At 31.6% G+C, this 52439-nt stretch overlaps 3 protein-coding genes and 3 long non-coding RNA genes across 9 annotated transcripts; all 6 read right to left on the bottom strand.

Annotated features, from left to right (window-relative positions):
* Positions 1-15767: 15767 nt before the first annotated feature.
* Positions 15768-17704, bottom strand: LOC107934342 (uncharacterized). The gene is made up of 3 exons (XR_005912401.1): positions 17643-17704; positions 16424-17168; positions 15768-16031 (listed from the first exon to the last, which is right to left on the bottom strand). It is a non-coding gene; the product is annotated as an uncharacterized lncRNA (long non-coding RNA).
* A 3311-nt stretch (positions 17705-21015) lies between these two features.
* Positions 21016-24191, bottom strand: LOC107934320 (membrane-anchored ubiquitin-fold protein 1). 3 transcript variants are annotated; one of them, XM_016866724.2, is made up of 5 exons: positions 23913-24191; positions 23241-23541; positions 21551-21715; positions 21322-21412; positions 21016-21223 (listed from the first exon to the last, which is right to left on the bottom strand). In XM_016866724.2, exons 2-4 carry the CDS (start codon positions 23371-23373, stop codon positions 21357-21359), a joined length of 354 nt encoding a protein of 117 aa, XP_016722213.1. In that variant the 5' UTR covers positions 23374-23541; positions 23913-24191; the 3' UTR covers positions 21016-21223; positions 21322-21356. The 3 variants fall into 3 exon arrangements, with proteins under 3 accessions (XP_016722213.1, XP_040947790.1, XP_040947791.1); XM_041091856.1 differs by having other exon boundaries at positions 23654-24139; XM_041091857.1 differs by lacking the exon at positions 23913-24191 and having other exon boundaries at positions 23241-23632.
* Positions 24192-25010: 819 nt separating this feature from the next.
* Positions 25011-31350, bottom strand: LOC107934336 (probable galacturonosyltransferase 13). 2 transcript variants are annotated; one of them, XM_041091853.1, is made up of 6 exons: positions 30400-31350; positions 29095-29150; positions 28828-28986; positions 26698-27288; positions 26328-26630; positions 25011-26048 (listed from the first exon to the last, which is right to left on the bottom strand). In XM_041091853.1, exons 1-6 carry the CDS (start codon positions 30608-30610, stop codon positions 25764-25766), a joined length of 1605 nt encoding a protein of 534 aa, XP_040947787.1. In that variant the 5' UTR covers positions 30611-31350; the 3' UTR covers positions 25011-25763. The 2 variants fall into 2 exon arrangements, with proteins under 2 accessions (XP_040947787.1, XP_040947788.1); XM_041091854.1 differs by having other exon boundaries at positions 28828-28983; positions 30400-31307.
* A 3764-nt stretch (positions 31351-35114) lies between these two features.
* Positions 35115-35766, bottom strand: LOC121216289 (uncharacterized). Its single transcript, XR_005912400.1, has 2 exons — positions 35586-35766; positions 35115-35509 (listed from the first exon to the last, which is right to left on the bottom strand). It is a non-coding gene; the product is annotated as an uncharacterized lncRNA (long non-coding RNA).
* A 10172-nt stretch (positions 35767-45938) lies between these two features.
* On the bottom strand, positions 45939-47681 carry LOC107934341 (uncharacterized). The gene is made up of 3 exons (XR_001693872.2): positions 47233-47681; positions 46933-47024; positions 45939-46219 (listed from the first exon to the last, which is right to left on the bottom strand). It is a non-coding gene; the product is annotated as an uncharacterized lncRNA (long non-coding RNA).
* Positions 47682-48729: 1048 nt separating this feature from the next.
* LOC107934330 (uncharacterized) lies at positions 48730-51103 on the bottom strand. The gene is made up of 2 exons (XM_016866734.2): positions 50671-51103; positions 48730-50566 (listed from the first exon to the last, which is right to left on the bottom strand). Exon 2 carries the CDS (start codon positions 50520-50522, stop codon positions 49065-49067), a length of 1458 nt encoding a protein of 485 aa, XP_016722223.1. The 5' UTR covers positions 50523-50566; positions 50671-51103; the 3' UTR covers positions 48730-49064.
* Between the last annotated feature and the right edge of the window lie 1336 nt (positions 51104-52439).

Raw genomic sequence — 52439 nt, 5'->3', positions numbered from 1 at the left:
GGGTGAATAAGGTGGGGATGGGAAGGCCATAGGGTATGTTAAATACTGTTTTGAATGTTCTTAGTAAGTATTAGTGGGGTGTCTGGATGTTGTTGTTTCGGCCACAAAACTGACTAAAAGAAAGGAGAAAAGGCTTGAAAGGTTGCTCACCAACAATGGTAATAAACGTACCTTGATAGTGTAAGGTTAGGTAGAGAGCTAAAAAATCTGAAATAATTGGTCTACATCCTGAGAGCCATTCAATACTCAAACTAACATCTAAAGGGATGTTATGACATAGCGTTATGTGTCATTGAATGTTTGAGATTCGTCATCAGCTTGCAAAAGAAAAGAAAAAAGGACCCGAGAGATGAAGCAGTTAAGCAAATGTTCATCAGTAAGGTGGCTTGGTGCTTGGCATAGGTTGGCAGTTGGAGGGCTTGCGTGAAAGAATCCAATACATGAAGCTGGTTATTTTTATGCATCCATTTATACCTTGTCCTGTAATATAAAAGACAACCATGAATAGTGTTTGATTTGGTGGAATAGAATAATATTATGTTGAAAAAGCCAATTCAAAAGGTTAGATCTATGGAATAAGCTAATAAGGAATTTGTGTGATTTATTTGGGGGCGGGGGGGGGGGGGGCAGTGGTTGGGTTAGTTTGAATGGAGAATTGATGGTCATGAACGTCAAAGACGAGTTCTATGTACTTGGTCTCAAAATTGGTTTCTAAGGTAGATTTGAGGTCTTGTATCCGAGAAGCAAAAGTTCCTACAACACTTCGAATATTTTGTTGAGGTGAGGGCATGGTGGTTATGGCGGAACGGCAATGAAAGCACCAATGAGACTAATGAAGAAAGACAATATTTCTTATATTTTTATGCAACCATGTCACTTATTTATAATGCTAGTAGTTCACGCCCACAATTCTCTCAATTATTTTATAATCAGTCCTTGATATGTTTCCATGGTCTCTAATCAATGCAATATAATTCCATGATTTCTTGCCAACTTTTCATCCAATAACAAAATCTCTAGTCAACTTGGGGGCTGGGGGTAAGGCAAGTGGTACAAAGCAAACCAAAGTCAATAAACAACCTACATAGAAATAAAGCAATCAAGTGAAAGTATCACGGGCCATAGATCGAAACTTGTGATAAATGCACACAAAATGTCCCAAGGAGGTCAACTAATTAAATGAGACTTATTTAACCCACTTGAATTGGCCCGATTCGTGGAACGTATAGGGAAACCCATCTACTTGAAGCATTGGTGGCCCAGTGAAACACTCCAATAAAACTAGAGTTACCAGGGCAAATATTGTAAATCCTAAGGGATAAGATTGCATAGAGTTTAAATCCCTTAGGACTCTCATCTTGTAGATAGGTTTTAATCTTAACCATTGATGTAATTTAAATTGTACTTATTGGATCTAAGGGAGCTCAACTGTAAATAGAGGTCTTCCCCCCTTATTTGTATTATTTCATTCGTAGTTATTGAATATATTTGAGAGTATTAATTCAAACACCTTGTTTGTATGCTTTCTTGTGGCTTGTCTATTCGATTCAAGTTCCTTTGTCTTTTAAGGTTGTTTTTACTTTGTTTCGGTGCCTTAGAGAATTTTCTTTGAAGAATTCTCACTTTCGATAGATAGGCTGACTTAGACGGATTTGAAGTGAAGAACTTGCCTAAGGCCGTACGGTTTGCGAGACTTAAGTTCTAATCCCATGACAGTTGGTATCGAAGTCAATGTTTAGTAAGGCGTCAGTTGAGATGACAAAAAGAGTAGACAAGTAGATTGAGGCTAGGGAGACCCGTGGAAGGGGCAAGAAAGCTAGCAAATTGAAGGATATGCTGTAGGCTTTGGAAAGTCGAGTGGTCAATCTCGAGGAATCCATGAGTTTGTGAAGGAAACGCTCAAGGTAGTTGAGAGACGCATCTATGAGTTGGACTTGATGAAAGAGCAGCTCAAGGAATATGTGGTGGAGAATCTCGGTTTTAATGTAGAAGCGATGCAAGGGGTGCTCAAGTCCATTGTGGATTAGTTGACAGAGAAAGATGATGCTTTCAAGGTTGTGGTGTTGGCCTTAAAGGAATAGATTGAGGAGCTCAAGGTGAAACTCGTTATCTGCAAAGCTACTTTGGGTAATGAGGTGTTAGTTGAGACACCCAAGCCTAAGATGGATGTCCCTAAGCTGAAAGAGGTTACGAGGACGAAGTCCGCAAGAGATGTGGACAACTTCTTGTGAGTAATAGAGCAATACTTCCGTGTCAGAGGCATCATGGGTAATGCCACTAAGGTAAATATTGTTATTATGTATTTTATTGATTTTGCTCTTTTTTGGTGGCGTCATAGGTCTACAAATGAGAAACAATGTAGAGCCGCAATTGGGACTTGGGAGGTGTTCCAAAGAGAATTTAAGGGGCAATTTTACCTAGAGTATGGTGAGGGTGAGGCTCGTGGTGAGGGTGAGGCTTGGGCTAAGTTGTGTTGGTTTACGGAACAAGGCACAATTAGGGAGTATGTGTAAGATTTTAGTGAAGTGATGCTCCAGATTTTCGATTTGGGTGAGAATGAGGCATTTTCTCCTTTACGAATAGGCTGAAGCCTTGGGCAAAGTAAGAGTTGCAACGTTGAGTGGTCAAAGAACTTACCAAAACCATGATTATAGTGGAGTCCTTATTGAGCTTGTTTTGAGAAAAGATAAGTTTGAGTCTTCCAAGCCTAAGAAGAAAGGCAATGGTGGGAGAGATGAAGAAAGATAGGTCAATAACGATAATGGTGGTAATGAGAAACCACATTATGGGAAGTTGAAGCCCAACAACAAATCAGAGGAACTAGTAAAGTGCTTCTTATGTTGTGGTTCGCATAAGATGCGAGATGTAACACCTTCTTACCTGACCAGATCACCGGGTCCAAGCAACAGGATATCACATTCATTTCCTGAGCAACTACCGTCAAATACACTGTAATTCAATCATTAATACATTCAATAATGTCACAAATACATACACGCTATGATACACAATTAAACCCGAGCCTTAATCGAGTTTACGAAAGCTTATTTGTTGAGTCGAGCATGAAATAGGACCAAATTATAAAATATTCAAAATTCTAGAACAAGTATCAATACCCTAGCTAGGTACTGATGCCAAATTGAGCTTCGATGTTTGGAAAAATTGAATAAAAATCAATAGTATTGATACCTCACATAAAGTCTCGATATTTTGTTCTGGCATCGATACCATTTTAAGGTTTGATGTTTCAAAAAAATTAAAGAAAAATCAGTGAAGTATCGGTACTTCTCCCTTGGTATCAATACCTCATAAATTAAGGTTCAAAATCTGCACTTAGTACCTATTTCATGCCAAACCATCATCAAACTATACCAAAACATTTTACCATTCCAAAACAACCAATTCAATATGTCACGAATTAATATCAAATATACCATTTCAATCCACCTACTCAATTATTCATTCAACCTGTCCAAATTCATACTATTTGACAACTACTAATCATCTACCTATTTTAAGCTCCATTCAACATGCCAAAACATATTACCATCATTTACTAGAGGTATACCATACCACAAATGCTAACTTTGCCTATGCATACATATATAAACTACCTAACTAGTTCATTTCATCCTCTCACATAAAACATGTTGCAATCACAAATATCCATTTGCAAAAGCATCTTGTAATTCTTCCATATTATATAGTAACTTACTTACCAAAACTTTACATTCATAAGATCGTGATGTAACGTTGGTACGCCCCATAGCGTGGCGAAAAAAAATTATTACGACGATCATCAATCATGGATCCATGTACAAGGAACGAATCGGGTTGAAAATATACATTTTTTATCTCTTTGTGTGATGCCAAAATCAAGTCGCAACAATAACGTCTTAGCCTCTATGTAATCCACCCAGTCAAGAACGAACAACAAAACTCTCTTGAACTTTTTTCAGAGAGAATTTTCAAAATGGCTGCTAGACTTTATTTTATGTTTCTGGTAACTAACACACTATTAAGGATTCTATTCCTTTTTTTATTAATCACCCATAATAAAAACAGAATAATTCCTTTTTTATTTTTAGAGAAAACTATGGAAGATACTAAAATGTTATATTCTTTCTAAAAGAATATTAACTTCCATAAATATTTTATTTTTGACCAAAATTGTTATAACTATTTATCCCTATTTGTGTGCAAAAAGTTTGTGCATATAATGTGTTCAATATTTAACTGTCAAATAATTAATTTAATTCATGTGACAACTAAATACAATACCAATTGTGTTTGGATTTTGTTCACTTTAACCATAGGATGTGACATTTTAGGCTCTTGTAACGTTAGTAGTAATACTAGAACATTTCTAATGTTATAAGCAATGAGTGGCATCTAGCAATGCATCATTGCTACCTAAGTTACAAGAAGTCGTGATTTGACATAACCTTTCTATGATGAATTTTTCATGTATTATATCATTTTGTCCTTTATATCTAGATTGGACTCAAGTCATGAAATAGTCACACTTGTATAATCCAATATCATATTTCTTGATATTCTAAGTAAACTAAAATAAACAAATAAGTGTGATATCTCATATCAACTTATTTGAACATGGCCATGCATTTCTAGTATCACTCCATCAAGTGGCCTTAGATATTGCTCCCATTATGTAGGAGGGACAAATCCTATCTTGATCAATCATATTCCACTACATAGATTGTGACATACCAAACATCAGTCTTTATAGTACAACCTGTTATAGTAGACGTTTGACTGTATCAAAATATTCGACTCGTGACATTGGGACAATGATGATCTCAAGTTCGAGAACCGTATACATAGTTATCACTATGAGTAATGTTGTGACTATTACATAATAATCCAAGAAACATACTCACAACGAGTCAGTCCAATATGTTGTTCTCTAACACATACTCATGTATTCATTTTGACATCTCTATGTCAATGACAACACTTTGTCATCAACCAACTACACATTAGTATCAATGTTATCAACCAACTACACATTAGTATCAATGCATTATTATTGTCCAAGCCCACAAAAATACTTGAATAAGGACCTTTTAAGAATAATCATATTATTCTCAGGACTTTATAATTAATCAGTTTATTTAGATACACAGAAAAAGAAACTAAAATAATAATGACAATGCCTTATATTAACAACCAAGAAAAAACGAGTATGTGATTACAATCATATCATGATTAATATTTGGGCATACTCTAATAGATTGAATCCAACACCAAGCATTTAATTCATCCTCAACCATATCAAATACCAAAACATGTCTCAAATTCATATTCCAAAAGTATAACTTTGTATACCTTATATGCATACCATCCATTACCAAAACATACTATTATCATAACCTAACTAACTATTGTACCTCGTTCTACATTCATCTACACATATTTATATGTATATATACATATCCAATTAACTATCCAATCTCAATCATTCAATCCATTTAGTATATTCACCTAGCTTACTAAATTCAACCACTTTTATGAAATTTCATACCATATCAAAGTACATTTAAACCTATTCACAAGTAACTTTCATTTGATCAAATGCATATATCAACATTTTAACATAACAAAGCATATAAACATAATTAGTACCAAAAGGATTCAGCCTAGGTACATGCCATTTTTAACACAAAATAAAAATTGATACAAACTTTAATGAGTCCAGGATTACTGATTGGATGTTGAGTCGATATTGGATGATCACGAACATAACCTAACCTGCGCATTGAAAACAAAATCGTACGCTAAATGATAAGCTCAAAGGTATTTCTATAATTCAAATATATAATACCAACATTAACGAATCTCTCCTAAATAAACATGTATAACTATATACACATATCTACCATATAACTTGGAGTTACCAAGCTTTATATCTTCAATATGAACATGTTAAGTGTACAAAACTAACAACAATTCATCCCACTTCAATACAATTTATATGGATATTTCATTATGCATATAATGACAACATTTTAAACATATTAATATCAAAACATTCCCTTTATCATTCCTATTTCTGATTTACCACTTTTAATGTCACCTAATTCATTTGTTTTTGGAGTCTTCTGACTCGTTTGAGTCTATTTTGGCCTTCAGGGATTGGTTTCATTTAATTCGCATACTCTATCATATGATTATGATGCGGTCGTTGAAAGCACCAAAAATATCCTATCCCTAATAAATAATGAAAAAGAATAGTAAAAGGGAAGTAGGGTCAAATCCTTAGGGACTGGATTTGCACAATGTCTTGTTCTGTGAAATCTCAGGCAGAATCTTGCCCAAGAAAACCTGCATTCCTGGAAAAAAATAAGAAAATAACAGAATTAAAGGTTTGGACCTGGAAACAAAAAATAAAATAAAAACAGAATTAATAATATTGAATCAAAAATTCGAGAAATTAAAAATAGAGTTGAGAGAAAGGAAATTCTTATGGGAGGTTCTAGCCTCCAATTGTCACGTTCCGCATTGGGTTCAATCCTCGGCTTTTAGATGATCCTTCCCAAAACATACAAAGCGGTCGCCTTTGCATACGTTGAAAAGCTTACTTTTTAAGGGACATGGACGGAAGCGTTAGCCTGGCAGTGCGGAGAAATGATGAGTACTCGGCGAGGAGGCTAAGTACAGACTCTAAGCCTCAAGAACCCTTTTTGGGGAATATTAACAACCTTCGGCTAGATGGGTTTAGTGGCTCATGGCTGTGGTGGAAAAGAAAATAAATAAAATAAAAATGGAGATTTTATTGAAAGGAAATATGAAAAGAACAAAAGCCTAGACTTTTTGGGAGAGAGTGTTTATAGAAAAAGATGGATGTCTTTTGAGTCACTTCACCCCCTATTTATAGTGCTAGGGGAGATAGTCTAATCCTACTTAAACTCCCGAAAGATAAATACATTTAATTAAAGATAAATAAAGATAAATAAAATAAAATCCTAAAATTAAATAATCCTTAATAATTATCTTAATATTAATTATCCTAATATAATTAAAATAGAGTCTGATAGAATAAAATCTCTTCTTTTTGCATTTCAACCATTGTTTCCTCCATGCTTGCACTTTTGGCACCAACTTTTCCTTATGTCGCACATTGGCCCATTTTCCTTATGTCACACATTGGCCTATTTTATCTCTAAATTCACGCTTTTGGCCCTTAATTTTACTTTTGCCTCAAATTTAGTCCCTATGAGATAAAAGACCATAAATAGCTCAAATTAGCAAGATCATACTCAGAATAAATACATAATTAATACATAAAAATATGTTATTCTAGAGTGTTATCAGATTACAACAATTCAATTGCATTTAATCACAAAACACATTAATATAATTCTGTTGACTTGACTCAAAATTTCAAGACGGATACTCGTATTAACCAATCTTCATCTCAACTGGTATCATAATGTATCATCAACTAACCCGAAATATAGACCTGTACATTTAATAGAGTAACCAATTTGCAATATCATCACATAGTTCAATTCACATCCTATAATTCTCAATTCAACATCAATTCATCATGTAACATAACATATTTTAGCTCAATTTCATACCAATTTATTTAATCAGTTAAATCCTACAATTTTTTTTTATTTTATTCAATTTAGTCTCTATCCCGATATTTAATTCCAACCATAGTATTTTACTCAATAACTATTAATAGCTTACCTCAATATTGTATAATGCAGTATATCACTAATATGCAATAACTAAATTGGTTTTGGGTCGAAACACCCCTAACCCATATCCGTCGCTGGAACAAGGTTACAGAGCATTACCGGAGTTTACAGATCATTCAGATGAAAATTTCAAACGTTTCATTACGTATCAATATTCATAATAAAACTAATCAAAATCATATATATTGTCCCTTAAATGAGTCCTCAAGACCCGAAATACATATTAGAAATAAGTCGGGACTAAATCGAAAACTCAGAAAATTTTTCAGAAATATTTAAAATTTTCAACACTACAAGGGTCACATGGCCGTATGGACAAGCCGTGTGACTCACACGATCAGGAGACATGCCCGTGTCTCAGGTCGTGTGGACATTCGAAATAGGGACACACGGCCGTGTCCCAGCCCGTGCCCATGCTCGTCTAACTCTTTGACTTGAGTCACACGGCCAAGTCACACGCCCGTGTGCCAAGCCGTGTGAACATACTGACTTGCACTCTTTAAAAGATATAGGAGATACACGACCATGTCACCTGGTCATGTGTCACACACGGCTGAGACACACGCTTGTGTCTCTGCCCGTGTGGACAGAAATAGGCCAATTTACAAACTATATATCTCACCCAATTTGGTGTCAACCTACAATCAACATTATGCATATCAACAAGTCATAATTAGGCATCCAGAACAAGTAAAAATAAATGGCTAATCTTAACAAATTACATATAGGCCAACATTAAACAAAATTCTTATACATGCCATTATAACCAAAATTAAAACATCTGAAAGTACCGATAGAACTAATGGATAGTGTGATATAACTCTAATAAGCTTCCAACCCAATCGAGCTTCCAATAATTTGAAAGTAAAGGAAAACAACTACGTAAGCAATGAATGCTTAGTAAGCTCGTATGAACTTTAATCATATCAATTCATTAAATATGAAGTTTATACATATCATCCTTAACATAGTAGGATTTTTGTAATACCCCTACCCGTATTCGTCGCCGAAATAGGGTATGAGGCATTACCAGATTTTACAGAATAAATTTTTCGTTATTACGAGTTAAATACTATTCATTTATCAAAACATGTCATGACGTCCCTTGGATGGGCCTCCGAAGCCCAAAACATACATCAGGACCAAACCAGAATTAAATCGAAACCATAAGAAATTTATTTTGCAAAATCCCAAAGTTTTTTTTTTGAACTCAATATAACCCCTTTATAAATATCTAATCTTCCCTGCAATTTTAACCGAGACCAATCCAACACAACCAATCCATTTCAACATATTTTCAAGATAGATTTAACATATTCATAAGATAACCTCATCACATACCAAAACCAAAATTTGTTAGCCATACAAATGGCTAATCATACATTCATTTCACATTAACATTTACTTTACTAGCTTATACATGCCATTGATTTCCAAAATAAAGTTTCTTTATATACCGAGATCTTGAGGTTGATAGTGTGATGCGTCTCCGACCAAATCCGACCTCTTAACACTACAACACAGGGGAAAAGGAAACAAGGTAAGCACTTTGTGCTTAGTAAGCTCATGTAACAAGAATTATACTTACCTAATATTTTCAATACAATGCAATCAACATTCATACATCCATTCAATGCATTATTCCCTTAACATGCACAAACTCAACATTCAAGTTAGTTCAATAATTCCATGTATCAATAATATTATACCATGATTGATGAGCTCATCAATTCCATGATTTCCATTCCCTTATTATTTTTCCATATTTATCCCGTTGAACTACTTGGAACCTCGATGGATTTTCAGGGGTACACCTAAGTGTACAAATCCGGGTCCGTCAATTCATATTCATGTACGCACATTTCCATTTCAGAGAGCACACTCCCGCAAACCTCATCCTTACAGCGGGATTACCAGTCCAGGCTAAATCCCGTGTAATTTAAACTCATAGAGTATTGTAGGGATTACCAGTTTAGGCTAAATCCCCTGCAATGACAATTACTCTAATGAGCTTCGATCTGAATTACTCTAATGAGCTTCGATCCGGGCTAAATCTATTTTCCACATATTCTTCGGGAGGGCTATATCAGGATAGGATCACCCGTCCGGGCTAGATCATTTATACCGTCAATTCTTTTTCAGAGATCCATTGGATTTTCCTTTCATTCATTCGGGATTTATTTTCTCTTTTCATCAAGCATATCAATATTTCATCAATTATCATATAATAAACATCCAAATCATATTCACATCAAGAAAAAAAATATTTCAAGCATTTAAGAATATAATTCAAGTTACACGAACTTACCTCGATACTTGTTCGTATGCAAAAATCTACTAATCTCGAACTTTTTCTTTTTCTCGATCTAGCTTCGTATTTGAATTTTCTAGATTTAAATAAATAATTTTAATCATTAATTTAATACATTTCATGTTCATATGTAACATTCTCTCTAATCCCATTATTATTTATAGTTCATTCAGAGTTGTCTCCTTGTGTCATAGTCACTAAATTATTCATATCTTGAGTTACGAAACTCCAAATTAAGATCTGCTAATTTTTCCTGAAACCAAACTCACATATCTTCTTACCATAAAATTTTCAGAATTTTTGGTTTAGCCAATAAGTACAGTTTATTCTTTAAAGTCATTCCTATTTTGCTGTCTGATAGTTTTGACTATTCTTCACTAAAAATTAATTATCTCCTCGTACAGGATTCAGATGATGTTCTTGTTTGTTTTTTTTTTAAAATAAACTCATTAAGGATTTTAAAAATATAAATTTAAGCCCCTAATTATTTTTATCCAATTTTTGATGATTTTATAAAGTCAGAACAGGGGAACCCGAAATCATTCTGACCTTATCTCACAAAACCTATTATATCTCATGATATACAATTTCATTTCTTACACTGTTTCTTCTATAAGAAACTATACTAAATAAGATTTAATTTCATACTTTATTCATCCTCTAATTCGATCTCTACAATTTTTTATGATTTTTCAAAGTTAGACTACTGCTGCCGTCCAAAACTGTTTTAGTACCAAGTGTTGATTTCCATTTTACCCCAAATTTCACAGTTCATACAATTTAGTCATTGCTCAATTAATCCCTCAATTAAGCTAACTTTTCTCAATTAATACTTTACCTAGACATTATAAGTTATTTCAAAATTATTGAAATTCATAATTTCCACATAAAACCCTAACTTCAAACTCTTTTACAATTAGGTCTCAAACATTCACTTTCTATTCAATTCTTTCAATAAAATTAGCATATAAACAATTTAAAACTCTAATTCAATGCTAAATCATCATATACTTCTAGAACATGTTCATAGAAACTTTCAATTTCATTCATAAAATCAAAAACTAATGAATTTAGTAATAGGACCTAGTTGTAAAAGTCTTAGAAACGCTAAAATTACAAGAAAAAGACAAGGATTAACTCACTTGGTGAAAAAATTATGAAATACCAGCTTGACTAAACCCTTAGGACATTTTTGGATGATGATAATGAAGAAAATATGAAGAGAATTCTAGATTTTTAGTTGGTCCCATTTTTCTTTTAGTAAATTTTGTTATTTTCCCATTTTGCCCTTATTTCACCAATTCTCCTGATTTTTCTCAGCTTATGCCGCCCAAAATATCTCCTTTTGGGCTTATTTGCAATTTAAGTCCCTCATCATTTAACAATTGAGCTAGTTAATCCTTTTAGTAACTTTTACACCCTTTTCAATTTAGTCCTTTTCACTTAATTAACTACCCAAACGTAGAAATTTTCTAACGAAATTTTAATACCATATTACTAACACTTCATAAATGTTTATAAAAATATTTCCGACTAGATTTTATGAGATCGAGGTCTCTATACCTTGTTTTTACCCAATTTCTTCAATAATTTCTTTTTCTAACTAACCACTAAATCGATAAAATCTTTCTATCGATATTTTCATACGATTTTCCTATCATATCAATATTCATGCAAAAATATTAAAATAAATTTCTCTTTGAATCGGATTTGTGGTTACGAAACCACTGTTCCGATAACCTTAAATTTAGGCCATTACAATTTTAAATAACTTTAAACCTTACCACTATTTCATGATCTTAAGCATATTTTCATTTGAACATTTACCATTTCAATACAACTTATAATTAAACATATTATCATTCAACCAACAGCTTGGCATTTGCCTAAGCATCAAACAACAACACTTGTTAGCATACTTGAACATATTTCATATAAATTCAACATCGATAATCTTATTATCTAAACATGTCACACTTAAGTTTATTACTCGTCTCAACTTACATAATTTCCATGTATCAACATATCAAAGATATTCGTATGTGTTCATGGCATGATACATATCATTCTCTTATTATTTCTTCATATACATATATCACTCATTTCAATATATCATTATATATCAATATATCATGTACCATCATTTCCATGTATTTAATGTATATACATGTATTAGTTTGTATCAAACTCATATCGTTTCGTAACAGAACATTGCCTAGAATATCATTGGATAACTTTCAAATTCATTAAATAAATCACTTTAATAAGATTTTTCCAAATCGAAGAACGACTTACAGATAAGATTACATTGTTAACAGAAGCTCATAAGATCTGGTCCTCCCGAACACGCCAACAGAAGCTCGTGAGAGCTGAACAGAAGCTCGTGAGAGCTAAACAGAAGCTCGTGAGAGCTGATCCACCCAAATCATTCCAAACAGAAAGTAAAATTTAAGAGTTTGCAAAAAATGCAGAACCTCGGTTTACTTGGGTAATATGCCGATGTCTCCCTCCAATACCACAATACACCAATTTACAAATGTACTTAAATCCCGCGTTCAATCCAAACTGAGTATTAAATTCGATAATATATTTCCAATAATAATTTAATTCCAACAATAGAACATATATATATAATACCAATCACCAATTAACATTCACTTTAATCAAAATTAAACAAAATACAGTTCATATGAACCTACCTGGTTAAATTGCAGAAATACCAAGATTCAGGGGCGTTTTAATAATTTTCTATTTTCCTCAATTTTCCACTCAACCTTGATCTAAATTAATAATTTCATTACATATATTAATTTAGACAATAAAAAATTCATTGCATGCAATTTGGTCATTTTTGACATTTTTCAAAATTGCCCCTAAAGTTTTACTTTTATTCAATTTAGTCTCTAAGCCCAAAACATTCAAATTAACCATTTTTAATACAAAAAAAAGTTATGAATGCTCATGATATTCAAAAAATCCCATTTATGCAATAATTTCATATTAAATCCTTGTACTTTTATTAATTTAACAAATTAGTCCCTAATCGAAAATTCATCAAAATTACGTAACAAAATACTTTTAAATATCAACCAACATCTAAAATTCATCATTTAATAACTAAAATAATATATATTCATCAATGGTAACATTCAAAATTTTTAATAAAATCAAAAACTAAGGTAAGGTTTAGTTGGACCTAATTGTAACAATCTTAAAAATATAAAATTTACTAGAAACGGGCAAGAATGGAACTCACATTAAACAAAAATTGAAGAACCAGCTTAAGCACTCTTCTATTTCTGTTTTGAACCAAAAATTTAAGAAGAAAATGTCTAGAAACTTTCCAATTTCAAATTTGTTTTATTTTAATTTCACCAAAATTACAATTTTGCCATTGAATGGCTTTATTTTATTATTTTTTTCTATTATGCCGCCTCACCATTAAATTTAGGTAAAATTATTATTTAGGTTCTTCTTTATTTATTAATTAAGTCATTTAATCACCTAATTATTATATTTAACAAGTTTTACACCTTTTCAATTTAGTCATTTTTCATTAATTGACTATCGAAATATTAAAATTTTTCAACGAAACTTTAATACCATCTTAGTGACACTCCATAAATATTTATTAAAATATTTATGGCTCGGTTTATAGAAACGAGGTCCCGATACCTCACTTTCTAAAACCACTTGACCTAATCATTATAAAACACAAATTACTAATTCAAAAACCTTTTTAAAACCATATTTGACTCGTAAGTATTAAATAATAATGTAACAGCCCAATTTTCAGTAGTGTTAGAACAGTGATTTGAGATCACTAAATCCGATGAAAAAGTTAGAAAAATTTATTAACTAATAATTATAAGTTAAGCATGATTTTAGAAATATTTTTGAATTAGTGAATTATCGAGTCTCCGTTTTGGTAAAATGAACTCGTAAAATAATTATTAAAAATATTTATAAATTAGTTATATAACCAATTGGATTTTAGTTAAGTGAATTTAGTTAAATTAAAGTTAATTGAGTATTAGGACTAAATTGAATTAAGTGTGAAAGTTAAGTATAAAATAGAAAAAGGTGAAAGGACTAAACTAACAATTAAACCATAAAAAGTGACAAGTGTGTGGTAATTATAAATACATGTGTAATAAATATATGTATACATTTGTAATTTAGTATTATATTATTATTAATTAAATAAAAGAAATAAAAGATAGAAAAAGAGAATAGAAACAGAATAGCAAAACGAAAACAGGGGAGAAAGGAAAGAAAAAGAAAAAGGGAAGGAAAGAAAGAAAATTTGGGATTTCAACGTTCAAGGTTTGATTGGTATGTCAATTTAGTCCATTTTCTTATAATTTTTGAGTTTTTGGAGTTCTAGAACAAAATATGTTATGATTTATGTTGAAATTTTGAAAGATAGTAGATTTTTAGACATGAATTATGTTGAATTAATTGAAGAATTAGGGATTAAATTGATTGAATTTCAAGTTAGAAGTTAGTAAAGGGTTGATTTGTAAAATAAAACATAAGTTTTGAATTAATAGGGACTAAATTGAGAGAATTTCAAAATTAGAGATTTATGGTGAAATTATAGAATTAAATTAGTTTAAAGTGGGAATGGAATGAAAATATGAAATTAGTTTTGAGAATAAAAGTTAGTCTCGATTCAGGGACTAAATTGGAATTTAGGCAAATTGTAACACCTCTAACCCGTATCCATCATCGGATTAGGGTTACGATGCATTACTAAATAAGATACAACTTTCAACATGTCACAAAGCCATACAAGAAAATGTACATTAAAATATTAAGTAAGAATTATGTATTATCACACCGATTCAATAAAAATCCCTGATGTAATTAAAATCCTTACGTTCAGCTGTTCACATCAATGTATATTCACACCTCGCCAATTACCATGTACTCAATTCGACTAACCTATTTAAGCTCATTTAAAAGACAAATATACATCATTATAAAAGACCCAAGCTTGCGCTTGAACTCCTAATGAGCCATTTCCAAATAACCATATTTCAATATCATTACCAGGCTAAGAAATACATGTTCGGTCATTATAACACATTACCTATAACATTTTTATACTTTATTGACATTCATCAATTCGCATACTTATCAATTTAAATATGAACATCAAGCCAAATCATATATTCACATATATTTTAAATCAAACATATTTTAAATGCACCACATGATCTTACGATATTTCTGAATACCTAATTATTACATAGCATAATTAAAATTCAATTAACATGTCAAAACTCATAATTAAATATCACCTTAATATTCAACTCATGTCTCAAGATCTTAATAACTAACTTAAACAAAAAAAATGTCATATACGTACAACTTTAATATTTCATTCGGTTGCAAGCTCAATTCATGCTCCAATTTAATCAATTTCAAATATAAAAATTATACACATCAAATATCCATTTAAAAATCACATAAACTCAACTTAAACAAAATGATCATGGATAACTCATTTTTTTTTTAAAGAAAACAAACTGAACCTGTATAACCAAGTTACACCCAAACATATTATCAATACAACTCAAATCAAATTATCCTACACTTCCAAAATTTATAAACATTCAACTCAATTAATTACCAATTCCATACATTCCACGCATATTATATATATATATTTATATATCATATCATTCACCATATTATCAACAAAACATAGCTACCGTATATTACATATAAATAAGCCATAGCCGAAATTATAAAATTAAACACTTAATCAAGAACCCATAAATCAAAACCAAAACAAATACTAATGATTAAAGACAAGCCATTTTTTTGCATGGCTATATACATACAAGTCCCAAAATCAATTATTTCATCCAGACTATACATGCCATAATCTCAAATTTTAACTTAGTAAAATACCGAAGAAAACAGTCGATAGTGTGATAGGCTTGCTGATGATCCCCGAGCTCATAACACGACTCCAAAATCTATAAAACCGAGGTAAACAAAAACACACATAATAAGCTATTAAAGCTTAGTAAGTCTTAAGCAGAAATTCAAATATATATTTATATATTAATACTTATTCCATCATTAAGTTAAAATAAACCAAAGATCCTAATATTTTGTATCATATATCGCTTTAATAAAATCACATTAAATTTTCATATAAACAAACCATATGGCCAAATACACATAAATATTTAGCAAAGCCAAATATTCAATAAATCATTATGCCAAAATATGTTTATACTCAAATGGTTAACTCATACTCTATATTTCATTTGAAACTATTATCAAATTAAAAATAATCAACTTACCTTAACACAAATTAAGCAAATGGCTAACACATACCTGAATAATTTAGCTTTCTTAATACCTTTATTTGCTTTTACTATTGCTCACATAAGATTTATAGAACATAGAGCCTTGCATAAAACACCGGCATAAAGCCTGCTAGGCACAAAGCCTGATACATTTCACCGGCATCAAGCCTGCTAGGCATTAGGCCTGAAAATCTCAGATACAAAGATGATCTTTCGTATAATTTACAACATTAAAATTCAGTTCAAAGAATTTGTAACCTATATTCGAACCACACACATATGTATGTAAAATTCATACATTAAATTCAGCTCAATAACTTTAAATATATATATTCGAACCGTATGTGCATATATATATATAATTCATAATATTAAGTTCAACTCAAAGAACTTGTATCATACATTCAACTTTATTTATATATTTCATAACTTTAAATTCAACTTAAGAAATTAAATCTTACATTCGAACTACATATCCATGTAAATTCTACTATTAGTTTCATATCATTGAACTTAAAGCATACTTTAGTTAATATACATGTAATTTATACCATTAATATTAACCTCCCAAAATCAATTTCTATGTTCGGCTTTCACATAGAAAAATCATCAAATTTTATTCAATTTATATACTTTTAGTTCCAGCTTACTAAATGTATGATAGATATATTTATATAAATTCCAAATTAATAACATTTAAATTGCTATTAGACTTACCTCGGATATCGACGGACACAGTCGGCTACTCGACTACTTTTGACTTCCCCCGATCCAACTCCGTTTTCTTTGTTTCTCGATCTAAACATATTAAAAATTAACTCTTTTATTCAATAATTCATTTAGTTTAGTCCAAAAACACACAAATGGGTAAATTACCAATTTGCCCATGACATTTCACACTTTTTACAATTTAGTCTCTACTTCAAAAAAATATAAAATTAACAAACTTTCATTGTACCATAGCTTAGCCGAATGTTCAATAAGCTCATGTAAGTCCATGCATGACATATATTTCACATTTTAGTCCCTCAATTTACACTTTTCTTAATTTCGTCCTTAATACACATTTTTATTAAAAATCACTAATTAAAACATGAAAAATCTAACAACATATATTTATTTTCCATCATCTAACAACAAAAACTACAAGCTCTCTTCAATGGCATATCACAAAATACACAACCAATTCAAAAATTCAAGCATGGGCTTTAAAGATAACTTAGCAACGATATCAAAAACGTAAAAATTATCAAAAATCAAAACAAAACTAACCTTGAATTAAGCTTGTAAATTGGCCGAACCTAGCTTATGTGTTTTTTTCTTTTCTTTTTGTTTTCTTTAGTTTCGGTTCTAAGAGGATGAAGAATAATGAATTATATTTTGATATAATTTAACATATATTAACACATTACTAGTTTACTTATTTAACCTTTGTTTATAAAATTTACATACCTTATAATACAAGGTCACTCTTGACCAATACCACCCACTTACTTAATAGTGGGCTAATAACCTATTAAGGACTCCATATTAAAAAGGCACTAGCAATTTAACACTTTACACATTAACTAGCCTTTTTATTTTTTTTACGCGATCAAGTCCTTTTTCTTTAATTAAGCACTCGAACCATAATATTAATTCACGAAACTTTCACACATACAAATTCACACATAATAAACACCAAATAAAATACTCAAATATTTTTTTCAGACTCGGATGTGTGGTCCCGAAACCACTATTCCGATTAGAGCCAAAACCGGGTTGTTACACAAATATTGAGTAAAAATTTAAATATTTAATGTGAGATTGAATGGTGTTGTATTGATAATATTTAATTGTTTTAATTCCGTAGCTAGCGTCGTTCCGGAATTCTTGACTAAAAGGGGAAAAAATATAGTCGACGAGGAATAGCTCGGAATTCTTGGTTTGTATTTCTATAATCCGAATTTAATTATCAATTGTTGTATTTTGATTAAATGTTATAGTAAGTGATTGAGGTGAGAATTATTGTGTTTTACAATTGAAATGGATTGTCTTGATATGTGATGAAATTATATTGGTTGAATTGAATTGGAATATATATATTATGAATATATATATGTGTGTGTGTAAATGTGAATTTGTGCAAATATGATAATTGAATTATTTTTTTATATGTATAAAATTTAATTTTAATGCCCAAGTAGATAGAATTTAGAACTACTGGGATATTAGTGGCATGCCATTAAGGAACTTTAGCGCGCTCTTTAATTATTAGCACATCAGTGCTCTCCAATTATTATCACGTTAGTGCTCTCCGATTATTAGCACGCCAGTGCTCTCTGATTATTAGCACGCCAATGCTCTCTGATTATTAGCACGTCAATGCTCTCCGTTTAGTACTTCAGTGCTCTCTGTATAGCACTTCATTGCTCTCTGTTCATTAGTGCATAATAATGCACCTCTGTATTTGTTCCGTATATCCGACGTGTTCTATAAAATCTGCTTTGGGCTAAGAATAAGAATATGAGATAGTGAATTGAAAGTAGAATGTGAAAAACGATAGTGAATTGAAAATAGAATATGAAATATGTTGTAAATACATGGAATACACGAGTTATATACTCATGAATTGAATGTGGAAAGCTATTATATATAGCAAGTGATGATAATTGAGTATCATATGGTTTTAAATGCTCAATTGTGCTTGACATTTTATTGTACATATTTTATTGTTTTATTTTTAAATATTCAGATTATAGAAATACCACTGAATTTATACTCAGCGTACGGTTTGTTCCTATGCGTAGGTTAAGTTAAAGCCAGATCGTTGAATCAGCATCCAAAGCCGATTTCGAACTAATTGTGGTGGTGAACATTTCTTTTGGTAATGGCATGTACCTAGGATGTCATGTATGTCATTTTACAAAATCATTGTAACAAAATTAATTATGACATTGGTTACTTTATGCATAAATATATGTATGTTATATTGTGATTAAGGAGGAATATGTTTAAGTTGTTATTTAAGTGGATATTAAATAAGGGATGATGAGATTAAATTATGATGTGAATGTTAAATAATTATGTAATGTTTGTATTTGTATCGAAATGTTTGGTAATGCTCCGCAACTCTATTCCGGCGACGGCTACTGGTTAGGGGTGTTACAAATAATATTTATGAACTTACTTAGCGGATTTGATGGCCTCGAACCATTGTTTCCGACACCACTGAAAAATCGGGTTGTTACATGGGTTATAGAAATACAAACCAAAAGCTCGCGTCACTCGTCGTTGTTTCTTGCCTTTCCTTTCCCTTTCAGTGATCCTGCATTGTCTTTACCTAAGAACAATAATCCAGTAATAATATAATATCAAATTCTATCCAAATCACATTAAATTACAAAGTCATACATATTTTATAAATTATTCAATTTAATCCCTAAAACCGATATAGCTATGTCTTTCAAATTTGAGCTTCGATTTTAAACTGATATCAATTACATCCTTCTATAGACCTCTATTATCTATAATTATAGAAATATGGCACCAATTTTGAAATTTATTTCACTTTATAATTTATCATAAAAAATAATATTAATTATTTTTCCTATTAATAAAATTTTAATATAAATATGCAATGCTTATAAATACATTTTCAAAAAAAAAAGAATTATCATTTATTTATATTTTGTTTTAAGTAATATCATAAAATCATATTAACTATTAGCGTCTATTATAAACTCAGTTTTTTCGAGCCTTGGTCGAATTTATCTCAAGCTTGGGCCTTCTTGAGCTCAAGTTTTGTTGGGCTCTGGCTTGAGCTTTTCCGGGAACTAAAACTTTTTCGGATAATTGCGAGCTCTAAAGGAGGCCATCATTTTGCATCAGCATTTGGTTTGTAGTTGGATTGTGTGGCATGGTGAGGAGTGTGTTAATAATCAACATTTCTCTAATAGGTAATAAGCTTCGCTGGTATGGTAGTAGGATTAGAGTACCCTTTGGTTTTCCTACATGCTTGTCTTCCATGGAGCAGGTCTTTTCGCTAAGGTTTCCACTAGCAGATAACTATCTCCGAAACTGCTCTGTCGAATCCATATTACTAACATATTATTTTTCATAAGGTTCCCCGGGACTAGTAACATTATTTTTGTCATAAATTCCATAAATTAAGTTTATTTTATTTTATTTTTTGCATTTAACAAGTAAACAACCGATAGATACGAATTCGAATATTCAAATTCTGCACAGGTGATATTACAACAATCTTACAGAAAATTTTGCAGATAATTAACTCGTGAAAATGATAAATATTTAGGTGATGTTGCCAAGGGCAAATACACCATGAACCTTTCTTCAAGAAGGCCAGTATGAACAAAGGAACAATCCAAAGTTATGTTGCTTCAACTTCTCGTTTTTTATTTATATATCCATTTTCGACACTCATCGATATCTAACACTCACACTCAAATTTCATTAGCCAAGATTCCAAGCTACTAACTCTAATTGCACCTCTCAGCATTTATACTTGGTAAAAGTATGAACAGCAACATGAATTAGAGTACAGGGACAAATTAATCGATAAGAATGATATTATACAAAGGAGACGAATTCAGAAACTTGAACCACGGAAAATGAGTTTGGTAAGACATTCGGACGTAAAATCTGAGGTTTAATTGCTTGATAGCAGAGTCTAATTAATGTGAAATGAACAAAGTGAACAAAATAGATGGACAATCATCGACTACATAAATTCGGCAGAGAAAGCAGAAAAATAACACATTCTATATATTAAATGTGCATGATACAAACCGGATTCTTCGATCAAAAAGTCTTCAACTTCATTTTGTAAACCAGTTCCGTCACTCTTTCATCTACAGAAAATTTTGTGAAAGCATAACTTAGTTTAAAGCTAAGGATTAGTAGATTAGGAGTGAAAGAAACAGTCAATTAACTAAAAGTCGAAAACTACCTGAAAATAATGTTGTCCCCTCTTCAAGCTGTGGATTATAATATGACACAAACACATTTGTTCTGCTTTGGTTCGATTATTGCTTTCTTTTCTGCACATAACCGAAAGATACAAATGTTACTTTATGGAATTGCACAGACTGAAGTTTTCAGACCAAGGAGTATTATTATTGATCTTTATGAAAAACTTCATGTTATAGTTTCCAGAATTGCAAAGATAAAAATTGTACCTTTTTCCACAGGAGGAGGTTGAACAACAACGTGCATAGTCGTTACCCCACCGGGAATATCACAAAGAGGGCTTTGACACTCTCCCAAAGTTTTGTTGTTCTCCAATATTTTTCCAGCACTGATTAACTTGACATCTTTCACTGTCCTCGGACCATTTTCCTTCTCTGCCCGAAGTTAAAAATAGTATAATTCATCAGAATAAATGTCAATAAGTCTGAAATAAAATAAAATATGAGAGAGGTCTCATCATAAACAGGAATAACAAAAGAACATCAAGAGAAATCCAATGCCATTCAATCAGAGACAAAAGTCGAGACTTCCCCTCAACCACAGTCCAAAACTAATACAACCGTTTCTTTTCTTCTGTTCTTTCCCGTGTTCACTAAAAGTAAGCCATTTTCCTTTTATGTGAAATGTACAGTGAAGTAAGAGCTAGATGGCAGAACCTAGTTCAAACAACGTTTTAGTTTAACTGAGTATCTGTAATTTATAATTAAAATGCAGACCAAATACATAAAAAACACAAAGCACCTAAGAGAAAGAATCAAGAGAGTGAGACAGAGGGATGAAGATGAAAGCAGGTCAAACTGATAACAACAATATACTAGCATAAATCTTAAAAAATCATCTAGATCATCTCAGTTTGGAATTCAATTATAAACTGTTCAACACAAGTGCCTCATTCACCACAGTTTGGTAGCCACCATCCAACAGTGCCATGGACGCTTTATAGACCGCACATAGAAGAGGAAAAAGGCATTAGTTTAAGTATTTGAAGTAAAATTATTTACTTTTTCTTTCACGTTAGTTTTACTTTAGGTTCAGTTTATTTTAGGCAATTTTAAATTAGGGTTAAGTTGTTTTATTTCCTTCGAGAAACATATTTTTATTTATGTATAACTAGCCCCTGTTTAAGGACCTATTGGAGAATAAAAACATAAGCAAAATTTCTATCTATATTTCAAGAGATCTAGGTCTCTCTCTAAACAAGTCCTAAAGGTTTCAGTTTCCCTTCAACAAGCTGATTGTTAGTCACCATAGGTCGTTCTAGAAATAGTGATAAAAGAAAGGCAATCGCTCCCAACATGCCCATTAATTGCCCAGTGACTTGATCTTATTCCCTGTTCTCAACAAACAGACACATTTCAAAACGGAAAAAGAAGGCCCTATGATGCAATGAAGTAAACCAAAACTTTTATGGTAAGTTGGTTTAATTTATTATTCTCGCCTACTTCAGATGAATACAAATATCATTTATCCATAAAGCAAAAGATAAGAAACAGCAGTATCTATCACACTCATCAATCGATACAAATTTAACACCTATTCATCTTATACCAGGAGAAGGCATGAACCTGATTTTAAGGTAATCGAGCATTTCTAATCCATTTACCGATCAAAGTATTCCGATACTCTGCTATGGAGGACTGAAATTTTGGTCTTAATAATGATTCTATTTTCTTGCATAGTTTCACATATCTGAAAAGCAAACCAGCAAGGTAGCGATACAAATAAACCACGAAAACATCGAAAAGTAATGTCATGAACATGATCCCATGATTCCCATCCTTCAATTCAAACCAAATGGAACAATAAAACAGTAATAAAAAACAATCATATAGTAAAATAAAGCTGAAAGATAGACTGCATAAATACATTAGCATTCCATCAAACACCTATGGAACTAACCTTTAGGCCATTGAGCAACAACACTTTCCTTCAAAGTTGCAACACTAGTAGCAGCAGGGAAAGTTTTGGGACCGATATCGGATCCATCTGTCAATCGAAACTTGATCTCCAACTGATCTTGTACACTAGCCATCTTCCAAAATCTAAACCCTACCCAATATGGTGTTATCCCCAAATCTATACAAAAATATCAATCTAAATGACTTGCAAATATGCCAAGATTCCTCTGAAGTGGTTGGTTTCCGATATTTACAACAATTAAACACTTCCCAAGAACTCTCAACCGGAAATTTCTGCAGAACTGAAATTAAAAAAGGAAAAAGAAGAAAAAAGAAAAGAAAAATTGAATTACATATGCAGGCGATCTATTTAAGGAAAAAAAGAGCATAAAAAGTTAAAAGTTCAAGGAGTACATAGATTTGAATGATAGTTTCCAAGTAACCCAAATTGGGTAAATCCAAAAAGTAGAAACATCGAATAAGCAAAGATCCATGAATATGAACTATATATAAAAGAAAAGGAAGAGAAAATCCCCAAATTATAGTCTTTAAGATTGCAAAATCAGCTAAAAGATCCAATAATGGGTCACACCAAAACCAAATAAAAGAAGAAGAAGAAGAAGAAGAAGAAGAAGAAGAAAAGAAGTGAAAAACCCTTGATGGGTTATCTTACTTGAGTCCAAAACTAATCTGGGTTGGCTGAAAAAGCCAAGCTTTGAAGAAGAAGATAGATATTAATGGGGCGGCTTTGATATGATTATATATTATTATAATTTATGAAATATCAAATCAACAGAGAGAGGAAGAAGAAGAAATCAAAAGAGAAATAAATCTGAACAGAGAAGGCTGTTTTGGAGTTTTCAAAGTCTTTTAAATCTATGGTCAATGCTCCCATTCTTCCAATCTCCTAAGCTATGGAAATTTACACCTTTTTTTTTTCTTTTTGTCTTTAAAAATAAAAAAAAAGAAAAAAGAGTAAGTAAAATATGACCTTTTTCTCTAATTTTATTACATCAATTTTTTTAACTTGAATCAAAATTAAGGTCCCTTGTTCATATAAAACAACTGATTTAATCAGGGACCTTTCATGTGTCTTTTTGTTATTTGTTTCATTTATTTATCGGTAAAGATAAGATTTCAAATTTTAATGTAAATTTTCCAGTAAAATTTATTTTCAGTCTTCCTCAATTTTAAAATTGAAGAAATCGGTCTCTAAAAAAATTAGATATAAGGATAATGTATATGATTTTGATTAGTATAATAATAAATTTAGTTTTCAAAATTTACATCTTTAATCAATTTGGTCTTAATTTAAAAAATGTATCCCGCAACATTTATGTAAACATGCAAATGTTGATGCTGAATTTGTTAAACATTTTAAAGTTAAAGTGGAAATAATAAATTATATAAATATTGAAAGCTAAATTTATTATTATATTACGTATAATTGAAAGAAATCATGAACCCTGAGATTTCAAAATTACTCTGAGGACTAATTCACTAAAATTAGAAACTGAAAGGTCTTTTTGCCAAAATTTTCCTAATTTTCAGGGAAAATAAAGACACAAGGAATCTTTCACAATATTCTAATTTGGTTTTCTTGTAATCAAATTCCAAAAAATACCAAACCTTTCCACGAACACGAAGTTCTTGATTCTTTGATTCACAAGAGATATTATTACAAAAGGAAAGATGTAACGATGGATTTATTTGACAAATAAATTAAACAAATGAGTAGAGGATCCACAGCCATCTCCATACAGAAGGGAAATGGAAAAAAGAATATTTCTGCAAATCTTTTAAATGTTTTTCGTCAAGTGTACATAACAAATACTGAGATATATTATAATATACCCTAAGAACAGGTCCCCAATTCATGGGAGCTGTAACAAAGCAATCTCCATAATCTATGTTCTAAATTTCAACAAAAATATTTCAAATTCAAGAAAAGAAAAAAATATATGGGGAACTAACAAAAATGAAACCAACAGATTTTTTTTTCTTTTTTTTATATAAAGAAAATGGAAGGAAAAATGAAAGGAACAGTCTGGGTTTGATGTGGGAGCCTTTCCAAATGAACTGCTCAAGCCATTCATTGTCGTCCTACACCGGCGACATCAATGGGGAACACATCTGAGTCTCGTGTATTTTCGCACCTTATTCCGAACACAAGCAATATAAGCCAAGAACCCCCTTGCAGGAAGAGCAATACGTGTATCCTTTTCCCACACAAAAAAAATAAACATTGATCGATTGCTATGTTACAAACTGAAAAAGAAAGAATTTTCAAGGTCGTGCTAGAAATGCAGGTCCTTTCCGGCTAAGCGTTTTTTGAGTGATGACAGTAAATCCAATCCTCAAAATTGTTGCCCTCTTTGGCCCAATTTTTCACCCCCCTCCCCCCCCCTTACCTTTCTGAAATAGATCTTGATATAATTTTCAGGCTGCAATAAAACACTCAGACTTGGTAGTGTCTCTTCTGAGTCTATTATATCTTCCCTTCTAACTCCTCTAACCCCGTTAACTACAATTCCAAAATGTGGCAGTTCCTAACAAAATCATTGGAGTAGTTTACATACTTGGTCCAAAATGGCCGAAGATGCTCGAAGCCAATCTGCAGCCATGGTTTCGATTGGCCGTTGTAATGAATAACTGCAGCTCTTTTCGCTTTCTCGATATTGGTCTTAGACTGGTAGCCCAAGCCAAGCATATGCCATGATGGGTCAATCGGATGAATGTGGCCTTTAAATGCAATTAAAGCAGGTGGCAGAGTTCCAAGCTTCCACATTGTTAGGTTCGACTTCAGGTTCTGCCACAAAGAAACCAATAATCAAAGTAAATGAGTGAAATAAACTCTTTTTGCCAACCAAAATAATAATAATAATAATAATAATAATAATAATTCCGACCAAAATGGGATTTCTTGTACAGAAATACTGCCCTTGCACAAAATATAGAAAAAATGAAGCCCATCCCAATATAAGATCAGTAAACGTAAAGGAAGGGTGACAGTGATGATATTCAATTTCGAACAAACATACGGTAAAATTAAGCAAACAGTCAGGAACGTGAGTTGCCAATAAGTTACCTCTTTCAGCCAATAATGATATGTTTCTCTTATATTCGTCTTTCTCCAAGTGCGGAGATCAAATATATTCATCCCATAAGCCCATGCACATTCATCAGGATCCAAATGCTTAGCTATAAGGGGATGGGAAAAATTGAAGTAGTTTCTGAAATGTTTGGACATCACCCACTCATCCTCACCTTTACAAGTTTCAACAGCTCCATTAACCTTTCCCCATAAGTCAATCTCCCAAAGAGGAGATAAATCACGCTGAATTACAATGTCGTCGTCTAGAAAGACCACTTTGTCAAGGTTTGGAAAAAGCTGATCAAAAACCCACAATCAGAAAGCATATTTTGGGAGGAAAGACAGTGTGTGTAAAAGAAATTACCTCTGGTAAATATATCCGAAGATGGTTGAGTAAAGATATGTACTTTGGACTTCTAGCCTGCAATTTCGAAGCGAATGTTCGAGGAGTAGTATTGGAGAGATTTGCCCCGGCAAGATGATTGCCATGATAATAATTTCGAATGCCATGATGGTTCTCTACAGCTTCAAGCACGGGAACATTCTCTCTTGTTAACCAATCAAACTGGTGAACCCCTTTCACTTCAACTATTGCAGGGGATACAGGGTTTAGTGCGAACCAGGCGTGCATACCAGCATATGTCTTCTTATCTGTGATGATATGGAAGACGATCTTTTCAGGTCTCAGAGATGACTGAACAGCAGAATTGACAACTACCGATGCAGCCAATATGTTGTCCGTTGACAGGACGAAGTGGTGGTAAGAGTTGTTGGAAAGCACAGGGAGGAGCTCAGGAGAAGGCAGTTGTCTGCGTGCATGAGCATTGGAAGAATATTCATCAGTTAAACGCAGAGAAAGACAGTACAAGCCTTTCGGAATGGAACTTGCAGCAAAGTGTTTGTTCATCAGCTCAGAAAATTTAGATTCCCTAATTTCTCTTTCGAGTTTCTCCATCTGCACAGAAAAGCCAAATTAAATAGGAAGTTCACCAAACTTTGCAAATTTTGAGAAAACTAGAATTCATACCGACTGTATATGGATATTTGTATTTCTGATCACTTCCTTACATTTATCAAGATGCAAATATACCCAAAAAAGTAAATAAGAAATTTCATTAAAAAAGAAACAAAATTAGAGTCGGAGCTACAACAGATAAAAAATAAAATATAAGCCAGTAGCAGGTACGAAAAAGACATCTTGGCACAAAGATGATCAACTTATTCTAGGCACAATGCAGCCTGATATATTCTTCGAAAAACTTGAAATCTTATACAGCCCCAGCCTTTAGTTTTCCTAAGGCCACCAGCATGAGGCTTTAATGTCACTAGCACTAAAACTTATCCATATCCAACAGGATGATTTTAGTGCAGTTGAAGCCTTGCAAACAGATCATGCATGCATAATGTCAACCAGACTGCACTTCATATATCCATTGAAGGCCAGGAATAGGTTAGTACCTAGTATCAGTTAAGCAAAAGATAAGCATTCTACAGACGTGAAATGATTAATGTCCCTAGCTTTCACCAATTTTGCTCAAAGAAGCTAGACTCTTTAGGTTTCTTCTTCCCTATAATTATTAACATCACCACAAATAATCGTATAAAGATGCTATGGACATTCACAAACTTCAAGAATTTTGCTTTTGTTCCTTCTCGGTTGCAACTTATAGAACTTGTCGTGCTCATGAATTATATAAATAATATTGAACCAAAGTAGAAATTCAAAGATCGTGCTTGAAACAACTACATTCTTTTGGCTTCAATAATTGATTTGATCTCTTCCCAAAAAACTTGGGTTTAAGGCTTCATTAAAAAGACAAAATGGAGAGAAAAAGGAGACAAGGGGAAGAGAATGAGGGAGGGTAAGATAATAGATCTAAACAGATCATATTATAGACATTAACAAATTAACAACTTGGAAATTTGACACTCCTAATAGCATTTCTGTCTCTGAATTTTGATTGCATCCAAGTTATGTACCAAAAAAAGAAGTTATCTCCAAGTCCATTATAACAGCAAAAGTTGGCAAACACGAGCATGCTTTTCATAGACAAACTGAAGAGCTTGTTTGTAACGCTTTAGACGTCCAAAAACTAAAACTTGATAACCATATGATTATGTGTCATCTAGAAGCTGAAGCCCGTAATCTTCTTTAGTTCATTTTTCAGAGTGTCAGTGGTGATCCCGTTTGTTCTCGAAGCCCAAAATACCCAAAATGCAAAATACCATCTGAGTTATGCCCACTTCCATAATATACAGCCAAAGGTCAATGAAACCGCACAATTAAAACAAGCATTTAACCTAGGAACTTCTAGGTCTAAATCTAATATAGTAGTGAGAAGAAAATGTTTCAAAACCTATTCAAAAATCAACCCAAGGGGTCTAATATATTAATTATGTAATGAAATGAATTAAATATCAACCTTCAATCATGTTAACAAAAAAAAAAAAGAAGCAATAAAGTAAATTAAAAAGTAATGTAACATGATTGTACCATTGCTCTTAACATGAGAGCGAAGGTCTTTGCATCATATTGATTATTCTTCATTTTAGAAACAAGTTGATTAAATGAATCTGGAAGCTTTATACCATCTGGGATTTCCTCGGCGTTTACTTGATTGATGATCTTATAAAAGTCCTTAACTAGTCTCTGCTGCACCATCATCATAAAAGACCAACTCAATTTAAAAATCATAAATAAATTGTTGACCACAAGAAAAATAGGAAAATTGGTTCCAGAATGGAGAGAAAGGATATTTACCCCTGAATCATCAACTCTACCAAGAAGCCTCGGTCCTAACCGCCTACCTAAACAATCTGGGAATGGTAGAACAAATAATAAAAGTCATGGACCTGATGACAGCATTATGAAACAATAAAAGAATATACCAATCTAGTTACCTAACTTGGAATGCAACATGAAGAACAGACCTAGTTCATAACTTAATGTAGTCAAATTTATCGATACAAACGTTGAAATGTACCAGAAGAATAAATGAACATGATCAAGAACTACGATTACACGCAATAAATCTCAAGCATCAATTAAGAATTTGGGTTTACTGGTTCCATTCGATTCCCATGGTATTTCCATCAGGAAAGTAAGTGCTCAAAACCATTAGATTACATGCATAAATAAACTTTTGAAAACAGAAAGATCTGGTTCCAAGTTGTGCAATTCCACATCAGAAAGTGGAAATTTTTTTATGTAAACAGAGACGAGGAGCAACAAAAAATTTATCTAGCTAGTTCAATTAATTTGACAACCTAAGCATTTATTGCTTAAAAATTGAACTGCAGTAACGAGATTCAGATTCAACCAGCAACATTAGGTCAAAGAAACAAATTGACAAATCCATTTTTTGTTATCCTTGGATCTTATACAACTGCAAATAACTTTTTCAATTCCAGCAAGATGAACAGAATTTACCATCAACACGCATTACAAAGAGATTTAGGTAGCAAACCAATCATGCCACATTACAACCACAAATCCAAGTCCATCTATAATGCAAAACAAGCCGTATTAACCAATGAACTCAGTCCTGAAACCAAATCAGATCAACAGGAATCTAAAAAAACGGAGCATCATCACATCAACCAAATGAAATAAAATCAAAAGTACCTCCCACAGCAAATCAAATGCATGACCAAATCAGAATCAGGAGAAACTAAGGTTCCAAGAAAAAAAAAAAAGGGAAGTATATAAAGGAAACGAACATCATATGAAGATAATAAAATAACCAAATATTATCCAATTAGCTCCATCAACACCCAAATCAGATTATGATAAATCCAAATATTATCCAATGCCTCATAATATCAATCAAAATCAAATGCATAACCAAATAAACATGAACAGAGTCCGAATCAGGATAACTAAGATTTCAAGAAAAGACTAACAGATAAACAAAACTAACATCAAATGTCAATAACTACAGAAAACCTACATCAAATCAGCTGCCACCCGCATATAGAAAATAACCTCACATCAAATCCAATAAAGATCTATCAGAAAACAATAAAAAGAGAACAAAAAAATCATAAAAAATTAAAGAGTGCATACCAAATGAGGAACACTTGTTGACACCTTCAAGGGTAACAATAGCAGTAAGAATGAAGACGAAAGGCAATAAGAAAGCGAGGATTAGAATGGTATGGAAAAGGGTCCTATATGAAATGTGTCTAGCTGCCACCTTGATCTTCATCAAGTCAATAAACCCATTGTTGCTTGATATCGTTAAACTTCTCATGCTAGGCGAGACGTGAAGCTGCATCCTTGTCTATGCAGCCCCACCACACCTAAACAACTCCACTGTCCCCCAAAACACGCCACCCTTGTTCTTGTTATCAAATCCCGCTCCTCCACAATATCCCTCGCTGCTCGGATCTGCACCCAATCCCACTCCCACCACCATCAGATCCAACGCCTTCCTCTTCTTTCCCTGATTCAATCTTTAATTTCTTGATCTGGGTTTCCTTCTTTGTTTTTCAGTTGGTCCTTTTTACAAAGACCTTCACTGCATTGAATTTTTTAACACCCACAAAAATTTTGGGTTTTTTTTTCCTCTTGATTTTCCCCCTTTTCTTGATTTTTTTTTAAATCAAAGCATTAAACTTGGGGTTGTTTGAGATCTGGGTAATGGTCATTGAAGCTCTCACATAGATCAAGAAAAAAAATAGAAGGGAAAAAAAAAAAAGAGGAAAACAATGGGAACCTGGGTCCTTTTTGTTTTAAATTGTGTTGAAAAAATGGGGTTTTTTTTCTCTTTCTTTTTCTGTTCTAATCAAGCTCTCTCATTGGTGCCGGTGGATCAGCTCATCTAATTTACTTTCTTCTTTTATAAATATATTAATTTAATTATAATTTTTAAAGACATGAGAATAATTAACAAAAAGAAAAACAATAAAAATGATAACTTTGATTTTGATGAGTCAATAACGTGTGGGCTTAGAGAGAGAGACGAAGGTGGGAGATTTTGACCTTTGAGAGAGAGATAGGGAGAGGAAGCAAACCAAGGCTAAGCAAAGGGATGATCTTTAAACCTATATTTAGATGTTTTTTCCTAAGTTTATGGGCAAGCATTTACTTTATTTGTGGATGTTATCTTCTTAATTTCACGTCAACAAAAATAAACTTTTTGAGTTTTTTTTAATCTCTTCATAATTATAAAAATAGTATTTCCTTTTCGTAATATTTATATTTTTAAACTTTAAGTAGGGAGATTTATATTAAGTTTAGTCTAGATTTAATTATAACATTTTATATACATTTAATTATAACATTTTATTTACACTTATATTAAAAATAGATTTAATAGTTAAAAATATTCATAGTCTCTCCTCAACCCATAAACATCCTCGTACGTTAAGAACAATACTCATACCAATAGAATCAGGCTCAATGGATTTTTGTTTTTGATCATATCTCACAAATTAAACTATAAAATATCAATATGAAAAGTGAAAAATAACAAAAAAAAAAACTAACCTTTGTTGGATATTTTTAACTTTTGTGAATGTGACTCAAATGATTGCGGAAGTGAAAAGTTTGTAATAAGTTGTAGAATTTTACCAATTTTGATGAAAGAAAAATATTATATTAATGTTTCTTTTTATACCCTTTTTTACTATTGAATCATGTCATACCTTCTTCTTCTTCTTTTATTTATTCATAAGAGGTTTATTTTTCTAAAAATCAAAATCTAGCTAAAATTTAAATTAAACATTTAAAAAAATTGATATATATATAAATATTAATATAAAATTATATATTTTTAAAATAGTTAAGTGGATTTTTGGACAGAGTCGAGCAAGGATCAAATTGTAATTCAACTTCATCCAATTTTTAAACATTTTTAATTAATATATATAATATAATTTTACACATTATTAATATATTAACAATCATATTTTATACTCCATTCATGTAGATAATGCACGTCAGGTTTAGTATAAATTAATTTTTTTTAGTAGTTTTATGAACTGTTAAATATATATAATATATATAGACAACATTTTAGATTAATATGATAGAGATATCGGATCGACTCAAAAATTAACATGCATAACAAATACAAATATATTGATAAATTCAATAATTGAATTATTAAAATAATATAAATTTTATATCTAATCTTTATGCCATTGCTTAAAGTAATAAATATGTCTTTATCATGGTATAAGTTTGGTATAAAAACATCGTAATAATCTTGGCCATAATATTTGTTCGGATTGGTCCATTATTTGTCATGAACTAAATTATGATTTATGATAAATAATGACAGATGTTTTGGTTGTTAAATGTTGAATGTAATAATAATAATTATTAATAATTAATAATAATAAAAGAAAATTGAGAAAAATAATTAGATGAATAAGGAAAGTGATATATATGATGAGAAATTATCTCATTTAATAGTATAAAAATGGAAGTTTTAGACACTACAAGCAAGAGTCATTGACAAATGTCTTTTAGAAATATAATAAAATATGAAAAAGTAAATGTTTAAAATAAGAGACATATGCCAATTTTTTAAATCCGCTTATGGAATAATAAATAAATATTTAATATATTACCCTTTTTTTTTTAATGACTGATGTATCAAAAACAAGATTTTATCTAATCTTTAATGTCTTAGTTATCATCTGGACCTAATAATATTAAAACATGACAACAAAAATATAAAAATATAAATGTTTTAAATTTTATAAAAGTAAAATCTGTTCATGGGCTAGGTTATTCATCCGAGCTTGAAGGTCTGTTTGAAATTTGGGAAGGTTTGGACAAAAATATTAGGCTTGAAAATTAGATTTGGGCAAAAAAAATAGATTTGTTTAAAATATAAGTTAGGCTCAAGATTGAACATTCAAAACCCAAACGGCTTTTAAATTTGTAATGTTTTATGTTATGTTATTTTTTATATATTATGTAATTTACAATACATAAAAATCAAATATATAATAATATATATAATCTACTATAATGTAAACATTAAAAATGTTAAGATAATTAAATATAAAATTTTAATGAATAAAAAATATATAAAATCATTAAATATTAAATTAAAAATAAAATGGGTGGATCTAAAATGAATTTGAGTTAACATTTTATAAATATGGATGGATTTGGACAAAACTTTAAACTCATATTTCAAATCGGACCGAACTTAAATAATCATAAAATATATTAATATTATACCTAAACTCAACCCACGTACCCTTCTGTCCATTATTGAACAAAACATATAATGCAAAGCCCCCAACATTGCTTTAGGTTTGAATTTGACAAGAAAATAAAGCTAAAAAGTCGTAAACTGGGTTTAAGATCACTTTAAGGCATTTGAATTATCAAACACTTAATCGAAAAGAAAGCTCCAAAACAGAGTAAGAAAGTAGAGATGGTGGGGCATGTGGAGACACATAAACATTGTAGGGTCAATTCCTCACATAAAAATAAAATAAAATAATCTATATTTTTAAAAGTATTATATAATTAAAAAATTAATCAAAAAAATTTGAAAATGAATTATTTTATAAAACCTTAAAAATATGGAAATCTCTATCCATTACTAAATCGTAAAAATATTTTTTAATTTTTTTAATTTTTTATATTTCACACATATTCTTTAGAATTTTTACAATATAATTAATCAATCTTTCGATCCTTTTATGTGAATCTCCCTAATTTGATAACAATTCTTTTTCTTCTTATTCTTTTCGAGATTTATTGATTAATCTCTAAAAAGTTAGAATTGCGGCTAACCTTAGAAAGTTAGGATTGTTTTTTTCTTGTGATAGATTGGGATTTTTTTTTATTATGTAAGATTTAGTTTTGTATTTATTGAAGAGTTTGGGATATTGATTTTGTACGAGATCTTTAATATCTTGACTAAGTAGTAATTTTTAGAGGTTGTTTAATACAAATCATTGAAAAAATTAGGACTGATTGTATTTATACTCTTGAATTTCTTGAATATAGATTAGAAATTTAACATTTTTGTTCAGAAATAGTTGTTGCTAGTGTGATTATTGAGGATCTTGTATTTGAAAATTAACACATTGCATCCTCGTAACATATTACTAAATGTTGGCTTCATGAAAACTTGGGTTTAAAGCTTAGTTTTATTTATTCTAAATGTTTAATAGGAATGAAAAAATATTTTATAAGAAAGTCTAAAAGTGGAGTAGAATATTTTCTAAAAGAAATGTTTAGATTTATTTGCTCTAAATGTTAGCTTACGTTGATTTTGTAAGTTGATATAACAAGTTGGGAAAGATTTTTTTTTTTTTTGCAATGAAAATTATGAAATATCATTTGAGTAATTGAATTGAAGATAAATGGATGAAAAATTGTTCGATTACATATGTTGAAAAAGATATTTTTAACTACATTGACAAAGAGATGATAATTCAACGATTTTAACATATCAAAAAAACATCGTGGACAATTAAAAATGAAATACACATTATTCAAATTTATTTGATGTACATTTCTTTTAGTTATTATTTTTAATAGTTTTGTAATAGTTTTACATTTAACCAAATACATTGATTTATCTACGAGTAATATTATGCATTAGTTTATATGGCTTCTATAAATTTTTTAATTTTTAAAAATAGTTGGCCCCACAATCTAAATTCCCCCGCTACGACCAAGTTTAGAGTTTGTAGTTACCTAATCAACAACACTTCATTAACTTTCAACCAACAAAAAGAAAAAAAGCATGTGGAATAGCTTAAAGAACATGGAATATCATGTTTAATCCCATAAGAACGATATCAATCAAGTTGAGTTGAGATGAGTGATTAGGCTATGTCAATCAAACTTAAAATAATACATGATCATCCATAATCCTTAACTAAGAAGCATGTTGCTTGAACCTTGGTAGCAGTTGCGGGGACAAGGTTGAAGACCCCAATGATCAAACAACCAACATGGTCACAACAGAAAACACAAGTGCCAAACATACCAGAGGCAAGGTAAAAGAAAGCACTAAGAATTGAAACCAATAGCTTTTGCCATTGAGCTAGAGATCATACAACTAGAGAGGAACCCGTAACTATATCCGCAAGGTCATCAAGGTAAATGAAATCATGAAGCAAGTGATTCCACATCGAGACCAGGTCAATATCAAATCCTCAAAAACAAGACAACTTCAAGCCTTCCAGAAAGTCTAGTAAATAATATTGATAAGACTTTTTAATAGAAAAATCCAAAAGAAAGGGAAAAAGTCACAATATAGTTCTTACAAGATTTGAAACCTAGGAATCCTTTCCCTCGAGATTTATAGTTGAACCTTGATGCTCCCCTTATAGCCCTAACAAAAAGATAGAAAACGAGAACATTTTTGATAAATTCCATTTCCTCGCCACATCTCATGCAAATATTTTCTTTAGTAGCCATTTCATTTTGGCATTCTCTTCATAGAAAGTTTTTAATCTTTGGAACCATATGAATCCCTTAAATGTTTCCATCTATTATAGGAAAATGTGCTGTTATGACCGGAACCACTTAAAGTTGGAGAAGGGAGGAAGCAAGAAGAAAGCAAATGGTATTCGGATTGAGTATTGTAGGATCTATCTCTTGAAGAAATGCTAAATAATTTTATCACGTATCTCAAGAGAATCAATTGGTATTTTTTTCTATGGCTTTGTGCTCATTATGGTTGAACCATAAGTGCAATAGTGTTGGAACATTGGTATGCCCTGTGGCACCACGGAAAAAAAAAAAAACCTCCAACAATCACAATCTATGGAGCTATGTACGAGGAATGAACCCGATTGAAAAAAATTAAAAAAAATACCTTAAAACAATTTGAAAAGAAAGCAACATTAGTATGGATTTGAAATCACCATCAATACGAAAAACCTCAGCTACAACAAAAATGTCTTAACCTCTATGTGATCCATCCGGTAGAAGAATGATCATAACACTTTTCAAACTTTTCAGAGAGAAAACACGAAAACTTTTTACTAATTAAAATGATATTTCAAGCAAACCAATAATTGAGATAACCTCTTCCTTTTATTCAAAATCTCATATTGAATAAAATCTTTCCACAGAGAAATTTAAAAGATCTTCCATAAAAATGTGATATCCTTACCATAAGGTTACCTGTAACACCCCCAACTCGTATCCGTAGCCGGAACTGGGTTACAGAGCATTATCGGAGTTTACAGATCAAACAGACAGAAATCTCAAACATTTTATATCATCAAAACAAATCATCAAAGCATAATTTTAATCCAAATTATAAACTCTCCAAAATAGATCTTATAACTTTATTTACAATCAAACCACAAAATAACTAATATTTAGACACTCTAGGTACATACCGACACAAAGAAATAAGCATCACCATATTTGAGTTCGGGATCGTTGTTAGATGTTGAATCAGCGATCAAACTTAAGTACTTAACCTGCGTATGGAAAACAAAACCGTACGCTGAGTAAAAACTCAGTGGTATTTCTATAATCTGAATTTTTTTAAAAAAATAAAACAATAAAATATGTATAATAAAATGTTAAGCACAATTGAACATTTAAAATCATGCAATACTCAATTGTCATCACTTGCTATATATAATAAATTTCCATAATTTATTCACGTATCATTTAAACAATGGTACTATCCATTCCACAATCAATTTATGAATATATAACTCGTGTATTCCATGTATTTACAACATATTTCACATTCTATTTTCAGTTTACTATCTCACATTCTTAGCCCAAAGTAGATTTTATAGAATACACCGGATATACGAAACAAATACAGAGGTGCATTATTATGCACTAATGAACAGAGAGCACTAAAGTGCTAAAAAGAGAGCACAGATGTGCTAAAAAGAGAGCACAGATGTGCTAAATGGAGAGCACTATCATGCTAGTAATCAGAGAGCACCAACGAGCTAATAATCAGAGAGCACGCTAAAGTTCCTTAATGGCATGCCACTAATATCCCAGTAGTTCTAAATTCCATCTACTTGGGCATTAAAACTGAATTTTATATATATAAAAAATAATCCAATTATCATATTTGAACAATTTCACAATTTCACATTTACACACATATATATATTCATAATATATATTCTAATTCAATTCAACCAATATAATTTCATCACATACCAAAACAATCAATTTCAATTGTAAAACACAATAATTCTCACCTCAATCACTTACCATAACATTTAATTAAAATACAATAATTAATAATTAGATTCGGATTATAGAAATACAAACTAGGAATTTCGAGCTATTCGACGTCAACTATATTTTTCCCCTTTTTAGTCAAAAATTCCAGTACAACACTAGCTACGGAATTAAAACAATTAAAAATCATCAATACAACACTAGTCAATCTCACATTAAATATTTCAATTTTTACTCAATATTTACCTAAATTCCAATTTAGTCCCTGAACCGAGACTAACTTTTATTCTCAAAACTAATTTCATATTTTCGTTCCATTCCCACTTTAAACTAATTTAACTCTCTAATTTCACCATAAATCCCAAATTTTAAAATCCTCTCAATTTAGTCCCTACTATTCAAAACTTATGATTTATTTTACAAATCAATCCTTTACTAACTCCTAACTTAAAATTCAATCAATTTAACCCCTAATTTATCAATTAATTCAACATAACTCATGTCTAAAAATCTACTATCTTTCAAAATTTGATCATAAATCATGACATATTTTGTTCTAGAACTCCAAAAACTCAAAAATTACAAGAATAGGAACTAAATTAACTTATCAATTGAGCTTGGAACTTCAAAACCCTAATTTTTTTCCCTTTTCTTTCTTTCCTTCTTTCCTTCTCTGTTTCGTTTTAAGCTTTATGTTTCTTTCCTTCTTTCTATTTGTTTTATAAATATAATAATAATTTAATCTAAAATATCTTATACTTAAATAATAAGAAAATTATACATATTATTACAAATGTATGTATATATTTTATTACACATGTGTTTTATTATTACCACACAAGTGTCACATTTTTTGTTTATTTATTAATTTAGTCCCTTAATTTTTTCTATTTCATAATTAAACTTTCACAATCAATTTAATTTAGTCCTTTTATCTAATTAACCTTAATTAAGTCAAACTCACCTAATCAAAACCTAATTAACTACACAACTAGCTTCCTAAATATTTATTAAAAATATTTACTAAAAATATTTACAAGTCCAATTTATCGGAACGGAGTCCCGGGAATGTAATTTTTTTTAAAAATCACATTTGACTCGTAAATATTAAATAATAATATTTACGAACTTACTCGTCAGATTTAGTGGCCTCGAACCACTATTTTCGACACCACTGAAAATTGAGCTGTTACATTATCAGTTTCCATAATTACTCAAAACATATCTTTGACCAAATTATTTAATACTTTTGATAAAATTATTCCTAGTTAAAATTTATATAAAATCTAATTCATATATTATTTTAACTGTATCCTTTATGTGTGTACATCAAGTGTGTACATATATCATGTTTAATATTTAATTTTGTCAAATTAAATTAATCATAAAAATATTTCTATAATTAACTCAACCTGTGTGAATAGTTAAATATTATCCTAACTTTCTTTGGATTCTAATCGCTTCTACCATATGGTGCGACCCTATAGGATCCTATAATATTGAAAATAACATTAAAACAATTCCAATGCTACAAGCAGTGAATGACATCTAGCAATACATTATTGCTACCCAAGTTGCAAGAAATCATGGTTTGACATAACCTTCTGTGATAATATTATGCAACATATCCCTTTGCCTTTGATATTAAAATTGAATACAAGTCATGAAACAATTATACTTGTATAGTCGGATCTCTTATTTATTGATTCCGTAGTAGACTAAGATAAATAAATGAGTATGATCATATCAATTCTTTTGAGGATGGTCATGTATGTAACAATCCTATAGTTGGATTTCAGTTAAATTAATTTGTATGAATTAAGAGTTATTAAAATATAAGGACTAAATTTCGTATAAGGTAAAAGTTGAAATATAAATTAAAATTTATTGGCCTAAAGTAGCAAATATACATTTGCTCTATTTAGTGGACGGCATTAATGAAATATATATAACATATATGTAAACTTATTATATATATATTATAATAGTTAAAAGTATGTATATATGTATTATATAATACATATATGTTGTAATAAAAATAAAAAGAAATAATAAAAGATAGTGGAAATGAATGAGAACATGCAAAACAAATTAGAAAATAAAAGAAAGAAGAGAAGAGTGCGAAGGCAAACCTAAGGGTTTCAAACTTTTCAACATTAATTGATTACTCAATTTAGTCTCTTTTCTTGTAATTTTATATTTTTGGAATCTTGGTACTTAGGGCTAGCCGACCTGTGTTGTAATTTTTAGTATTGTTTAAAATTTTGGATGTTAATATTGTTGAATATTTCAACTATTAGGGATTAAAATGATAGATTTCAATGTATAAAGTGAAAAAGGACTAAATAGTTAATTCTTGATTTTAAGTATAAGGAATAAATTGTGAAAAATTCAAAATTTAAGGGTATAATTGAAAATAGGGAGCTAAATTTAGTTTGAAATGAAATGAGTATGAAAATATAGAATCTAATGTGAAGATTAAAAATTAGTCTCAGTTTAAGGACTAAATTGAAATTTAAGCAAACATTGAGTAAAATTGAAATATTCAATGTGAAAGTGAATTGTGTTGTATTGATATATTTTAATTGTTTTAATTCCGTAGCTAACGTCGTACCGGAATCCTTGACTAAAAAAGAGAACGATAAAATCGACGTCGAATAGCTCGAAATCTATGGTTTGTGTTTCTATAATCCGAACTAAGTCGTAAATTATTGCATTTTGATTTATTGCATATGATAAGCATTGGAGGTGAGAACTATTGTGCTTTATAATTGAATTGAATTCATAGCCAATTGAATATGGATTGAATTGGTATGATATGAAATTATTGAGTTTATAAAGATTGAATTGAATGTATGTGTATATCTGATAATGTGCTTATATGAGAATTGGATACTGGATGTATTTGTAAATGACATGGAATCCTATTAACTATTTTGGGCTAAGTCGGATATAGATGGAATGTCATACGATAGGAAGAGTTCAAGGATTTTCTTCGTCTTCAAGTCAATGAGCCATTGTGTGCCAATTTGCTTCGGTTTAACCGATGAGACACTGGGTGTCAATTTATATAGCGTTGGGCACAGTTATTACTTCAGACTTATCCGATGAGGCACTGGGTGCCAAACTGGTGTGTTGGTTAGATCCGTAGATTCGTCCGAATCCGAGTTGTGTTAATAGGGGTAATTAAATAATAAAGTTTTATAATTGATATTGAAATGGCATGGTATGTGAAATGGCAATGAGATAGTGACTTGAAACATAAAAAATGGAATATCTTGTGATCAAATGAAATATATGAGTTTTGTACTCATGAATTGAATATGGAATGGATAATGCAATTGTATAAAAAAATGTGAATTGATATGTGAAAAGCTATTTATATAGCAAATGATGTGAATTGAGGTATTTATTATAAACAATTGAGTATGAAAACATGTAAAGATTGAGTATAGTATAAAACGATGTAATGATATGCATGAATTTGAAATGATGATATATATTGTAATTGTAAGCTTAGACAATAGTGTGATTGTATAATTCAATTTGAGCATTTATGTATCATTATATTTTTAATTGTTTAGATTATAGAAATATCATTGATTTTTACTCAGTGTGCGATTTTGTTTTCCGTACGCAGGTTAGGTACTTCTCTTTTGATCGCCGACTCAGCATCTAACAACGATTCCGATCTCAAATGTGGTGATGTTTACCTTTTGTGATGGCATGTACTTAGGATCTCCTAGTTGATGGTAATTTTGTGAATGGATTGTAAACAGAGTTATAAGTATAATGTTAGCTTGAGTATATAATATGTGTTTGTGTTTGAAGCCATAAATTAGCATATTATTTTGGAACCAAGGCTTGTTAGGGGTATGTGAATTTAAGCTTGATGTTTAGGTAGTTATAAGATAGGCTAATTGAGTGATTTTGGTATGTTTTAAACTTTGATTTGAATGATGCATTGTTGATAGGTTTTGATGATATAAATGCGGTATCAATGAGCGTACATTGGTTAGGCACCTAAGATGATTGTTTTGACATGTTTGAAGTATGTTTGATCATATTTCGAATAGGTTAAATGATTGATTTTTGAGTTGTTTGATGCCCAAGCAAGGAGGAAATGGTAAACTTGTTGTTTAAGGTACATTTAAGTCCACACGGCCAGACACACGGGTGTAGAAGCCCAAATTTGCTGGGCCCATTGTCCAGAAAATACAAATAGCAACCCAATAAACCCGAAGCCCAACTACCCCAGCCCATTAACCTAAACTCAGCATTCAGAAACCCTAATCCCACTAACCCTAGCCACCTACCCCCAACTTGCCCACTTGCCCACTTGCGCCGAACACCACCATGCCACTGTCGGCCATGGCCACCTGCAAGAAGCCAAGTAGAAATAAACAAATAGAAAATAAACATTTGTAATCGGTTATAAAAACCGAAAATCTCATCAACCAGTGGGGATTTTTTTTATTTTTTGAGATGAAAACAAAAGATTTTCTTTCAATATTAACAGATTCAATACAAGAACCATTCGAAAATATATATACTATCAGGGGCTCTAACACCAAATCGGAGAATCAAATCTAAAACCTAAGGTGACTCTTTTTTTTTTCTTTACTGTTTTGAGTTTATTTTCTACATAAAAATACTAAAAATATTAAAACATAAAAATATATGCATTATTAAGCAAAAAAAAAAAGAAAAAAAATATTTTTTACCTTTTCCGGCCACCGCGTGCGGTGGCCGGCGCCGGCGCCGGCGAGCCTCCGGTGGCCGTCCGGTGACCGGCCCCCTGGCCGGATTCCCCTTTCCCCCTCCCTTCTCTCTCCCTTCTCTCTTCCCTCTCTCTCTTCTTTTTTTCTTTCCCTCTCCCAAATGATTTTTTTGGCTATTTTAGGCCTTTATATAGCCCCCAAAACGACGTCGTTTTGGGGGCTACTCTTAAGCCTCAAAACGACGTCGTTTTGACCATTGCCCGACCCATCCGACCCGACCCGCTAGAGGATCCGCGTGTTTTCGTTTGAATGGGATATTTATGCGCGCAGTCCTTCCGCTTTTTCAAGGTTTTGCAATTAAGTCATTTTTCTTGTTTCCAATTTGGCCCCATAATTTCTCGTGCTTTTCGATTTAGTCCCCGCTAATGTGCTGTGTTTTAATGGAATGGAATAATTGTTGTTTCGGTCCCCCTATGTTTTGTGCGCGCTCAAATAAGCCCATTTCTCTTTATTTCCTTTCACATTTGCCCCACAACTTTGTTTTTAATTCAATTTTAGTCCTTTTTTCGTTTATCTTTATATCTTTATTAAATATCCTTGTTATTTTTATATTATTAGTATTATTAGTATTACTATTATTATTATTATGTATTAGTATATATTTTTATTATGTACGTGTATACATATATATATATTTTCATATTTAATATTTTTATTTCATTTTTATTCTAATATTTTATTATAATTTATATATATACATGTACATATTCTTTATTTATTTTAAGTATATATTTTTTATATTTCATATTTTCTACAGGCATATATATACTTATATATTTACATATTTTAATTCATATACTTATAAATGTATGTACATACTTACGTTATTTTATTTTTATAATATACATATTTATATTTTTTGTCTTTATGTAATATATATACATACATGCGCATGTTATTTATATATATGTAATTATGTTTTCATATTTTATAATTCTTGTACATACACATATATATATGTATAGACATACATATTTTCATTATATATATATACCTACATAGTTTTTTTTTTTTGTATTTTAAATCTTTTAAAATTCATACATGCATTTTTAAAACTTTTATAATTTTATTCATTTCTTTATTATTATTATTGTTTTACTTTATGTTTATCTATTTATTTATGTGTCCATTATTATTTTTTTTTTAAAAATGTTTTAGTTTTTTTTTATTTTGTTTATTTACTTGTTATTGTATATAATTGATTTTTTATATATTTATTTTTGTTATCTTCGCTCGTATTATTTTTACTCGCATTATCGTAATTGATATTCCGTCACATCAATTTTTACCCGAATTCGTAAAAAAGGAAAATTTTGGAAACAAAAGCAATACCCGATACTTGGGATCTTCGAGAAAATTGGGCCCTAACGTGCTGGGTTCTAATTTTCTGTTGAATCTAAATGCTCGAGAATGCTCTTTAATAAAAAACATAAATAAAAACTCATTATCGGGATTTCAATATGTTGTGTCCTAACGCATTGGATATGACACGTGGTTTTCTCGATATGAGGATTTTTCGAAAGTAAAGGCAATATTCCGTATTTAGAAAATTCGAGAAAATCGTGCCCTAACTTACTGAGATTCGATTTTTCTCGTTGATTTTAAGTAATCGAATATCCTTTTAAAATTAAAATAAATGAGGTTTAAATAAAAAAAATAAAAGGAAAGCTTACTCTCAAAAAATACAAGGTGTCGTGTCCTAACTTACTGGATGTGACATCTTGTTAATTCGAGATAATAAGGCGTTTTTCATTTTGACTTATCCAAGTAATTTTTTAAAAAAATAACGCAATATAAAGAAGGATCTTATTTTTAAATTCTTTTCGAGTTTTTAATTTTCGACATAAAGACATTAAATAATCAACTAAGGTACCAATTTTGGGCGTGTCGAGGGTGCCAATCCTTCCTCGTGCGTAACCGACTCCCGAACCCTTTTTTCTGAATTTCGTAGACCAAAATCGTTGTTTTCATAAAATTAAATCATTTATTAAAAACAACCACTTTTTGAGGTGACCCGATCACACCTCATCAAAAAAAGGATTGGTGGCGACTCCCGTTTTCATTCTTTTTTCAAAATCCAAGTCGACCCCGTTTTATCAAAAAATGGTGTCAACAACGGGCATGTGACTTAGCCATGTGAGACACACGACTGGGCGACACGGCCGTGTGTCATCTGTTGAGTGCTTAGGGAATAAGTTAGCTAGCATACGGCCTGACACACAGGCGTGTAAGGCCATTTCGAGAGTTACACGAGCATGTGACTTGGTCGTGTGACCTAAGTTAAAGTGTTATACGGGCACGAACACGGGCTAGGATACGGCCGTGTGTCCCTATTTCGAGAGTTACACGGTCTAAGACACAGGCGTGTGTCTCAGCTGTGTGAGTCACATGGGCCTGGCCACACGACCGTGTGAACCATACAGTTGAATTTTTCTAACTTTTTCCTAAATTTTTCAAATGTTTCCGATCTAGTTTCGAATCGTTTCTAAAGTGATTTTAAGGCCTCGAGGGCTTGAATAAAGGACGATATGCATGTTTAATGTTGGATTATGGTATGTTTATTATAATGTTTTGAAATGAACGATTTATGTTACGTTTATTTGGTAATGCTCTGTAACCCTATTTCAGCGACAAATACAGGTTACAGGTGTTACAATGCATTTCTAGCTTCACTCAATCATGAGGCCAAATATATTGCTCTCATTATGTAGAAAGGAAAAATCTTATCTTGATCACTCACATCCCACTACACAAATTGTGGCATACCCAACATCAATCTTATAGTACAACCATTTACAAATGTCATTTAACTATGTCAAAACATATGACTCATGATGTTGAGACTACGATGTCAAAGCATACAACTCACCATTTATAGATGGTGTTTAACCATGAGAAATGTTGGAACTATTACATAATAATCCAAAAAGCATTCTCATGGTGAGTCAGTCCAATGTTTGTTCTCTAACATATATTTATGTGTTGATTTGATATCACATATATATAACAATATTTGTCATCAATCAAGAAAATATTAGTCTTAATGCATTATTATTGTCCAAGTTCACAATAATACTCGACTAAAAACATTTAAGAATGATCATATCATTCTTTTGACTTTATCATTATACAATTTAATTTAACACATAAATACATATTAAAAACAACAATGACAATGCCTTTAGTAATAAACTAGGTAAACAAGTATGTTATTACAATCATCATATAATTGGTCTTTGGACATACTTCAACAAATAGAGTTCCATTCTTAAATTTTATGTCTGCATCAATAAGATCTTTAACTATCATTGGTCTCCCATCAATAAGAGTGGGAACAAAGGTGATATAGCACAAAGGCAACTTTGGAACCATTAATCGTGCCAAATTCTTATGTTCTAACCATTTCCCATATTCCACTCAAGACATTCTTTAAGTAGTTCAATCCCTCATGAATACTCTACCATGCCCATGATGAGGATCTCAACATAGTTAGTACTTTAAATAGGATGAGTAAGGGCAACATGTTAAGCTTGGTGGATTAGATTTACCAAGAGAGAGGTGAAGTGGTAAATCAAAATTTTTGCTAAGATGTGAATGAAGGATAGAAAGCATTGACACACTTGATTTCTGAAGGTTCGACCTCACTTACCTACATCATCTACCTTAGTTTTACCAAGGATTTTTTCAATTTACTAACTTAAATTGTTATATTTCAAGGATAAGGTATAGGTTTTACAAAACTATATCTCAACAACATTCCTAAAATTTAGTTCAAAGTCATTTGCCACAACTATACCAACGAAATAAACTTTAAATGTGCTAGGTACATGTCCTTACAAAAGTTCATTCAAAAAATTGAAAAATAAGAGTTTCATTACGAATAAAAGTGACAGTGTGGAGACTTTGGAAGAGTTGATGCCATAGGCTTCCTTCACACTACCTTTGACCTGCGCACGGAACAAACAACCAATGAGCTAAGCGAAAACACTGAATAATTATTCAAGCAATATAAAGATTCACTAATTACAAGTATATAAATATGAAGTTTTGCTAATCTTGTCCATAGTAGGGAAATATCAATAGAACAATTTCAATATCAAGTTTTACCATGCTAGAAGTACCAATGTAACGTTTGATGAAATAATTTCAATGAGTTCAATAACATTATTATTAGTACGATCATTAAATCAATTCGATTAGTTATCTCGCTCAAATAACTCTAGTAGGAGAAATGTTTGAACACATGAGTGTCCAACTGAACTACCACAATCAATCAATAAGTAATGAGGCAAACACCTACAAAGACAATACTCCTACTACCACAATCAATCAATAAGTAATGACGCCAACACCTATAAAGACAATACTCCTACGCACAATGAACATGACTTAATAATGTTAATCGAATACTGGATGCGTGAGGCACAACAATATCAATACTCTTGGACGCTCAAAGCTGTCCTTACGATACATAATAACAATAATGAGGTCACTACACTCTACGGTATGTTGACTAATGTTGACCATATCAGACAAATTCCTAATAAATTTATTGGGTGTTTCAATTATCATTGAGCAATTTAGCAGTTACATTCAAAATAAGCAATTAAACTAAACTAACACAACACAAGGTAAATTCTAAATGCAGAGAATCACAAACCGAGTTTCCTAAACACTGGGTGCTTAGAAACGATTACTTGTCGCATATGACCGCCTAGCCCTTCGCTTTTGATGACTTGACAATCTTATTTGCTTCAAAACGAATATTTGATACACGATTTTAGCAATAATATTCAAAAATCAATCATAATAAACATTAATTCGAACACCTGACAAGCAACGAAGTTGCGAACTATGCTACACTAATTCGATACTCGCTGTCCATTACTGAAACTCTCCAAACTTAACCGAATTTCATTTCGAATATCAATCAAAATACACATGAAACTTAAAAACTTACCGTCGACAAGGAACTTTTCCACTTCCTCTACTAATTTTCAGAATTTGGGATATGGGAGATTTTGGGTTTTGTTTTTGGTGATTGAAAAGCTAAGGATTTTGATCAAAATCAATGGATATGTGTAAAAGTTTGTGGAGTTTGCTACAAGAAAGTTGAATTTTCAATAATAATTTTGGCTAAAATCCTCAAACAATACTGGCGCTCTCATGAACAGTGAACGACGTGGGCAAGAAAAATAAGCACCAGACTTCTCACGTTCAAAAATTAAGGGAAAAGCATGGTAAAAGAATTTAAGGGAAAAGGGAATTTTTTTACTTATTGTAAATTACCCAAATGAATGCTTCTAACTTTAGTTCTTTTTACAAATCAGTCTTTAAAACTCAATTTCTCAATCTCTCTTCTCTTTCGATTCAATCCATGGCCAAACAAAAACTCACTATCTACTAAGAGCCCGACAATAAATTCTCAACTCATGAATTAGGATTTCCGGTACTAAATTCGGTTCGGAAAATTTATTTCTCTATTAACCTTGCATTATGTAATTGAGATTTTGTGAACTACAACATAAAGCGCACCCAACTGTTTATCTCCAACTTGAATTAGGATAGGTCAGTAGCCTTCAACACATTCAATCCTACTTAGAAGTAAATCTTGATCAACTCATTCACAAATAAGTAGAACTTCTAATTCAAGTCAAAAATTTCACTTCACTTTGTTAAGGCTTTAAACTCTTTTAAATGTGGAATTTATTACATGAGCTATCTCGAATAATATTTAAATAAAAATCTTCATAAATCAACTTCCTCTTCCAAGAGATAAAATGAACATGATACTCAATCATCTCAAACTTCTTTACTTCTTCTTCAAGTCATTCGAATGAATGATAATCTAAGTAATCTCATCTCAAACATCCCTAGTTACCCATTTGCTGCTTAACAATATTCATAGTCATAAAAAAGTCAAATATGTCGACACCAAAAACTTTGACTATTGTTGTTTTAACTGCTATGCGAATATGAAGTGGGACAAGAGAAGCAACCAAAGTTTCGTATAAATCATTATTCAAAATCATTTGGTTATTAAAACCCAAGATTTTTATATTGTGGAACAGAATTGGAGTAGCCGGTTTCCTTAAGGTTGCGGGTTGAATAGCTAAATTAAGTGTTGAGTGAAGCTTCTATCTTTGCTCTCCCTGCTTGGCTGGTTTTATTTGATCTTAAAAAAAAAAAAAAGAATAAAAGAATATAAAGTTATCAATTACAGTATTTAATATGGTGTATCATTATTATAAATAGTATATTAACTAACCTTTGACGTGTTAGGAAAAATCCAATAAATAAAGCCACAAGGAAACCACATTTTGTTAGGTAATCCTGCAGGCCATGCACATGGTCTAAACCAAGTTCTAGGCATCCGTGGTCATCAACAGATCCACATTTTAACATTTAAGTATTTGTGTATGTATATCAATCTCATCAAACAAAATAGTATATAAAATGACTATCAAGTAAAATTTCTTTCATTTCATATTCTGTACATTCATCAGGCTACTGAGATTTGCTACAAACGTATGAAACAAAAGAATGAAAAACCAAAAATATAACAACATTCAATCAAGATATATTGAGCAATGTTATTGCTAATCAAGTCCTAATATAGGTATATGAAAACTATGAAAAAAAACAATCGTATTACAGTATCAAAACTCCCAAGGAAAAGCATCAATGGAACTTTGCCATGTCAAATATCAGTTGAAAGAAGCAACCTAGAAGTGAGTTACCATTGGAAACCACAAGAAAAGCCACTAGTAATGGTTTTGGCATCGCCTTTCATCAGTTAGCAACTAGGCTCAGTAGAGCCTCATTCTTGCAGTCAGTTCCAAGCCGGCACAACTTGAGTCTGGTGTCACCATTAGCCTCTTCATTGTGCATAACTGGGAGGTTAAGATCAATAACATCAGAGATGTTAGAAAGGTCTAGCTGCTTTGCAGGCTGTTTGTCACCAGTTCCGGGGTCTCTCGAGATGTGAGACCTCTTGTGACCACCCAAAGCCTGACCTGATCCGAAAACCTTTAAGCAGATTAGGCACTTGTGCACCTTGTACACCCTTGTTTCAGAACTAGTCACCTCATTCATTTCCTGGTCCACTGAATGCTCAACATACTCAACCTTCACAAGCTTGCATCCAGCCTCAATTTCAGGAGAACTGCTAATGTGGGTAGTTTTCTCGTGATCCTCGACCGGCTCGGCATAGGTATTACTCTTTCTGTGGATTGTTTGATGACCTCCAAGGGCCTGGTGAGATTTGAAGGTCTTGTTGCAGATCCTGCATCTGTATTTGTTCTTTCTCAGGGAATCATCAAATACTTCAGAATTCAATGGAATACTTATCAGCTTGTTGGAAGCATCATCAGCTGGTCCCGAATCGCAAGCATCGAACATGGCATCTTTGCTAGAACTAAATTTTGTGGATCCTAAACCAGTTAAATCCAGTCCTTCCATCAAATCCTGCCTTGGTTCCGCTTCAATAGACTTCAAGTTCATTATTTCACCAGAAAGTGTTCCCTTAATCTCAGTGTCATACAATTCAAATCCAGATTCAGCATTCTTTTCCTTTGCAGACAAAATCCCAGAATCCAATTCTTTACATTCACTTATGTTCTTCTCATGGAAAACATTCATAGAACCAGAAGCATAAGAATCAAGCTCATCCCCATAACCAAAACTAGTCTGCAAAATCTCTTTATTTTGATGAAAAGATTTGATCTCAAAATCATTATTATCACAAGACTCCCAAAAACAATTGAACTCAGTCCAATTCTTTACACCCCTAGACATCATTATCAAGCACAAGGCAGCATCCTCAACATCTTGATCAATTTCAACTAAACCAGAAGATTCATTCAAGCTAGAAAGTGAAGAATTCGGAGCACTATTATACCTCGATCTTTTCGATCTCTTTCTCTTCACTGTTACGCTCTTCAAAGGGTGCAATCTCATGTGAGCAGTGAGAGCCTTCAAGGACTTAAACTTTCTGCCACATTCTTGACAGTTAACTTCTTTCCTTTCTCTTGCAGAATGATGCCTCATGTGACCGAACAAAGCTTTCATTGACTCAAATTGTCTGCCACAAGCTTTGCACTGAAACTCAAGGGTTGAGCTGGTAGCAGCATTGTCGTCGTCACCATTAAGGCCCAAAGATTTCCAAGATTTCTTAGGGTTATCCCTCAAACCATAACCTTGAAAACCCATCTTCTCCTTTGCCTTTCTTTTGCCACACTTCTTTTCCATTGAAACAAACTCACTTCAGATTACTTGTTCTTCAATGCACACAGCTAAAACCAAGAAACCCAGAGAACATAAGAAAAAAAACAGAGTAAGACCCAGATCAAAAAGAAGGTTCTTTTAGTGGGAAAAGATGGAAAATCTTACAACTTACACCAACTAAAGAAGAACCCATTGCTTGTTTAGTTAACCTGATCGAAGTTAAAAGTGTAAAAACGAGATCTAAGTGTCTAAAGAACCCTCAATGAAAAACAAAAGTGCGTTTTGACTCTTTTTTATTTATTGGTAGAATGAAGTACAAGCGAACATGTTTAAGGTCAAAGTAAAGTGAAAGAGAGGTTGGGTTAAGCAGATGGGAAGTAAGGAAGAATAAGAGACTTTGAGAAATGAAAACGGTGAAAGAGATTTGCATCTTGAAATCCTTGCATGTCAAGCAAAGTTACAAAAAGCTAACAGGGTTGGGCACTGCCCTATTCTCTTTTCTAAGTACAAATGGAATTTATCTTGGTATAATTGAAAATAAATAAATATATTAGACGTGATAATAAATCTTACAAAAAAATAATTAAAATATAATAATATCTTAAATTTTATATAATAAAAATTATTAAAGGATCAAAATTTATTTAAAAGTAAAATATTTTAAGCATGAATATAATACAAATATATATATATATAAATTCTACTATATTAAGATGAAACTTAAGAAGAGAAGTCAAGAGTGCTCTCTTAAGTCTCCCGAAGAAATAGTGGATACTATGGTTGGGAAGAAGACGAGTGGTGACTTCGGGGATATGGAAGATGAGAATGAGTTAGCCCTCCTCGAAGAAGAGTTGATCCAACTAACGGTGAAAAGTTCATTAGTAGTTCCATCTGAAAATCCGACACTGATCTGCTCTGTTTGGATGAGGAAAACCTACAATCCGAACAGTCTGAAAGCACAATTGAGAAGCATCTGGAAAACAAAAAAGAAGTTTGAGATCCTTGTTGCAGGGCAGAACTTGTTCATAATATCTTTCGAAGATGAGGATGATTTAGAGCATATTATGGAAGGGCATCCATGGTTTTTTCAAAAAAAAATTAATTATTTTCGATCGGCTACTGAAGTCGGTTGAGCGGAACAAGATTCGTCTAGTTTATTCTCTGTTTTGGCTTAAGTTTGGCTCGTATCCACCCGAATGTGATAAGAAGGATTTGATGCATGCTTTGGATCCACTTTTTGGGGTGTAATTCGATCAGAGATTAAAGGTGAGTTTTGTCGAATCAGAGTTAATTTGGATGTTCAAAAACCGTTTCGAAGAGGTATTTTTGTTTCTTCGAATGGACAAGGAAAAATCTGGCTCTCTTCAAATATGAGAATCTCTCGAATTTTTTTTTTGGGTGTGGCCGATTGGGTCATGGGGTTAAGGCGGAAGTTGATCTACCTTATTCGTTAGCACTCAAGGCTGAATCATCCATAATAGGAAAAGAAAGTTTATTGTTTGGTTCCTTAATGAAAACAACAATGAAACAATGTTATTACACAGGTGTGGAAGCAACGAATAGAGATGAAGGTTTTTCACCAGATTCTACGAAACAGATACATCGGACGGTGAAGGAAGGTTACTCAGAGAAGAATTATACTTTCTTGGAAACTGTGAAAATGCGATAAAATTATAGGGATATCAAAGCTAATTTATCTCTTCAGATTACGCCATAGATGTGGAAGATAAGTCCAACAAGAATCAATATGTTGAGGTAGAAAACTTAAAAGCTAACTCTGAGCTAGAGGGGTCTACCAATTTAATAGGGGACCCACAATTGGGTCACAAAAAAGAAGTTGGCACCGCTTAGTTAATAGAGATATATTAGACACAAACATGTCTGAGACGATAATAGGAAAGCGAAAATTTAATCAAGAGGAGTCAGATGATATTGAACCAT

Source organism: Gossypium hirsutum, chromosome D04 (genome assembly GCF_007990345.1).
Source record: "Gossypium hirsutum isolate 1008001.06 chromosome D04, Gossypium_hirsutum_v2.1, whole genome shotgun sequence".
Classification (NCBI taxonomy): Eukaryota; Viridiplantae; Streptophyta; class Magnoliopsida; order Malvales; family Malvaceae; genus Gossypium; species Gossypium hirsutum.
Note: the sequence above shows the minus strand (reverse complement) of the source record. Positions and strands in the feature narration are given on the sequence as shown.

Bases quoted from the DNA above. Each gene is read 5' to 3' on its own strand.
- LOC107934320 (XM_016866724.2), bottom strand. From the start codon at position 23,373: ATGGCTAGTGTACAAGATCAGTTGGAGATCAAGTTTCGATTGACAGAT. The intron at 21,716-23,240 runs GTTAGTTCCATA...AACTTCGGGCAG, and splicing joins TGTTGCTCAATGGCCTAAAG to AGAAGGAAAATGGTCCGAGG. The intron at 21,413-21,550 runs GTACAATTTTTA...GGTTATGTGCAG, and splicing joins ACCTCCTCCTGTGGAAAAAG to AAAAGAAAGCAATAATCGAA.
- LOC107934336 (XM_041091853.1), bottom strand. From the start codon at position 30,610: ATGCAGCTTCACGTCTCGCCTAGCATGAGAAGTTTAACGATATCAAGC. The intron at 29,151-30,399 runs GTATGCACTCTT...TACCATTCCCAG, and splicing joins CAACAAGTGTTCCTCATTTG to ATTGTTTAGGTAGGCGGTTA. The intron at 27,289-28,827 runs GTACAATCATGT...TTTTCTGTGCAG, and splicing joins CTCTCATGTTAAGAGCAATG to ATGGAGAAACTCGAAAGAGA.
- LOC107934330 (XM_016866734.2), bottom strand. From the start codon at position 50,522: ATGGAAAAGAAGTGTGGCAAAAGAAAGGCAAAGGAGAAGATGGGTTTT.